Source organism: Vigna angularis, chromosome 6, assembly GCF_016808095.1.
Source record: "Vigna angularis cultivar LongXiaoDou No.4 chromosome 6, ASM1680809v1, whole genome shotgun sequence".
In the NCBI taxonomy this organism is placed as follows: Eukaryota; Viridiplantae; Streptophyta; class Magnoliopsida; order Fabales; family Fabaceae; genus Vigna; species Vigna angularis.
This window is the reverse complement of record NC_068975.1, coordinates 37,364,829-37,415,827: the sequence shown is the minus strand read 5'-3', so window position 1 is coordinate 37,415,827 and position 50,999 is coordinate 37,364,829. Positions and strand designations below refer to the sequence as shown.

The window sequence follows — 50,999 nt, the reverse complement described above, 5'->3', positions numbered from 1 at the left end:
GGACGAATCGAACATACACTGAAATGAGAGGGATTTAGAGACTGTGTAGGTATGAGACTATACAGTTGAAGGATAGCTTAAATGGATTGATTTGGCTACTCATATCACCAAATGCATTTGTTTTTCGGTAGCCTAGCCCATAAGAACTCCATGGTTAAGCGTGCTTAGCCTGGAGTAATTTAGGGATGGGTGACCTTTTGGGAAGTTTTCCCGGAAAGTGTGCGAGTGAGGACAAAGCACACTGGAAAGCCTCGTGGTGATCTGTGGGGGCAGTCAACATTCCCCGTGAGTTGCCGGGATGTTACAGATGGTATCAGAGCTTGATTTGGATTCTTTCATTTGGGAAGAATCCTAGTGGAGGACGAGCGTCTACACTTCGAACTTCTGTGCTTGAGCGCTCGGCCAAGCATAGTTTTATCTTGATATCCTGCCATTAAATATTTGAGTATCCTTAAATAATATTTTAAATAGTGTCTTGGCATAATTATCCATCTTCTTTCATATTCGTTAGTAGCACTTGGTTTTATACCAAGTGTTGTCCTAAGCAAGTGTTTGGTCTCACACCCGACACTCGTTCTATCTCCTTAAGTTAAATTCTTTATATGAGCGTTCGTTCAAGCCTCTAGGGTTAGCTCGCTATGGTGTCTAGTCTTTGACTGTCACTTAGATTTTGATATTAAATTCAACTAAACTAAGTATTCACAAACGTTCGTTTTCTTCTGACGAGAGAAATTCTAAGTATTATTCTTCGTGCCTTGAAATATTATTATTCATTTGTTTCACTCTGGAGCCATCATTCTTCGTCTGGTCTTTTGATGTTCAGATAGAGTCCTCAAGAGTCGGTTCTTCTAACTGGCTCAACGTGGAAATCGACGTTCGTCCCGTTCGTCTCTTGGAATATATTATTACGCTCGCTATCATTCTTAAAATTCGATGTCAACCCTTGGTCTAAATCCATTCTCACAGTTGAAGGTCTCTCGATCTCGCTCTATGCGTTCGGCCCAGTTTAAGTTCGGTTGAACGTTCGTTATTTACAATATTCATAAATCTTTATACAAGGTGATTAAATGAGATATGTATTAGTGAAAGATGAAGAAAATGTGATATGGAAAGGTTGTGGTTTATGAACGAGCGTTCCGGGGAGGAACGACTCATGTATGGATATTTGAATTGGTAAAGTATGACTGTGGGCATGCTAAGCTCGTTGTTCATCTTGATGTTCCGTGAGTACTCGTCTTCACGTAGAGGAGGGTAAGTCATGTGTGGGAACGGCAGGAGGTCCCGTCCTTAGGGGTACTTTGGAGGAATAGGACTAACCTCGGGTGGCAGCTGTTGAGTGCATCCCAGTTACTACATCACCCGGGTGCACGAACGCCTGTAGCTACACAGATTTCATACCGTCCGGACAGTCAGTCTAGTAATAGGCTTTGTATGATTCGTATATTGAAGTTCTCTTGTGTGTTTGGATTATTTGAAATATATGTTCTTTTATGAAATTAAATTATATAAGCTTACCCTGTATTCTCTGTCGTGTCTTGTTTTGTACGTCCGTATTGTCGTTGCAATGATCATCCGTGTGGATGTGAGCAGAAGCGGACGCGCTGTTGGAGGATGCGCTGGAAGAAGAAAATTTGGAGGATGCGAACCTCGTAGAAGTTGAAGTAAAGGCCGAACAGTAGGACGTTCGGTTAATAGTTAGTAGTTTAGCATGAGGTGACCGTTCGGTCACTTCCTTTCCTTTCTTGTTATCTGGCCGTTCGGTATTTTGTTTTTTTTTTGTAAATCGTTCGGTCATGTTTTCTCTTATCTTGTGTAGTTTAGTTGGGAACCTTGTATAAGGCTGTTCGGCCGTAAGCGTACGTTGTTTAGTATAAGACTGAATTGATATATTATTAAATGTAATTAATTCTATTATATGGTTTATTGCTGTATTTTTGGGATGTTACAGTTGTTGTTAAAAAAATTGTCAAAAAAATGTTAAAGAGACATTTTCTGTTAAAAAATGTAAATAATTATACAATTATTAAACGTTATATTATCTTTTTAAAATTATAGGTAATTTAGACCATATATTTAGTGTGAATAATTTAGACAACATATTTAATTGTGGGTAAGCTAACTTTAAATATCTCGTATTATCATAACATAACTTAATTCAATAATAATTAAATTATTACAAGATACTAGATGGTTAGATATATTAAGTCACACACACTGAAATTATGACACTTACATTCTTTAATAGAAAGAATTGTACTCTTATGATCAAATATAGTACTTTTGATCTAATAATAAATGATTGATTCAATGCCAATGTTATGAATTTGATTCTCTATAAGATAATTGTTAGGGTGAGATCAAAATATATAATATAATTCTTTTGTTTGTTTAGGAATATGACAACTGTGAGAAATGTTATATTTCCTATTGAAGTATACAGTTTTTTTGTTTTTTTGTTGTTTAGAAATATGAATATGATCAACAATGTTATAGTTTATATTATAGGTTTACAGCTTTTTTAATTTATGTCATAATGCACCTTAAAATTTTGTAGTAGGTAGCTTCCTCGAGTTTAAAAGTGATACGCTAATATAGTTATAGGGTTGAAAAAAGAAATATATCTGATTGAATTTAAAGAAATTCAAAGTAAATCAAAGTAAATTTGAGTATATAATTGGGTTGGATTAGATAAAAAAGTGCTAGGAATAGACAATTTTGTCTATTTGATTTTAATTATCTAATTATTTTATTTTATTTTTCTCTGCTAAAATAGAAGATTTATAGATTGATTTAAGACTTTAGAAATATTTGATCCTATGAACTATTTTTTTAATAAAGAATTATTTGAATCTTATAAACTTTTTTAACTCATCTCACATGAATAGCATAAGTCCTATGAAATGACTAATTTAACATGTCTATAAATAATGTTAAAGAAACTATTTATAACTTTCACTTTTTTCCTTTTCTTTATGATGATACGCTCACACAGATTTTGTTTTACTTATTTTTATCTGATGATAATTATTTAAAAAATTATATATATTTTAAATTTAACTAATTAATTGATATTTTAATTTTATTTAATAAATAAATCAGTATCAAAATTTTAATGTTGATTTATTATATCTGCATTCTGTCCTTTAGAAAATATTAATATATATTTATACTATTAAAGTATAATATTAAAATTAATAGAACGAAAAGTGTATCAAAAAATTTACATCACATAAATAAATCATCACTGTTATTTTTAACATTTTGTATTCACTCTATTTTCAATATTTTTCAGTTAAATAAATATACAATTTTTTTTTTCACCTTTATTTTAGTTTTATTACAAAGCATGAATGAGATACGAGTGATGACGTGGTTAATCCGCGCGTGAAACTAGCGTCTACTCTCGTCCCTCCCAGGAGAGTGACGTTGCAACGATATCATACCGACATGTTTCCTACTCTCTCTCTCTCTCTCTGCGCATTCTTTTCGGCGATCCGATCTGAGTGAATGAGAGTGTGTATCGGCATGGATTCAGCGTTTGCGAGAGGAAGATCGAGATCCATGTGTTTCGCAGCCTCACTCGTATATATATTATTGTCTTCCATCGCAGTCACCACCTTCGCATCTATCCACATCTACGATCATGAACCTTTCCAAGAAGTCGGCAATGCCTACCTCCTCGCCGGTGGCAGCGAAGCTATCGTCGCTGAAGCTTCCACCGCTTCTCAAGGTAGTTCCATCCATGACGGCCGTTCTTACATCCGGTAATCTCTCTCTCGATTTCAGATGCGAGATTGGTCAATTTGTGGCAAAACTCTTTACATGCTTGATTTTGACTGAGTCTGGGACTCTGAGGTACTTAAAGGGAAATACGTGGTCTACTTATACCTGATTTGGGTGGATTCGTGAATTCCTAACGATTTGGAGGAAAATATGTACTCATTGGTTTACCTATAATAGGGGGGAAACTAAACTACACTAATTGATAGAGTAGAGATAAATTGAGAGCTAAAGCAAAATTAGTCTTACCTTCCTTTTCATCCTCCGGAGCCTGGACTGATTAATTAGTCTGTTAGAAGTTAGAATTATATATTCATTATTTGTGAATGCGGCAGCTAAGATAAAATATGAACTATTTGTTAGGTTAGATTTCTACATTAGTTTCCTCAAAGAATGATTCGAGATGCTCCTGCGAAATATTCCTCAGAAACTATAGAAATACTAGCTATTCGCTATCTGACACATTAATATTGGATGAAATTTATTGTATATCACAATGTTTTGTGAGTTTCACTTATTTAATGATTTTTACTTATACTTTGTAGTTTCCAATAAATTTTAAAAGTAGTAGAAAGTGTGTTGTTAGCACTCGTTAAGAAAGTATTAAATGGATTTTAAGTTTCGAGGACGTGAAATGTATTTTTTTTTCTTTAATATTTTCTTCTTAAAGTATTAGGAGCATATAGCGTACTCTTCCTCACAATACTGCTATGATCTTTATGAACCAACACACCAATAGGCAGGGAAGATGTGCATCAATGAGGAAACCCCAACATTAAAGCATGAAAAGTATATATCGTTAATACTGTTCTTTGAAATTTTAGAATTGGCAAATGAAATCGACCTCAAAATACTGCTGTGATCTTTATGAGCCAGCAAACTTATAAGCAGGGAAGATATGCATCAATGAGGAAACGTCAACATTGGAGCATGGAAAATATGTATCTTAATACTGTTCTTTGAAATTTTAGAATATGCACATGAAGTTAATAATTTATGTCTCTTCTCAAACTCCTGCTGTGGTCTTTATTAACCAACAAACTAATAAGCAGGGAAGATATGCACAACGAGGAAACCCCAACATTGAAGCATGAAAAATTTGTATCTTTAATGCTTCTGTTAAAAAAAAAAGAATGTATCTTTAGTGCTGCTCTTTTTGAAATTTTAGAATATGCATATGAAATTCAATAATTTATATCTCTTGCATAATCTGAGTGCACAACTCTGACTTTTGATTGTGGGATAGATTTGAGAACATAACCTTTCGGAGACCCAAAGCTGCAGCGAAGGCACGTGGTTCTGTGCCAGTACATATCATAATTTTTGAGGCTGCTGATCGAAATGATATAGGTGGTTCTGCTTATGGTGGACAACGGGCAATCTGTTGCACTCCTGATTTAGCTAAGATGGGTGTTTGTAAACAAGGAGAGATTATTAGGAGGCCTTCTGCAACAGATATTAATTGGCCAGTCGTTTTAGATGTACATTTCAAAGGAAAATCTGTAATTTCAAGTCTAGATTCTCAGAAAGTTTCCATAAAAAAAACTGGAATGTATAATTTGTTTTTTGTAGCTTGTGACCCCAAACTCAAGGACATGGTAATGAGTGGGAAGACAATATGGAAAAACCCTGATGGGTATTTGCCTGGTAGGATGGCCCCATTAAAGAAGTTCTATGTATTTATGGCACTGGCTTACGTCTGTCTTAGCATCGTCTGGTTTTTTCAGTATGTGAGATTTTGGGATGATGTACTTCAGCTTCAGCACTGTATCACAGCTGTCATTGCTCTTGGATTGTTTGAGATGATTCTCTGGTATTTTGAGTATGTAAATTTCAACAATACTGGAATGAGACCTATTGTGCTCACAACATGGGTTGTCACTGTTGGGACTATAAGAAAAACAATATCACGGCTTCTCATTCTCTCTGTTTCAATGGGTTATGGTGTTGTGCGACCCACTCTTGGTGGTCTTACATCAAAGGTTCTTTTACTTGGAATAACTTACTTTCTGGCATCGGAGTTGCTGAATATTACTGAATATGTGGGGACCATCAATGATGTATCAGGAAGGGCAAGGCTCCTTCTTGTTCTTCCCGATGCCTTTTTAGATGCATTTTTGATATTATGGATTTTTACATCACTTTCAAGAACGCTGGAACAGTTACAGGTATCTTTTCCTCAAATTGCTATTATTTTGGGGCACCATACCTCTAAATTTGTCTATTCTTCTGGATCTGTGATGAACTTGCTTCTTCAATATGTTTGATTTGTGTTTGTGTGGTTGTCAGGCAAAACGAAGTTCTGTTAAGTTGGATATATACAGGAAATTCTCAAATGCATTGGCAGTAACAGTGATCTCCTCAGTTGCTTGGATAGGATATGAGGTGAGGCTTATAATCAATTTTTTTTGTATCTTGCACAAAAATAACATTTACTTCTTGTAAATGAATAACTGAAATTGGTGTTCTATTTTAAAAGAAAAAAAAAAGCGTTATTCAAATTTCACTGTTTGGATACCACATTTTTGCTTCATGGAATTTTACCGTCACATTTCTTCCATCTTTTAATCTGTCATCTGGATTGCAATCACACGACTATTTTTCTTTTACAGGTATACTTCAAAGCTACAGATCCTTTCAATGAGCGCTGGCAGAGTGCTTGGATCATCACTGCATTCTGGGACGTTATAGCATTTGCATTACTCTGTGTTATATGCTATCTCTGGGCCCCATCCCAAAGTTCTCAAAGGTGAATACCTAGTGATATTAGGCTTTTCGTTGTTGTAACATGACATTTTCTTCCCCATATTTATCATTGGTTATATTTCTGTCAAAGCGCTTCATTAAATGAATCTCAACAACAGTTAGGTTACAAGCATTTGAAATTTATGGTTCCTCTGATGAAACTACGATGTCTTGAAAGGAAACCTTTGTTGTCCACAGACAGAGCAATCTCGTGTGCAAAACTTACCTGTTATTCATAGTGGATTGAATGATTTAGGCATATTATGGTGTATAAATGCAGTAATATGGGATGCATCTGGGCATCTGGTACCAGATGAACTTTGTGCTAGCTTCATCGGATTATTCATTTATATTTATGTCAAGCTAATGTTGTGATGTTGTGCTGGCTTGTTATGTCTGATTCGTCTCTGGAATCCATGTATAGGTATGCTTATTCGGAGAAAGTGGGAGAAGATTCCGATGACGAAGAAGCTCAGTCTCTCACTAAGGAAAAACAGGAAGGTCAAGTTGAACTAAGTATAGCTCGGCAAGAGAAGAATGTAGGAACTGATGGATCCTTTAATCAAGAAGACGAGTCAGAAGAGGAGGATAAAAGGGAATGATCTCTTCACAGTTTTTATTAACCACACTTGCACTGCTTATACAGCTGGGTTTCCAAGTCTTAGGTTTGTGCCACAACCCTTCACAAGAAGTGTTGTAAAATTTTGTTCATTTTGTACCGGAATAGAACAACTTCATATTCTTTGTTTTAGAATGCTTTTTGTTCTGTATGGAACTAATGTATATCCAGTGATTGCACTTGGTGATGATCAAAATTCTTTTTCCTTTTTTTGCCCTCACGGTTGTGCTGCAGTTCGAAATCTCTTCGGCTCTTGGAATAGCATCTGTGCATAATTAAAAGAACAGAGAAGCATATCTTGATACATCGTGCGAAAATAGCAAAACGAAATCACTCAAATGCTAAAAATAATTGTACAAATTTTAACAGCACAAGATACTACAAATTACTACCTTTTTAATTCACTATTTCTTTAATTTTATTTTCTTAAAAAAGTAGTGGCAGAATGTGTGAACTCCATAATCTCGTTTTCATTATTTCACTATTTGGATTTTAGTTATGAACTGCAAACTAATTATCATTTATAAAATCTCATGTTAGTATATATTTGTTATTAGTTAATCTATTATTCACTATATACAGTCATGATAACAATATTTACCATTTATATTCCAGCCAATGTCTACTATCTACTTTATTATTAGCAACTTATTGCTTTTTGCCAGTTTGAATAAAGTAGAATAACTGATGGAATTTTTCAACAACTAGGTCCAGATTAAAGGATTTTCAGTGACCCTAGAGCTTGGGTTTGTGTTTTGTCTTTAACTTTTTACTCGAAACTTTATCATATTCGTTCTTGTGCAGGATTTATTTGGGAAGGCTGTGTCACGGTATTTAGATGAGCCTGAAAAGAAGGACTTGCTGCTATACTTACTACACTGGATGCCAGGGCAAGGTTACGTGCTTGATTCATCAACAAGGAATTTAATCCTCAAGAATTCACACTTAATAAAACATCATTCTAACTCTACGATTGAGGAGATAGTGCGGGATGGTACGTTGTATCACTTCATTTTTTTTCAATTGAATTGTGATAAACAACATATCTACACCTTAGTCTAGTGGTGTGGATTGACGAGTTGTATATACAGCATAAATAAATATATCCCATCAAATAGTTATATGATTTATTCAGCTTTTTTATAGGTTATAATCAGCAACACGACTTCTTTTGCAATTATATCATCCTCAAAATGCTTATGGGTGGTAACAATTACGTCCTTATTTATTGTTACAACAACAGTTCATATGAATAGCAATAAAAGAAAGGGTGATTCTGTCAGCAAAGCATAAAAGATAAATTAAAAAAAAAAAAATTGTAATGCCAAATTATCATCACCATTTAGACAAATATCGGCCAAAGCAATCTTAAGATGAATCCTGCAAGTGTAAACCAATAAATATTTGTTACCCTATATTAAATTCTTTCTAGAGAAAAAAAAATATATTCGATGCTTTCTAATTTTAGAACCTTTACATTTTCTATTTAATATTTTCATGCCCTTTATTCTTTAACATGTACCTTAAAGCACAAACATATAAACAAAACTCAACACTGAAATGAAAATATAAAAGAGATGGAAGGTTAAATTATATTGTAATTTATTTTTCATGGTCATAAAATAAGCTAGTTATGATATCCAATTGTTCAACTGTCAATGTTTTTCAAACCTATTACAAATTCAACAGTCAAACACAGGTATCTCAACTGGATACAAATGGATTCTATCTGACCAAACATTTCTTACATTTGGATCAGTATCAGAAAGACACTTCCAAACTGCACTGTTACACTTGAATCCACTTCCAAAGGCAATTTGCCACACCCTGTCTCCTTTCTTCACTCTTCCTTTTGCCTCCAAATAGCAAAGTTCATACCACAGAGAAGAAGATGAAGTATTGCCAAATCTGTATAAAGTCATCCTTGAGGCTTCAACATCTTTCTTTTGCAGCTTAAGACTTTCCTCTATGACATCTATGACTGACTTACCTCCAGCATGTATACAGAAATGTTCAAAAGCCTTCTTAAAATTTGGCACATAGATTTCTTTTCTCCCTCTAGGCCATATTTTCTTGCAAATCACTGACCATCCAAAGCACAATTGTTCTGAATATGGCAAGACAAGAGGACCTAAGGTTGTTATATTGGTCCTCAAAGCTGAAGCAGCTACAGTAAGAAGAGATCGTGAGAGGGAAACACCCACCATCTCGTTTTCATCAGATTCTTGGTAAACAGACTTATATGCTTGGTCATTTGATCCTGCGTGGGTCCTTACAAGATGTTGAAGCTTGTACTTGGCCACTAGCTTGTCTTGTTTTCTGTTAGATAGTAAAATGGCTACTCCTCCCATTCTAAACAATACATTGGCAATAAGCATGGATTTGTCATTACCTCTGTAGCCATTTGAAGCTACAGCCTCCATGCTAAGAACTAAAGCCAATGAGTTGTTGTGAACTTTCAACTGATCTCTGGCCAAGTTTATTGACAACAGTCCAGCACTGCAACCCATTCCACTTAGGTTGACACTCTTGATGTTGCTCCTGAATCCAAACTTGTTTATGATCATTGATGAAATGGATGGTGTAGGACAAAATAGGCTACAATTTGACACAAGGATGTCAATGCTTTTAGGATTCACTTTGTGCTTGGAAAGTAGATCTCTGACAACTTTGAAAAGAACCAGTTCAACTTCTGCTTGTGCAGACTTCATAGAATCATTTGGGGGGATCTCGTGAACTGATTCTGGCATGCAAGCCTCGACTCCAATACCGGACCTTTCCAGCACTTTGATTTCAAAGTCTAATGTTTCTTTGTCAAAGTTGCATAGTTCAAAGTGTTCTACCATATGAGAGTAAGGGATGCGCAAATGATCAGGAGGCATATAACAAACATAGTCAATAAGATACACTGTCTGAGGTCTAAAACAAAAGTAAAGTATTATAACTATTAATGCTATGACTGCTAAGGATTGGGTGGTAGACATTGAGCATTTAGATATGAAAGACAAATTACAGAAAGAGTGGTATATGGATTGAAGAATTGTCATTGTCATAAGCTTAATCGTAACCATTTGAATTTTGGATATGATTTACTAGTTCTAATGTAAAGAATTAACTCATTTTGGTGCAAGTAAAGTTTTTATAGAGGTGAAGTTATATTCTCTTTCTCATGCGTTGTTGTTCCTCCCCGTTTTTCTCTAAACAGATGCATCCATCCATTATCACAAAATTTGTGTGATAACTAACAAGAAACTTCAGTACCTTGATAAATTGTGAGAAGGAGGAAATTCGGATTGCAAGAAAATGAAAATATCATGATTATAGAATGATACAACAAATTATGGATTGCAAGAGAAAATAAACAATGAAATGTATTATTTTATTTATAATGGGCCAAACTATTGAGGCCTTAACCCATTTTATGTTATGCTTTTGTGTCTAGATGTTTTTAATCCATTCATTAGATCCGTGGACCAGATTGAATACTCTCCATGATAGAATATATAAACCAAAAATCATACCATTAAAAATTGGAACTTTCGAGAGTGAGCTCCATCCAAGTGATTTAATAAAAATAAATATATATCCGCAGACAAAAATCTAAATAGATCAAAACTGAATCACAGTAATTTGAGTTTTTTCATAAAGTTACAGATAACACCACTTCCTTGTTAACCACGCAACCTAGTTCACAGAATTCCTAAACATTCCCAAAAATCAACTCATCTTAAAATACATTATGCAATAATCCCTATGAGACTGTAGCTTCAAATCACATTTGCGTGATATCTCGTAATGTTCAAACTTTTTTTAGAGGGATGCTCCATGAATCTTCTAAATTTAAAAGAGGTACTATGAGCATTCAACATCTGATTCATCCGGTCCATCGATGTATAGCTCAAAGTCATCACGACTCCACCTGCAAATTAGGTGAAGACGAAATGTAGCCATCTTGATTCCCATTAAACGCTGCAATTAAAAACAATCGTTACGTCAGCATGTCAGTTTCATAATCACAGAGTACTAATAATGGTACACCATCATTATAGTCTCAGTTACCAACACTTAAATTGTTAAATTGACTGAGACAAGAATGATATGGCTGAGGACGAAATGCATGCCTATTACAAACCCAAGTTATTGACTACTACGGGAAAAAATTGGAAAAGAGTACGGGTAATTTAAAGAGGCAAAGTAATCGGAAGCATCAACTTAAAGCGCGCTATATTTCCTCCAAAAGCAGTGTTACTCCCCGCAAAAAAACGAAAAAGATAGTTGTTGCCAATTAAAAAGGTCTTCCAACATTATAAAAAATGTTACAACAAGTCGAATGGATGATGCTGGAAACAGTAAAAAAATAACTAACCAGTATACGAGCAGCTTCAGGTGACAATGACTTCCCTTCCTCACAAACAACAAAATCGGAAACAAGCTCCACAACTCCTGTAAATATTGGAAAAAACAATGAAGCATGTCCACTGGTCAGGTGCCTTTATACCGAAGTTACAAAACATTGCAATAAAGTACCTTTGTTTAATCGAACAGGCATGCCTTGCTTTCGTAGAAAAGGTTCCATCTCATGCGTAAACTGCTCCAAGGGTCCCTCTTTGAGATCAACCTACAACACTCAGACAGTGAATGTGTGAATTCGTAAATTAGGATTGAATGAAGTACCCAACGATTATGAAAGACAAATGGTCTATGAAGAGTTTCCACTACACAGCCTTTGAATGGAAAAGTCAGGAATTACAAAAGGAATAGACTCTAAACACCTTTTCCGTGGCAAGGCTTCCTGTTCTTGCAAAATCGTATTCTTCAAATTCCTTAAACAGCCTGCAAAGGAACCAACAAAACTCAAATCTGCCTGAGAAAGAAAATAGGACACCTAGAATGACTACATAGTTGAAAAATCACAGAACGTAAAGACATGCCCTACATACGACTCGTAAATTTGCTCATTACCATAAATACCTAGACTTTTAATCTTACTACATTAAAAAGCTGTGAACAGATAAGGATATAAAACATATACATATATTGATAACATAAAAAGATAATACATAGCATTTTATTTTCAGTGTTCCCTATACCTTTCAACCTCTTCCTTAGACAAATTCGTAAAAACCATGCCAGCATCTCCGCGCAATAGCTAAAAGAACAAAAAGTATATAATTAGTATACAAAAATTAAATATAAATTATGGATTGAAACTGGAAAGAAAGGAGTAAGAATGCAACCTTTGAAACCTTATGAATGCCGGGACTGATCTCATCGGCGGCGGAGCGACCTAAGGCAACTTGCATTACCTTGTTAGAGCCAAGAAAGAACCTGCTACTAGATTTCAACTGTTCCCTAAACTCCTTGAATTTCTGATTCCTCATGTTCTCGAACGAGAACACGTATACGCACTCGTACTTTTCTGCAGCCTCCTTTATTCCATTCACAATCGCCTCTTTATGATCCCTTCCCTTCTTCTTCGTCTTCGATAGCGTAACTGCGTTTTTTCAGATACATCAACAAAACCATCGTTTTCGCTTCCAATTTAGATCACACGCAGCAACAACAACATCAAAGTTATAACTACAGAATAAGGATTGAGAGTAACGAAACGCACATACCTTGTTTATTTCTCTTCGACTTCGGCATTTTGAAGTTCTTCTTTCTCTTTGCTTAACCCTTTCGCTGTTGCGACTTCTCGTTGTAGGGTTTTGGTTTTGTTATGAAGTATCATATCACATAATAGACTCTGTATTTTACCTCCTCTTTTCGGGTTGGGCTTTGCGTATTTTAAATGGGCTTCCTGTGTAAGCCCATTATTTGTCAGTCAATTTTTTTTTGTTACTTTCAAATGTATAAAAAAATATATTTAATATATTTGAATTTGAAATATTTTACAATTTACATTTTTAAATATTTAAATTCCCTCTTAAAAATATTAAAAAAATATATTTTGAAAATCAATTTGGAAATTAAACTCTAAATTCAAAAAGAATTTTGGTGTGTATTTTCAAATTTCCAAAACCAAATGCATACTGTTTTGGTGAGTATTTTATTATTTCCTAAAATATTTAATCGATCAAAGGGAATTTTCTATCTTTTTCTTTTGTCTTAAAAACTTTTCAGAATCAACTATCAACCGTACCTGAATTGAGATATAGAGTAGAAAAGCGATAGAATAAATAAATTTGGAAGCCATTATAAATAAAAAAAATAGTTGAAAAAAACACAATAAAAATATAATATAACTTTTTGAGAATTTATTGATTTATTATATAAATAAATAAGTGAAATGATAGAAGATATTTTGGGATTCTTTAATTGGATTTGAAATTGACATTATAGAAAGAATTGTTGCATACCTTTATTGTAGATGATATGTGCTTTGTTGTGGTCCATTGTTCTTCAAAGTCTCTTGTTTGCATAAGGTACTATTTTAATACTAAAGTTAGTAAATGACCATTTGATTAGTCATTGATGTATATTATGTATTTATCATCTTAAAGTTATACATAATACCTTTATATATAGTAATTACAATAAACTTTTACCTTTTGTCACCTTAATGATCGTTCAATCACACATTAATATGATTAAGACCTTAATTTATCATTAAGGTTTTTAACCCGATGTAACCAATCAACCATGTTGTGCCTAGTTAATTACGGTGGACCTGGGCGTTTAGGTTGTTTAATTTGGACACGATGTAACTGCACGACCATACTATTGTGATCGATGAATTAAAAAGAATGATTTATCTAAGAGAGACTCAACACATATGAGTTCGACCTATAAAAGACAATATGGAGAATTTGACCTAAAGAGATTGATCTAAAGAAATCAACTTGAATTGGAGTCGACCTTAATAGACAACTTAGAGTTTGACCTTAAAGACGGTTTAGAACTTAATATTGATAAACATTTTAATACTCGACTTTGGTGGATGATTTGAAACTTGACCCATATAAATGACAATTTGTATATACAAACGTTAAATAAAACAATAAATATAATATATGCGAAACAATGCACTTATTTTTAAAATGAATATTTTTCTTATAATTTATACCAATATTTTATTAAAAAAGGTAGTTCTTTTGAAACTTTAATCAAATCTTTCTTTCTCTGTTTGAATCTACCGCTTTCATGACTATTAATTTAACAGTGTTGATTAGTAATAAAAGCTAAAACAGAAATATTAAAGATGCAAAATAAAAAATGGAACATTTGTTGAAGAAAACAAGATTTCAGAAAATAGCATAAAAATTACTTTTGAAAATTGTTGGCAGTTTTGGTGATATTAATATTTTGTTTTCCTTAAAAGAAAAAAAAAAGACCGTTATATATGATGCTCCGTCCCATTTCCGAAGTTTGAAATAAAAGAGGAAGAGCGTGTTTTTGGCGCCTTGCAACTTAAGCTCAGACTCCTTCTTTGCGTCTCCCTTCCCTCTTCCCATGGCGTCTCCCTCCGAATCATCTCTCATTTCGAAGCTTCAGTCCTCCGATTCCCCCGGCATCCACGCCCTAGTCTCCGATTACCTCCGCCCCCTTGCAGATCTCAAGCCAACAAAGAAATCCAAACCCGACCCAACCCTAATCCGCTCCCTCGCCAAGCGCTTCCTCTCCTTCCTCAATTCCTCTCTATCCATTCTCCCCAAACGCCTCCCGGAGCTTTCCAAGTCCAAAGACTCCGTTTTGGTCCTCGAACTGCTCCGCGTTTACCGGCTTTGCCTCGATTGCTTGGACACCGTCGCTTCTCAGTTGGCTTCCAAGCCATTCTCAGTCGAATTCCAGAGACTTCGCTTGATGCACTGCCTCGAGTCCTGCGCCCTGTTCGCCGAAGCTGAAGTCGAGGGTTTGGGGCTTCTTGATAGGCTTCGACAGCCGAAGAGGAAGGGCAAGCTTCTCCCTGAAATAGACAAGGGCGGTGGAGACGGTAAAGACTTATGTTCGTTGGTAGTTGATATTGCCGTGAGCCTCGTAAGGTGTGCATCCGCGGGTTTGGCTAAAGAAGATGACAATTTCAAGAAGGTGCTTCAGTTGGTGGACGAAGTAACCCCTTGGCTCATGTACGTCCCACTCCGTTGCTGACTATAATTTTGTTTACTTTGCTTCTTTGTATGTGTGTTGGTCTGGTGTGCATATCTGAGCCCTGTAAATAGTTGTTCAGAAACATTTGAATTGAACCAAATTGATATTGAATTGCTTTAAAAAATTGAATTGTTTAAAATGAAAAAAGGAACTTAATTGTTTTTATTTAGTTTTAAAAATTTTAGTTACTCTTACATAAGACTGCTTGAACTAAATTGAACTATAAATTGTGATATTGGAAAATGTACTTCAAAATGGGATGTTTACTGGTATTAATCTGAACAATTCATAACAACTAATATAATTCAAGCAATTTCGAGTAGTTCAATATAGTATAGTTCAATCAAACCATGCTATACTCCAGTTCAATTTACTTAAACTGTTATACAATTCAATTTGGTTCTCTCAAACCACTTTTAAAGTTTGGTCCAGTTTTATAATAGTTCAGCTCAATTCATGCACTTTGTCTATCCCTAGAAAATATCCATAGAGTTCCCCAATTGCACCTGTTTAACATTCAGAAAATTAGAGAGAATAGCTATCTTGGATTCTCTTGTTGTACTTTCTTGTTTACTTTTATTACTCTTTTCTTCTTTACTTGTGACTTCCAATACTGTGGTTGTGCCCACATATAATGTCAATTATCCCAGGGAGACACCTTACATGAAGAAGCTACTGCTTGTCTCAGGCTTTGTTTAGTCTGTCAGCTCTCTTAAAATTCTCAGTTGTATTTTATTTTCAATTTTCAAAATGTTCCAACATAGAGTTTAGTTTGGGTTAGTCTTGTTTTTTCCACAATTACCATTTTGTAATTAGTAAGGTATTAAGTTATGTATTTATACAACTTCTTGTTTCAGGGAATTGGATTCTAACTCATATGAGAAGTTGCAAAGGATGTTAGTAATTCATCTGGGTAAGTGTAGTTTAAATTTACTGGGGAGGATGCCATTTCCGGATAGGGAATTGGTGATGTTGTTTTGCTCTACGACATTGACTGAGTATGTGAAGTCTCCAGTCAAAGATCAAGTCTACAAGGTAATGTAGGCCTCTACTTTTGGATACATGCATCAACAAATTTTTTACTCGCCACCTTCATGAAATGTTAATTGCAGATTGCTCACAGGATGTGTTCTTCATTGTTTGCACTGCGGGATAGTAATTCCTTGTATTTCATGGACATATTGGATTGCATAGTTCTTGAGTGCAAGGTACCCATCACCACATATTCCACTCAGGGTGCTATATATTCTATCATTTGTATATTACGCATATTTAGATGTTTTACTGGGCTTCTTTTGTTTATTTTTTGTTTTTTCTATTTATAGGATTATATTTTTTTAAAAGCTTGTTTTCCATCTAAATAATAAAGTAGATATTTTCTTGTTGGAGCCCTTTATTCATGCTCTATTCATCTACTATATTTATCCTTTCAGGTTGAGGAAGGAAACACATGGATAGAATTTGCTGAACTTGTTGATTACTGTGTGAATAAATGTCAAACTGCAAATGCTAGTTTTTGTTGTGCATTTGCAGCGTATTTGAACAAAATAGCGGAACATTTCAAACAGGTATTCTTCTAGGAAGGTTTCTCTCGTGTATGCTTTTCAATTACAATGCTATTCTCCACATTCTGTATTCCACTTTGATTGAAGAAGCTGGGCAGGTTATGACACCCATTAATTCAATACTGAGGCTTTATGCTGCTGGATTGCTCCTTGTTAGTTGTAATTTAAGGTCCAGAACTGGAGATCTTGCATCACCTGGCAGTGCAGAATTTGGGTGTTTGCTTGGAACTTTACTTGAAAACAAGAAAATACTTCAGAATTCACCGTCATTGCTTGGTTCCTTGCATATTTGCAGCAAAAGTAATTGTATGTCGTCCAGCATGGAAGATCAATCCCTAGCTGGTATCCCATGCACACCACCGGGTTTCAATAGTCAGGCTTATATGACTTACAAGTCAGTTTATGTAGAGGCATTGAAATTTCTATGCCAACCACTTGCTAAATCAATCAATTCAGAAAGGAAACAATTAGTTACTGAAGTGGATGATACTTCAGATATGACTATGATGTCCACTGTCCAAGATGCATTCCATACACTTTGTCATCTTATACTTTCGAGTTCAAGGTATAGTATATCCAGTGAACTTTTCTCTTCTTTTACACTGATTTTCTTGTGATGCTAATAATAAAGAGTAGTTTCTAGCTCTTTTTTTTTGTTATTTGGATCTTATAGAAAATAAGATATCTTAACAAGTTTGTAATAATTTCACGCCGTATTGTTTTCTATGACAATATCTAATTTCCACTTCTTATGGGCTGCAGCTTCGTGCCTAAAAACAATGGAGATGGATTTGATGAAAAGAACAAAACAGTGCTTAATGTAGTTGTAGCCGCCTTCACCCTTTCTATTAGAACCAATCTTAAAGTCGAGGTTCTCCTTTTTACCTTGTAATGATCATATTTTTACTACAATGGTGTTTCAACTAAAGAATAAGATATTCAATTTCTGAAACTATCAGCAGAGTGTCAGAATATTATTGGATCTTGTGTTATAACGGCTAAATAGTTTTTTGTTGGTGTTTCAGGAGAGCAAGCAATTAATTAAGCAGATCATTGCTAGCAAATGGATTGAAACAGAAGGATTAAATTACATTATTGCTTGTCTCTACAATATTGCTGTAGTTTTGTACAGAAACAGGCAACTAGAAAAGGTACTTCATTTCCTTTTTTGTTAAAATATTCCATTTAATGATAATATATCACAGACGTATATTTGCTTATTGAGATGTTTCCACAAGGAATTCATGTGCTCTTTGTCACAGATTTGGAAATCCAAGATTGTAAAAGAGATATTGTAGCAGAAGCTTTATGACTTAATGAGAGCTTTTAGATGTCAGTCAGACTACTGAAGTATAGATAAAATAATTTCTTGAATCTTATTTGATACATAATGATTGTTTTAGCCTGAAATCTTAAGATATTTACTAAGGGTTCATGTATTTTGATTTTATTAATTCTACCATGCCTGCTTTACAAGGCCATTAGGGTTGAACTGAAGCAAACAACTCACTCTGTTACTTGTGCTAAAGGTGCACTCTACTTTGAACTGAATCAAACAACTACTTACTAGGACACAATCATTTGCAACTTTCCATTCGTTTCAAGAAATAGAAATGCAGCAATTGGTAATAAAAAATGTGTGAAAAAGTGTTTCTCTCTATGTGGAAACATGCATAAACTGTGTAAAATCACCAGCAGCCATGTGAGATTTCTATTTTCTTACCATTGATTTTGACTCTGCAAAATTAAAGAAATAGAAATATTTAGATTTCAGTGCTTTACTTTAATTTCTGTCTGACATATCACTGCAGGCTTCAAAGGTGCTAAACTTGTGCTGTAAAGCTTCATGGCTCTGTATTAAGTATCATTGTGCAAACCTGTCAGAAGGAACTTTGAAGGATTTTGTAATGGAGGCTTGCACCAGAAGTGCTCTTCTTTTAGATATTATGTATGATGTCAACAATGTAAAGATAAACAAAAAGGTGATTGAGATCCTTAACAACTGGTTCACTGCTAATGATTTGTTTGAGAAACTTCCATCTCCAATACCGGTTGTAAAGCAGTGGGTGAAGGTAAATTTTTTGAAGTATTCACTGTTAAGTATTTTGGAAGGTTTCCCATTTCAGTTCAACTTTACTTTTTTAGTCTCACTGATTGTTTTGGTACTGGTAATGGTATGCAGATAGAATGTAAACGTGCTACGCAGGTGGGTGAGAGAATTGATTCTCCTAGCTTGTATTGCATACTGTCATCTTCTATGCGATTGTCAAAGAGGAACATTGCCGTGATCTTGGAGCAGGTTTAGTCTCTGTGTGTGTGTATATATATATATATATATATATATTTCCTTCATATAGAATTTTCATCATATTTTGCTGCTATTTGTTCAAATTTATGCATATTTGCCCGTTTGTCAGTTGCCTTTTTTTATTCTTATTGCCTTATTAGGAGCTTACTGCATATGAGGAGATGAGTTTTAAATACTCTGAAATATGTCACAAAATGCAAATGAAAATTACGGATATTCTTCTGCAAGATGTATATATCACTCCAGATAGTCGTTTTCAAATGGCACAAATTCTAGTGAGAAAGGGAAAGGCACTCAGGGTTAGGGGCATGGGTGGTCTCAGGGAATGCATCCAGTGTCTGTCAGAAGCAATAGCTATTATGGTAAGCCTTTTGGTTCTTCCGTTTTCCCTCAAACATCTAACTTCTCTTGTTTGTAAAATATTTTATGTTGGAGATGTATGTGCATTTAATATAATGTAATTTCTCTTCAACAGAGGGATATTTCTGGTGACATATGTACTGATAGTAATTCCATTCATCATCAATTGTGTGTGACATATTGCTTGCGTGCAATCTGTACACACGAAGCCGAATCTAATTCGAAGGTACCAAAAATATGCTTATAACTTTTACTGTCAATAAAGTATTCATTTTTTTAAAGATGGACAGTTATCATTGGCAATGTCATGATCATTTAGAGATGGTAAATTCAACAGCTTCCTTGTTAAGGCTTAGCTTGGTTTCTTTTATTATGTTGAGGGATAGGGCTGCTTTGTACCATTAATTTTTCCTTTTCTTTTGCTTATATTTTCTTATTATTGTAAAGGGAATTTCTTATGCTAATGCTTTGTAATAATATTTTTTTTCTTTTTCTCCCTTAATAAATTCCTTTTATTGACAAAAGCTTATCTTGCTTTATACACCAAGCAGCAAATCTTTGAAGATGTCAAGTCTGCTTTGGATCTATGGTTGAGTACATCAAATCTTAATCACTTAGAAGAGGGAGATTATTCTGCATTATCTGACAGTTTAATGATTCTGTTCTATAACATAGTTGATTTACTACAATTGAAGGTCCGCTTCCCTTTAATCATTTTGGTTTCTTTAGTTTTTGTGTAAGATTTATAGTCACGGTTTCGTATTTTCATGGCATATCTTCAGGGTTTCGTGGAACTGTTCAATGATGCATATCGACTGGTGATTAAAATGTTTAAGTGGAAGAATGTTCCAATTGAAAAGTGGTTGACCTTAATGTGGGAAAGTAGAAATCTATGTCATGCTCTCTGTGTTTCACCTGTTAGTGAGGAGTTCATCATGAACTCATTGGATGAGTTCAGAGAACTTTCAGATATTAATTTCTGGACACGTTATCTTCAGGGAAATCAATCATCATTGATAGGGTTTCAGCAGAATTTTTCTTTCTTATTTGCCAGCTCTCATAGGAATTCCAGCAGTCATGAGAGCTCTTTTCGAACAGACATCACAATTGATGAAGTTCAAAAAGCAGCTCTTGATCTGATTTCAAATGTAAGCTCAGTTTTAGACAGAACTTATCACAATCTCTTTTTATACAAAATCATCACTCTGTTCTCTATTAATCTTCTCCCAGGTTCCTGTCCCAAGTCATTCTACATTTCTTGCCGGTTGTCTTTTTTATGATTTGTGCCCAAGACTTGTTGCAAATGGACAGTTAATAGAGGTAAGTTGTATTAGTTAGTTCTGATTTCAATTCTTATGTTATGGATAACCAGTCCCTTAGCTTCTAAACTAAAGACAAGTGATATTTGAAGCATGTTCTTGATTGTCTTAAGTCGTACTGTTTGTGTAAAGGATTACAAGAGTGATGAATTTGTAATTGATTTTGAACTGTTGATGTTCATGTTTCTAACTGAAATTGGTTTGGACTTTTAGATGCGATAACTTGTGTCTGTAAGGTTCACTTGATTGAGTACGTGAATAGTGAAGATGTATTCAGGCTAGGTAAAGTGGAGATGAATATAGGAATGTAAAAGAATAGTATGTCCATTTACATGATTATAGTCTAAATATCTATTCAATTTCCTCTTCCCATTTTATACCGAACCCAATCAGATCTTAATTCTTTAAAACAAAGCATAACAATTTTTTAACATCAGAAATATTTGTCTGTTGACTGTGAAAATATGTTGTCTGCTTTTCCAATGAAACTTTCTTTCTTGAAAGGAATCTTGGTTTCCTCAGTCCTCACAAGTCATGCTATTTTCATTTGTTGCTTGTAATAGACAGGATATGATAGGAACAATTGTCAATTTAATGAATGTTTTAGGTACTAATTGAAGATAATAGGCTGGTACCATAGATTAAAACATCACATGCAATATAGAGGTTATCAAGTTTTTTACACAACACAATGAAACAAACTTTGGTATTTTTTTTTTTAATATATGCCTTTCTTTTTTCAAACTTACATTGTTTCTCCCAACTTACAGTTTTTTTTTTTCTTTGAAAATGTATTAGGCTCTTTCCTCTGCAAAAGAAGCTCATAGATTACATGCTAAACTCTTCCAAAGGAAGTTTACACATAATGTTCAGACGCAGAATGAAGAGCACCATGTAATAGTTGATTCCTCAAAGAATATTATAGATAGTGTTGAGGATATTGGATTAAACTTATCAGCTGTGAGGGAAATTTTTCTATTTGATTCTATATCATGGGACTTGAAAGACAGTTATCTTAGTGCATGGAAAGTTATGCAGTGTTATCTTGAGAGCACACTTCAGGTTTGATTTCTATCCCATAGTCCTCATATATGAAAGTAAATATGTTTAGACAAGGCCTATAATGGATCTTATTTTAACAACATTTGCACTTGCAGGTAGGAATCATCCATGAAATGATTGGAGATGGAGCTGAGGCTGAAACCTATCTTAAATGGGGGAAAGCCATATCCTGTTCACTAAATCTGCCTTTGTTTACAGTTGCTTTCTCTTGCTCTTTAGGTATAAAATTTACTTTTGCATTTTTTTCTCATTGATTGGATTGATATGCCTCCATTCATTGGATGGTATGAAATTGATTTGCCATTTCTGTGGTGTGTTTTACTAGGAAAACTATACATTAAGAAAAGACATTGGGATTTAGCAGAAGAGGAACTTCAAAGTGCTCAACAGATTTTAAAGGAAAGCAGCACATCATTTTGTTGCTCAAAGTGTAAATTGAAGCTTGAAGTTACTCTGTATGAGTATCTTGGAGATTTATGTCAAAGTAAATTTGGCACCTGTGACGGGGTTATGTCTAAAGAGACTGCAAAAAATTGGTATATGTCAGCTCTGGATAAACTAAACCTTTCCGAGTGGAAAAATCCTCTTAGTTGTCCTGAAGATGGAAATGATGGAACTGCAACAGATACAAAATGTCCTGCTGGTAAGACTTGTACTTGCTTTATAATGAAAGAAGCTGGCGAAAATATAAATAAGTCCATGAAAGCAGGGCGAGAAACCAGAAAGACAAAAAATGCAGCAAAGGTTTTACCAAAGGAACCGCACTTAGTGGTTCAGAACAAATCTAGGGTAACTCGTTCTAGATATAGATCTTCTCAGAGTGAAGATACAAGCATTTACAGGAAGCCAGAAGTATGTGAAACTCTCCAGGAGAATCATGTTTCTGATTCATCTGATGGACTTAATAAAAATGGGACAGTTTTGAGCAAGACAGGTTGTCCCTTTAATTCAAGGTGTGCAACAACTTGTGTTCTCTCGAAAATGAGGTGTTGGTACTGTCTTCCATCTGAAGTTGTAAAATCTGGTTTACTAAATGATTTTATTAATCTTAAATGGGAGTTTGTCCGGAGGCAACTTTCAATGAAGCTACTCAGCCGAGTAGGTATGATTGCCCTTTCATATTTTCTGCTTTTCATTCAGTTGCTGAGAAAATGCAAGTATCATTCAGTTGACATCTACATATGGTCCTTCTCATTTTATTTTCAAAACACTTTTGTAGTTTACATGCCTTTTTTTAGTAAGGTAAACTTGAGAATTTCCTTTTCCAAATTTGGACAATTTTTCATACTGAATTTACCACTTTCTTGCTTGCTCATTTAGGGCATTATACTTATTTATTGGATGAAGTTGTTTGCTTCTTTAATTTCCTAATATGTTTCTTTACAGTGAAATGCTTTGCGTATCCTGGTCAAATTGATGAAACACATAAATTTCTTCTTAGAAGCATATCAATTCTTGTCAGCAGAAACCCATTCTACCATGCGCTTTCCTCTATTCCTCTAGATTATTTTAATCATTTGGTTGCAAGGGAGATTCCGGGAGATGTATTTACTATTGAACGCTCAGAAATAGTTCATGACATATGCTGGTATTCTTTGAAGAGCTATCATTCCAAGCTTGCAAGGTATTTGTCCCGATTAGTTTGATTCATACATGTACCTTCCTATTTTTTTATGAGAAAACAAATTTATGTGCATATTCATGTCCAAAATGTACTTTATCCTTATCTTCCTGGATGTAGCTGTGACTGATTAACTGACAATTGTCACGTCTTTTATTATGTGCTTTAATAAATGTTCACGTTGTTCATATGTATTTATAATCAGAATCAATGTTCCTGCTTAAAGAGTACCCTCTTGATCAATAAGGAAATTTTATGTGCTTTATCCTTATCTTCCTGGATGTAGCTGTGACTGATTAACTGACAATTGTCACGTCTTTTTTTATGTGCTTTAATAAATGTTCACGTTGTTCATATGTATTTATAATTAGAATCAATTTTCCTGCTTAAAAAGAGTACCCTCTTGATCAATAAAGAAATTGTTGTTTGGTATTTCATCTTAACTAAATTACACGTTTTACTGCTTATTCACTGTTAATGGTCTGACATTGCATATATTTCCCTAAAAGAGATCCTCCTCTACTAAAATTCAGAGTTGAAGGAAAATAAATGAATTACACTTTGATTAATAACTTGACTCTGAACATTGTATTAGAAAATGTTCCATTTTCTTAATACTCTGATCAGCCAAATCCTTCTGTTCTTAAGGAAATGTTGATTGAATGTCATTGCTTGGTATTTTGCTATATCATGGTGCTCTCCTCTTGAAACATTGTCTTGCAAAGGGCTATTTTATAACTCCTGACACTCTGTTTTTTTGTTACAGGAACATTTTCAGTAATCTGTCGTCCATAAAGTTTGAAGACCTGGCTTCTTGGTTGATGGTAGCCTTTGTACTTTCTCGCGAGATTCCTGTAATCTTTCAAAAGGTCATACATCTTTATCTTCCTATTATTGTTAAGGGACAGTTCACTTAATTGTTTATTTGGACAGTTTCATGATCGTGAATACTATCATTTTCTTGGTTGTAGATTCATAGTATTCCAGATTACTTGTCATGACTGTTTTTGAAACATGAAATAAAGTTGAACCCCTTGGAGTTCTTGACATCTCTTCCCTTTTATAATGTTTACATTTATGGTAGCTGAAATCCACATTCCATATTTACAATACTTTATTATTTATTCTCTTTCATGTTGATAATTGAAACTTAAGTGCAATATTCGAAAACATTTGAAATCTGATATAACGTATCATGATATGCTTTATTTTCTGTGAAGCAGTTGCAGTATATTCTGGAGTGCAAATGTGTGTGGGGTTTCTTAATCCTGACTCTTAGCCTTTTGATCTCTTCCTTTGTTACTTTCCTACCACCAATTGGGCAGGTTTATGACCTTTGTGTGCTGATGATACTCTGACAGGTGTCAAAATTACTTGCTGTGATGTGTGTAGTTTCTTCCATCAGCAAGCAATTCTGTCTGTTGTCTTTTAGCAGAGTTTTGGGTGAAAATTATTGGTCTTCATATTTCCACCAAGCTTCAATTGGAACTCATCTTACTCATCAACTTCTTTCACATCCAACTGGGAGATGCAAGGTAGGCATATCTTGTCTATCAATCTAAGGAATTTTATATCTGCATTATGAACACTGACTTCTGAATAGAAGCACTGATTTTTGGTTTAGCAATTGGAAAATCCTGAATGTCGCAGTCATTATTATTCAGTTTTTGCCATACATTAGTAGTGCTATATGACATTTTTTATTTTATACTCATGTCTGTTACCCATGTGAACTGAGAAGCCATAAGGGACTAGCTTCTGATTTCACATTTTTCATCCATTTTTGGGCTATTCTACTAAGCCTAAATGGCAGAATGAACTCTCTAATGTTTGGGAAATCTGAGCTCTTAGTGATCTTGAAGAGTGATTTCTATTGGTCCACAATGTTTATGCTTTTTGTAGGAGCCACTGCAATCCCTTTTGGCATCCTTCCATTTGTGCTTTAGAAGGACCGGAGATTATATAATTTAGGATCATTTGATGACATTGTAGTTCAAAATCATCCTTACGCGACGAGTAAATAGCATTTTAAAATAAGCCTCATGACAAGTGTAGTAGATTTTGAAGAGCAAATTCTTTTTGCACAGGCCTCTGAAAGTGAGATTTAACGCAATGCTCATCCATAGACAATCCTAAACACTAAACGTGCATTTGACCCTACAAATTATGCATTTCAGATCCATGCACAGTTCACACACTTACATGAATGCTGATTATTAGTACAACACAAGGTGTATAAGATTTATTGCTTGTTCAATGCTGTATTGTGCCTTTTGAAGCACAGTTCCTTAAATGTAAATAATAGAAGTACAATTTCAGGGTTTACATGTTACGGGATCTTCTAGCATCAGGGAGTGCACATCTGGCTCACTCAGGTAGCAGGTTGTTCTTTTTGCATTGTAAAGCAAGCAAAGAATTGGTTGACATATAACTTGAAGCAATGATCTCGATGTCTTTGTTCCTTCCTGTTGCAGGCTCGTGCCTGATACCACTGTAGATCTTGCAGAATATGTGAAGAAGTTCTTGGCCGGTCTCCCATCAACAACTATCATCAGTATAAGTTTGCTTGGGCATGATTATATTAGTTTACTACAGGAATTGTTGCCTTATCCCACATGTGTTCAAGCATGGATGCTGGTATCAAGACTGAGCTTTAAGAACGATCCTGTTGTAATGTTATTGCCACTTGATTCTATTTTACAAGGTATGTAGCTACTGTAAACACATATATACAACTCTGATATCAGTGTTAAGCTTATCCATTTGAACTTATAAAGGTAATCTAAAATTTTTCATCACCATCTTCAGATGAGGATGATCTGAGTACTGGTTCGGGCACCTTTTTGAACTGTGAGGAACATAGTGAAAAATGGCGGTGCCCATGGGGTTTTACAGTTGTTGATGATGTGGCTCCAGCATTCAAAACAATTTTAGAAGAAAACTACTTGTCAACAATATCTCCTTTTGAAGATACAACACAGAATAGGATGTTATGGTGGAAACGGAGAAAGAACCTCGATCACCGTCTTGATAAATTCCTGAGGTGTGTGCACTACATGGTGATTTCATAAGTTAATATGCTTTCACTTTGATTTAAGAATGTACACTGTACATTCTGCAGTTTTTTCTGTAGTTGAACAGTATGTGCTCAATGCAACGCTTTGTCCATTCTTTATTAATGAACTCAAACTTTACAATAGCACTGTTCACGTTGACATCATTGTCTTGGGTGGTGGCAGTCTTACATTTTTTAGAAATTAAATGTTATCTCTTGTGCTATTGTCATATCTCACTAGGAATCTTGAAGAGTCGTGGTTTGGTTCATGGAAATGTCTTCTTCTTGGAGAATGGTTGAACTGCAAAAATTTAGACTTGGTGCTTAAGAATCTTGTGAATGATTTAAGATCTAAATGCAAATTGGATGCTAACGAGGGCCTTCTTAAAATTATTCTTGGAGGCTCTAAATATGTTTGTGATGGGAAAACATTGGTTTCTCAACTATGCTCGAAGAAAGACTGCTACATTGCTAAAGTAGGATATTGTGATGAAGCAAAGAAAGGGATATTGTTAAACACAAATGATTTTGGAATGTCGTCTGAGGTTGCTTTTGAACTGTTAAGCGAGGCATTAAATGTGCTGGAAGTGGATGACTCTATGAACAGAGAACCTATAATTCTTGTGTTGGACCATGAGGTACAGGTTAGTGAGTTATTTCTGACTCGCTTACTATGTAGTTATGAATTAATTTTAAGCATTAAGGTCTACTATTTGATGTTCAATGGTACAGCAAATTAATAAAACTCTTCTATGGTTTTAAATTTATTTCAACTCTAATATCTGCTTTTTTTTCTTTAAAGATTTTATTAACTGAAATTTATGTGCTTATAATTGACATTTGAAGCGGCAATATTTTCAACAGATTTCACCAAATTGTTTATATTCAATTCTGTAATTTCTTATTTGCCAGTCCTTTAACACATCTGCCAAGTGAAATTTGTGGCTTAGTTTTAAGAAAAACAATAGCTGCAAGCAAATGTCATTTTAGCTTATGTTTCAAAACTGAGCTATGTATGTATTCTTGGTTTTACCTGTTGCCTGATGTGTTTATTTTTACTATTGGCTTCAACAACTACTACTGCAACAGATGCTTCCTTGGGAAAACTTGCCCATTCTACGGAAACAGGAAGTTTATCGCATGCCTTCTGTTAGCTGCATTTCTGCTGTTCTTCTCAAAGGCAGCGACCATAAGGAGCCAGTAGGAAGGAATTTAGTGCCCTTTCCTTTGATAGATCCGCTGGATGCTTTTTATTTACTAAATCCAGATGGTGATCTCAGTGGCACTCAGACTGAATTTGAGAATTATTTTAGAGACCAAAACCTGGAGGTAATGTACTACAAGGGAGGAAATATTGCACATTCTTTTATATCCCTGCTAATTCTTTTATCTATTAGTCTACTCAGTATGTTTTCTTTTATCTTTTTGTTTTTTACAGGGAAAGGCTGGTTCGAGACCCGCCATCAAAGAATTGGCTTCAGCATTGGAAAGTCACGACCTTTTCATATATTTTGGACATGGAAGTGGTAACATGTTTTGCATAATACCTTTATAATTCCCTGTGGCTCCCTATATTTATATCACTGACTAAAAGCGTTTTTCCAGGAGCTCAGTACATTCCTAGGCAAGAGATTCAGAAACTAGACAAATGTGCTGCTACGCTTCTGATGGGGTGCAGTAGTGGTTCATTGACCTTACCTGGTCAATATGCACCCCAAGGCATTCCCCTGTCATATCTGCTGGCTGGTTCTCCAGCAATTGTTGGCAATCTATGGGAAGTGACAGACAAGGATATCGATCGATTTGGTAAGGCAATGTACGATGCATGGTTGAAAGAAAGATCAGATATGTCATCGGAATGCTGTCAATGCAACTTACTGTCCGAAGAATTTGAGGCCATGAACTTGAAGGGCTGCAAAGGTAGAGCAAAGAGGAAGGCTCCGCAGAAGAAATTACAGTTGACCGAGAACGAGTCACCTAAGAACTGTGGTCACAGACGCAAAATTGGAGCTTTCATGGGTCAGGCCCGGGAAGTTTGCACTCTTCCATTCTTGACAGGGGCATCTCCTGTATGTTATGGGGTTCCCACCGGAATTTGGAAGAAAAGGAACATTTAGTCTAACTATTCCGACAGGAGTCACCTCCACAACGGCTGTGGCAGGGTTCAGAAAAGAACCTCAGCAGCATTTATATTTTTTAACTTTTATTTAATTTATTTTTTCTTGCCTCTTTATAGGAGGCATGCAAACTGAGTCTTCATTCATCTCTGTCGTTCCATACACGAGAAGAGCAAAGGAGAATTTGTATCCATCTGTACGAGTTCAATTTGTATATATGTTCTGATAAATGAGTGTTGTATACTTACCACATTCATATTCCATTAAAAAAACTATTTGTATTTTTACTATGATCACTCGAACTGTAGTAGTCGCATTGCAGTGTGTGTAACAGTAAAATAGTGTAACAAACAAAGCATTAGTTCAACTTTCATGTTAACAAACTAAGAATATCTCAAAGAACTCCGTACACTAAATAATAATTTATTTTCTTTTTAAAACGCATGAGATCATTTTAGGTTGAATGATTTAGTAAATCAAATTTAATAGTTCAATTAGATAAAATGTTCTTTACAGGATTATTTTCGTAATATATCTGACTGTTTTTGTCGATTATATTCAACAATTTATTAATATGAAATATTATCTGTTTCATTCAACTATGCCAATCGTCGTGTAAACAAAAAAACACGAAAAGGCATTCTCTTTTTACTTTATCTTTTTTGTTTGTTATTTTTTTATTTCATTTAAAAAATCATATCCAATACTTATATAAATAAATAAAATATAAAATTAAACGAAACATAATTAGCGTACTTTCAAAATTTGTGTGTTAGGGTTGTCGTTTTCTTCACTCGTTCAGTTCTTTCAAAATTCCAAAAAAAAAAAAAAATCTGCATATTGAAGCTTGCTTTTCCAAAGTTTAATCTGAACAGTTGAATAGTTTACTAAAAACTTTAATGATTATTATATACACTTGGCTTGTAGCACCTATAATAGAGTGGGAATTAGTAACAAAAATTCAAATTTAAATCGATTGTGGCAGGATGAGACCTACCGCGCGACGCCAACCCAAGGACTCTTTCCTTCCTCCACCGCCACCCACTCCAGTCGACTTCCACCGCCGCCAGTACCCCTCCCGCGACTCCGACGTCAGCAGCCGCCCCTCATCCGTTGGCGTCGGCGGACGCCCCACTCTCGATTTCTACAAAGACCGCCAGTTCCAGCAAACGGTAGTTTCCACCATCAACTCCTTCCTCTCCTCGCACAATTTCCCAATCACCTTCAAAACAACTTTCCCCTCTGCCAAAGACATCCTCGAAACCCTAAAATTCCTCCTCTCCCTCCTCGATTTCCCCTCCTCCAAACTAGAAGAGGATCTTCCTTTCCTCCTCAAACGCCTCAATTACCCTTTCAAAATCAACAAATCAATTCTCCGTTCCCCAGCCGCGCCTCACCAATGGCCAGGCTTCCTCGCTCTCATTCACTGGCTAGTACAGATCGCCAAATTTCACTTCCACGTCTCTTCTTCTCCCAAACAGCACAACGCCATCAACCAATACACTGTCAACAGTTACATGCACTACATCCGCGGCGACGACGATGCCGTCGAGGAAGTTGACCGCAACATCCAGGAGAAGATCCAACACCAGACTGCCGCGGCCCAGGAACGCCTTGACGAGACGCGGCGCTACGCGGAGGAGCTGAATGCTGAGCTGGAGCGGCTCCGGACCGCGCCCTCGCCGAAGGAAGCGCTGGAAAAGGAGAAGGCGATTCTGGAGAACGACGTAAATAAGTTTCACAAGATGATCGATGAGCTGTCGTCGCGGATCGAGCAGGCGGAGAAGGCTTTGACGGAGAAGGAGAAGCAGTTGGACGCGAAGGAGGCGGAGAGGGGGAGTATCTACGAGGAGAACGAGGAGCTGAAGCGGCGTGTGGAGGCGCAGACGTTCAATGCGATGGACGTGGATAGGATGAAGAAAGAGTTACATGCGGTGGAGAGGGACACTGCAGAGGCTGAGCTTGAGAGAAATGCTTGGGAAGAGAAGTCGTGGGATATCGACAACACTATCTCGCACAAACTCAACGACCTAGAAGCTCTCGCTCTGGACTGTAACCAAGCCCTTAAGAGGTCAGATTTTTATCACCATTTTCATTATGCAGTCATATTATGAAGAAAATTGTGTTTAATGCTAGCTAAAGGATATTGTGGTGAGTCTTAAATTCATTTTTATTCTTACGTCAATGTTACTGATTGAGTGGTTTTAGGTTGAAGATTGGGAATGGATTTCAGTATGTGTTGAATGGCAAGGGGACTACTCCTGCTGAGATAATGGGCATTGATCACAAAACCATGCTGAAGCCTGCGCTTAGATCCTTTGCTGATGAAATAAAAAAGGTTTCTATGGTAAAACAGGAAGAGTGCATTTCTTATCAGCAGAAGTCTGGTGAAAATGCTGCGAGGCTTGAAGGGAAAAGAAATCAGCTAGCAGCAGTGCAGTTGCGCATTGATCAAGTAAGTGCATTGTCGTGTGTGTTTGGCGGTGTTTGTCACTTACACTAGAAAGTTAAAATGTTAGCTTACCTTGCATTGATTCCTGCTTTCTCCAATTGGAACTTGCACAGCTAGAGTATATATATTTTAACCTTTTGTATGTAGCAATCCGTAACATATGTTTTTTTCATCTTTTTAAATTCAGATCACATGTCTTATTTCCATGACTCCTAAGCAAGACTACATGTTTCTCGCTATTTAAGATGAAGACTGGTCCAGTATGATTTTTTTTTTTTTTAATAAGGGAAATATTCATATAGATTAGGATAAAATATACAGATCAAATATTGGACAGACGAGTGATTTTTCCTTGTGATGACTTCTGTTTGACTTCCATTTCTGTTGCTTGTTGATTAATCTACCAGATGGAAGCTCAACTAATCAAGAAAAAGAAGGAAACACAGGAATACACAAGCGGGTGTTATGCTGAGGCTAAAAAAATGTTGGAGGAAGTGCAGTTAGCAGATCATGAAATGGATATGATGGAAAAAGAGGCAGCGGAGGTTCTCAAGGTAATTTCTTTTTGTGATTATCTATTTAATAATATATTGAATTTGAAATGCCAAGAATCCTTCAAGTTAAGGAGAATGTGCTTGTTATGTTGTTGCATTGATTAGCCTGTTTCACTGTTTCCTACAGTTGAATGAATACTTATCTAACATGCTATCATCTTTCTTGCATTGTATTGTTGTGTTTCTATGATCTTTTTTCTGAGTTCTTATTCATACCGTGCACCTGAACGAGTGTTTGTTGTGCGAGTATTTTGACCGCATAATAGTTGCTATGTTCTTTTTCTAGCTTCTTCGGAGTTATTTTATGCTTAGTCCGTGTTGATGGCATGCGGGGAAGTACTTTGGGTGAAGAAGGGAACTGCTCTTAGATTGCATGGTGTTGAATCCAATAATACATTCATTTTGAGATTTAGCTTTGGCATGCGTATGTAATTGTTCTAGATGATCCTAGGGACATCAAGCTGAACAAACTACCACCAGGCCCAGAATAAGAAATAATCCAAGTAAAATATGTACCTGTTTTTGGTATAACCCCAAAATTATAAACACAACCTATTTTTAAATTTGAATGTAGAGAAGTGTGTTTTTCCTTTCTTTACTGACGTGTGATTTATGTGACAATACACTATCTAATAAACCTCATTTTTGTCAAGACATCCCAATTGCAGTTGCAGGAAGCGATTAAACAAAGTGAAGAAGAAATTCAAATGCGTGCTGGCGAACTCTTTAAGTTGGTTGATTCAGTCTCTAAGTTCAAAGAATATGTGGGGTCTAAAATTTCAGAGATGAGGAGGGATCTATCAGAAACTGCAGCTGCTGTTGCAATTGCGGTAGGGGGACATGTGGAGAAAAAAATGAGACTTCATCAATTTTAGATATTACTCACATGTCACTTGGCCTTACAAATTTGTTTATGTAGTGTGATATTTAGACACTGATGATTTGACGCCTTTTGTACAAAAATTTCTATGGCAACCAGTCTTTATAAAGTTAAGGTTCAAATAATATTTTTCATTAAATTTATGTAATTGTTTTCCCAATTTACGTCGTTCTGTCAGTTTCAGGATGGAGAATACGATGGACCGCTGCAAATCATCTATGTTAGCCATTTGATCAATTTGATATCATAGGTCTTTTCATACTCAATACCATACCTCTTCCCAAGGAATTTCTTGTATTGATTTATGGTAGTCAGATTGTGTCATCTGCTGCCTTTTCTCCAGCAATCTTTCCAACATTAACAACCTCCATCACTTTTTTTTTAATCTTCTCTTCTAGCATAGGGATCCAACTTGGGGAGATAGTTTGGGTTGGGCTGGTGGAGTAATTTGCATGTCATTGATAGGGTCGTTTTGAGGGAAAGAGGATGGAGCCAAACGTTTATATTTGAAATGGTTTTGTTTGATGGTGGAAGGCACAGGATGCTGTGGTTTTTAAATTGAAATGGTTTCGAAGATTTCATGTTCTTTGATTTGCTAGCCTGAGATCATGGTTCATTCTAAAACTTTGTAAATGTTACTAGTTTGTAAGTTCATTGCGTGGGAAAGTAACTGCTTTGTTTTTCTTTTTTGTATTTTATTGTGAAATTGAAAAAATAAGAAAAGGAACAATTGGTAGGAATGCCTCATAAGATGCTAATGTTATGGGTTATGAAAATGTTACGGACATATTTCGAGCTTGTGTTTATGTGGAGTCATTCACACTAGGAACCATATGTTGACATGAGCCCATATTTCTTTAAGGTGGTATTTCCAAGCCTGAAATCATGGTCTGTCATCATATTTGATCTAAAGCAAACAATTGAAAAAAAAAATAGCGTTGATCAGTTTAAAGATTGTCTAGACTTTGTTGGTTTGATGTCTTCACAAATGGATGATGGTCCAATAGTTGAGCAGCATTCGGCCGTTTGTTTGGGTTAACTATTTAAAATTTAAGAATGAAATCTTGGGCATTTATCTGCGAGGTTAGACAATGAATCTAAAAGAATATAAAAATGAGGATAAAGAAGTAGTAGAATGTATAATATGCTACACATGGCTGTCCACCACATATGTTATTTTCCACTTTTGATGTAAAACTTAGTCGAAAATATTAAATTTACGTTAGAGTTGAAAATATAGGTTTAAGAATGTTGGTTATGTCAGAGTCTAAAATCCATTAAAGATGGTTATCACAACACACTTCAATTAATGTCATGTAAAATTAAAATTAAATAAAATTTATTTCTATTAATGTACTAATGAGCGTTAAATGCTACATTTTTTTTAAAATATTTTTTTTATATCTACAATTTATGAAAAGTTCATAAGAAAATCCAATATAACTCAGAATTTCTCATCACAAATTAAATATAAAAAATAAAACTACTACACAAAATATAATTATTAACATTAAAACTATTAAGAAAAAACTAAAACATTCATAATAAAATTTACTCCTAGACAATTTTCTAGGAAAGTAAATTAATGTTATAGTGGATCATAACTTCATCTTTTAGGGGATATGTTCTTCACTTTTGTCTTATATTATTATTATGTCATCAATTATAGGATGTGGATTATTGAAAAATAACACAACTTTATTATACATGGATACTACTATTTAAAGTTCAATGTAACTTATAATATGTGAGTAGTATATATTATTTAGATGATGTAGATCAGAATGCAGTAAAAAGTTTGCAGGCAGTGGAAACAAGATTATCCAGACAGGTAAAAGGTTAATGTGGTCCTAATTTTTCTTCACCATGATGAAAGCTAGGTAATTCCATTTGCTAATGAGTGTTGTCCTATGTGTAAGAATCCACGAAATGTTCAACTTGAATAGGAGGGTGGTTTGTTTTTCCTTCTGTATGTCTCTACCATCCCTGTATTTTGGGCTTGTATGATTGTTTTTAGAATATTTAAGGCATTGTTTTTAGAATTTTTTATACTTGTATGATTGTTTCCCAATCTGGTATATTTAGCTTCTTAGTGTCTCTGGCAGATTAAGAAAGTGTAGTCTGTTGTTTTTATTGTTGGTAAGTTAAGAATATGAAAGATAGAAATGCTAATACATTCCTTGCAATTTACATGGTGAGTATCAAAAAATTATTTAATCTGTTCAACAAAAATAACTAGGTGATGATGGTAAACCTTAGATATTGTGGTTATTATATAGAAGCATGTTGTACTGTCTGTGCGTTTCTGTATTTTTACAATGAAATATTTTTTTGTTAAATGGCATTTATTCAATATATATATATATATATATATATATATATATATATATATATATATATATATATATATATATATATATATATATATATATATATCCTGATTATACTCTTCTCTTTTATATTGTGGTAATGTTAATCAACAATGGAGCCATGATTGTAACACTGATGCTTATAGAATGCTTGCACTGAGATACTTGCTCATCCAACTGCTTTTGCAAGTACTTTTTTTGTCTAGGGGAGTACGCGGAAGCTGCATCTGAACTCATTATTTGTTGTAAGAAGACATTTTCTGGTTCTGTTCTTCCTGAGTCCTCTGGAGAAGAGAAGATGTGCAGGTTGACGATGCTTCCAAACTGAAGGACGTTCTTGTGGTCTGCTACCACAATCATCAGCTCCTATGCGATCTTCTATATAACAGGTTATGATAAAATATGTGGTGTTTATCTTTTACAACTTTACAATTGTACATTCATTAGATCAGAATAACAGCTTCATCTACGACTATAAGCAGAAAGTACCTAATTCCATTTTAAGGCTATATTCCCAATTCATTTGTTGAATTTCAGACACCATCTTGATTTGTGGGTGATTGATGTAGGGATTTTGTTTTCTAGCGTTGCAACAACCATCATATCTAAAAAAAATTCATTTTAATTTTTATATATTTTATTTTACTTGAATTTAATTAAACAAATTACTAATTAAACTAATTTAATTTTCATTTTTGCTTTCTTTCTCTCTACTATAAAAAAAAAGGTTGTGTAAAAAGTTATAGAAGTGTATGATGTGATGATGTGTAAAGCATTGCCTTAAGAAAGAAGAGATTGTTTATTATGTTCCGTTTTGAACGTAACAGAAAATGAAGAAAGAAGACAGGAACATAACATCATTTTGATAGTTTCTTAGAAAGCTCTGAGCGACATTGCTTTTCTAAAACAAAGAAGAAAGGAAACTTTCCAACGATCAAATATGGAAAAAGATTTTCAAATAAAGCAAACCAAACTTCTAAAACTTCTCCTTTAATTTCTCTTCTTTCGTTTTAAATCGCTAATTGTCTTTAATTAATGCAATATACCTTTTTTTTTTTCTAATATGTCGATCAATTTTCTTATTTGTATTTAACAACTAGAGTGTGTTTTATGTTCTTCTAATGGTTAATGTGTTGTATTTGTATGACTATCTTAGTCTTACTCACCTTTCATCAAATTTTGACACATTATTTTTTCATAATATAGGTGTTCACCTCAATTAAGGTTAATCATAAAAATAGAATCATTAATCTTTCAATAATAATAAGAATCCTAATTTCTTTAAACACAAGAAGAGGAAGATGGATCGGTAAGAATGAACCTCTTCAAGTTGTAGGTATTTCTTACTGAGAAAGAAAGATATTGTATATTGGTGTCTACTTCAAAGTATTGGCTAGTAGGCTTTAACTAATCAAATAATGTCTCCTAATGTGACCAACTTGTGATACCTTTGAGCAACGATTTGATATTTGAGAAACGTAATATCATCAAATTGATGTTGAAATAAACTAACCAAGTATTTTACTCACGTTGTTCTTCAATCTAAATGGTTGTTTTCTCACACTTCATTTTTTTTGACATATATATACATATAAATTGGACATTTTTTAAGTTACTCAGTTAATGTATAACGTGTCAATTTCGTTTGGTCCTAGTCCACAAAGATTGGGGTAAAAAAAATACTCACATAGCCAAAAGATTCAATATTAAAAAAGTTTACAGGATTAAAATATTTACAAAAAGTCTAATCAATTCATGGGTTTTCATTTTAGAAAAAAATATTAATTTTAAATACAAAAAATGAAATTAACTCCTAATGTATTACAATCTTAAGTGTTTTTAATTTGTCAAAAAATTGTATACATACATTTTAATCCAACTAACAGACTTTATAAAATGTTTTAATAAATTTAGTAGTTTGTTTATATAGAAAATTATATAATATTGAAATCTTTAACTAACTAAATATATTTCATTTTCTTTAACTCGTTAAACATATTTTTAAAGTATATAACATTATCATTTAATTTTATTGTAAAAAAAGTCATATAGATCTCAATCAAAACTAAATAAAACATCTTAATTTAAAAGTCTAAGATAAAAAATTTATGAATAACAAGTTTATGGATTTTGTAATTATATGTTGTTTATGTTTTTCTTTTAATGCATGACTTAAATCTATACTTAAATTATACCAATTATTTAGCTCTCTTTAATAATCAATATATATATATATATATAATATTTAGTAAATATAGAAAAATAGTGTGAATTTTATTAGAATTAATCCAATATTTTAATATTTTTGTTAAACTCCATGTGTTTTCTATCTTGTTTGAAATGTACTACGTGCTGGTTTATTAAATGTTATAAGTTTCATTCTCTAAAAAATTGATAAAATCAATAAATAAATTATATCAATAATTGTATTAAACTATATATTATATATTTAATTTAATAATATAATAAATAGTATTGTACAAAAATATTAATTTAAATATAATAAAATTATAACATATTAGATTATCTAATAAAATATATAATTTATATATATATATATATATATATATATATATATATATATATATATATATATATATAAATTATTGTTTTTAAATGTTATCAAAATTTTAAATAAGAATCAATTCCCATAGTTGATGAATAAAAATATATTTAATAATTTTTATTTTAAGAAGAAAAATTGAATCTTCCCCTTGTCTATTCTTGGTTATGGTAAAAGCAGAATTGTAGAGAGTAATGTTTTGGAAATTTGATACTTAAAAACAAATTTTCACCAAGACTTGGATAAGTTAGTCTCTGACTTAATGCCCTGGGTTAAAAATAATACTTTTTAGCAAACTTGTTTTTGATAAGAAGCATAGCAGGCCGAAAGAACATTGCAGCCCAATTTGTTGGACCCAGTGGGCTTTAATATTTCCCATCCTCACAGAGCAAGAAAGATACAAACAGTTAAAACGTGAAGAATATCCACTTCAATTGCATCTATTCGTCAGCACCGTTTCAACTTTCAAGATAATCTTCATCGTCAATTGTCACTTTCAAAATGTTTATATTTTCCCAATTTCTGATGTCGACACCCACTTTCAAATTTCCATACAATTTTAACTCACGTGAAATTATATCTCCATTGTAATATTCTTTCTTGGTAACACTTCATTCCTATTATTCAACCTCCTACCATTAATAATAATAACATCAACAACATAAGTTATGTTTAATCTTGAGACAATATAATGGTAATTGATTATAAAACTGTAGATTAGAATATAGTTTGTGCGAGAACACAATCTTAGAATGCAGACATCACAGTGTTGACGAATATCCGAACCAAGATAATATTCTCCAAATAATCATTATAATAAAATTTTCCATTTTTTTTATTCTCTTCATTTACCTTTTATATATATACATATTGCGGTTAAGAACATTGTTAGTATTGTCTTCTTCACTGTTACAGATCACGTTTACAGTTATAATGAGTCAGTTAATAATGTGTGTAACAATCATATCCCAGATTTGTTTGTAATTTATTAATAGTTACAGAGCATAAACACAGGAACTTTGTTTTGGATTGATGAGTAATATAATGTATTATTTTATAGATACATTAACTTTGGCAAATAACAAAGAGGGGTCAGCCTCATCGTCAAAAGCCATCTTCACTCTCTCTTTCTCTCTGTGTCCGGTTCCGAGCTTCTCATTGCTACAATTACACACTCACACGCACTGTAGAAGAACAAAGAATCTCAGCCCATTCAGAGAGAGAGAGAGAGAGAGAATGACCCCGAGTGCAAACCACCACCCACATCCAAACGGCGAGCGAAGACAATGGCCACCGGCAGCGGCGGCGGAAGCGGCGCCGACGACAGCAGCAGCACATTCGTCTTACAACGGGTACCGACAGTACCACCCCACAACACCGGCTCGATCGTCATCATCGGCGTCGTTCAAAGGGTGCTGTTGTTGTCTCTTCCTTCTATTCTCGTTCCTGGCGCTGCTGGTGCTGGCGGTGGTGCTGGTGATAATCCTGGCGGTGAAGCCGAAGAAGCCGCAGTTCGATCTGGAGCAGGTGGGGGTGCAGTACATGGGCATCACATCCACTCCCCCCTCCACGGCCTCTCTCTCCCTCACCATTCGCCTCCTCTTCGCCGCCACCAACCCCAACAAGGTTGGCATCCGATACGGCCAGTCCAGCTTCACCGTCATGTACCGCGGGATCCCCCTCGGCAAAGCCACCGTCCCCGGGTTCTTCCAACAGCCCCACAGTCACCGCCAGGTCATCGCCACCATCGCCGTCGATCGCGTCAATCTCCTCCAGGCCGACGCCGCCGACTTGATTCGCGACGCCTCCCTCAACGACCGCGTGGACCTCCGCGTCTTGGGCGATGTCTCCGCCAAGATCCGCGTCATGAACTTCGATTCCCCTGGCGTTCAGGTAACACACCCGGTCCCTTCTTCAATTTTCCTCTTTCCCAATTTTGGTTACCTCACATTTTCACTCTTAAACCCTCATCTTCTTCGCAATTTTCTTTTTCTTTTTCTTTTTCTTTTCAAGTAAAATCGAGGGTTATTATGCTTCTTTTCTCATCTCTACCATGGCAGAGATTGAGAGAGTCAGTGAGAATGTCGTGCCGATGTGGCCGCAACCGCCAATTCCACTACCCTCTGTCCCACTCTACTTTTTCTTTACCTCTTCTTTCTTCTTCTTTTTCCACCGGCTAACGCGCGCCGCTGAGACACTACTGTACCACGTTGTCTGTGTGATAACCTGCGCCGAAAGCTATTTTGTTTTACCTTAAATGATATTAATATTTGAAGACATTGTTAATGAGTTTTTTTTATTTGTCTGAATTTTATCCTAAACATCTGTTTCTTACTCCCTGTCGTCTCCTATCTTACTTTATTTTTTGTTGGTCATATTTTTCTTCTTTTGCATTGCTGGATCACATTCACTCATTTTTGGATACATCTCCAAGGATGTTCCTTTCCACTTTTGTATTTCCACTGCATCCTTTTGGTTTTTCGTTTTTTTATTCCTTCCCAAATATTTAAAGATACCTCTTTTGTATTGTACATATCAAAAGAAAATATTTATTACATTTTTTGTTTCTAAATTAAAAATAACCAGACTTATTTCTTAAAATCGAGTTCGGGGTATCACATTTTCTTATCTAGCCCTTGATTATAGGTTTCTGTCGAGTTTCACGTTCTTCTATGCATTTGTCTGAATAGACATTCCAATAACTCGATTTGTGCAGTTTCTCTGTTTTGTGGGCATTACAACGGTGAAATCCTTAATTTCGAGAAATCCGATAATTTTATAATCTACTAGGAGTATGATGAGAATTAGGAGTATAAAAACTGTGGAATTGGTGGTTTAGACTCAACTTTAGCGAAGAATGAATGATTAGAAAGTGCAAAGAAAATGGTAAAATTTGAAGGCCCCACCAGGGTTGAATCGGGTCGTTGGATTCGTAGTCCAGGCTACCAACTACTACACGACGACAGTGTCAAGCTCAATAATTTTCGTTATGGTGTTTGTCCTCAGTACCCTTTTTCTCTCCCAAAAAAATTTGCAATTTTTTTCTCGAAAAAGAAAACTTAATGGGGTGGACTACTTGTTCTTTCTCTGGGTGATGCAATTAGATGTCAGATTAACTAACTGTGTAAGTTTTGCCATGCTCTGTTTCCACTTTATACTTTAAAGTTGGAATAGACTAAAAACGAAGCTTACAAATGTGAAATGTCAAACGCTACTTTAATTTTCTTTCAAGGCCAGAAAAGTCTTCACCATGTGACTATCCTGTTCCTGCGGTTCGGCACATGGGGTGTGAGTGGGATCATTCTTCTTCTGTGTTCACATTCTGATTTTACTACTGTTGAGTGATGCATTTTTCATTAACCTGTTTAACCTTTAGTAATATATTAACGACAAGAACTGAATGAATTGCACAGGTTTCGGTGGATTGTGCTATTGTTATCAGTCCAAGAAAGCAATCTCTGTCTTACAAGCAGTGTGGATTCGATGGATTAACTGTTTGATAAAATTGTTGTTGGCAGTGTCAATATGCTTTATCTTCCACGCAATTTCTCACCAGATCCTCGTTTCTTCGAGTAATTTAAGGATGAAACGAGGAGGGAAAGGAGTGAGAGAAAATTTGGGTAGGGTGTTAGAGGGAGTTTAATATGATTATTGGAGGGATGGGGTCTCCAGAAATTGTTAAACTGCATAGTGGAGGGAACAGGTTTTGGAAAATATATGAAAGTAGAGAGGGCATTTAACATTTTTCTGAGAATTTTGCAGAATTCTTTTGAATAGGTTACTTCACTTAGAAGACAAAAATCTGCGGAACAACGTGTAAACTGTAAAGTAGATCAAATGAGTGGGTGAGGCATCCTTCCTTCCTCATGAGCTTTTGTTAATTTGCTCCTTCTCTCAACTTTTCAACCTTTTTCGCCCTCAGCTTTTTTTTGCTTTTGGAAAGTGCTCATTTCATTAATATTTAAATTCGGTAAGAAGATCTGTTTATATGGCAATTGTTTTTTAATCATTTGGGCTTGAAAATTTAAAGTGAACACCACGAGCCTTTTTGAGGAAACAAAATAATTTTCGTAATGTCTTCCATTCGCGGGTTTGGCGGCACTATGACAATGCGTCAACCTATAAAGCTACTTCTATTTTTGATAATAATTGTAATTATGACATACTTCTTATAAACAGGTGTTTGCATCACTGACGATTCTTATGTCACTCGGACATCTAGAATATTCCACCACTATTGAAAAATTAATATTGTCCATTTCATGACTTAATCGAGTTTATAGGTTGATTGGCTTATTTCATCGATTGAGTTAAAAACATTCACTATAAGGACTAAATAATTCACTTAAAATGTTTTATAGTCAAATCAGTGAATTAAAATAATTCTATCCTTCATAAAATATTATTTTGTCCGACATTCTTAATATGTAAATCCAGTTACTTATCTCCATGCAATCTAAATCTAAATTATAAAGGGTTTAAAATAAAAATAAATAAAGTGTTTAGGTTAATTAAAGTTCTTGCATTTATCATTACAATTTTCTATTTCTATTAATGTTATATATATATATATATATAATTTTTCTATATAAGTAAAAAATCAATACTTTTTACAAAATTTATATTAGTCTGATTAAAATTTGTATATAGTTATTCGATAAATTAAAAACATCTAGATTTATGATAGATTAAGAATTAATTACATTTTTTCATATCTTCAAAATAAATATTTTTTCTTAAAGAAAAGTTCATGGACTAATTTTAGTCCATTGAATTTTTGTGGATATTTTGACCTCAATGGACCCAACTCATATAGGTGAGGATCAAATCACCTGAGGAGACCAAATTTACAGGTTTATATATATGCCACAGATTATTTAATAAATATAACATACTGAATTTAAGCCAAATATTCGTTTTTATACATCTAATTTCTTGTAATAAATTACTGCTACAATAATTTTTAAATAAAATATAACTGAAAACATAAATAACAACGTCAATAGTTTTCAAATTATGAAAAAAATAATATATAGAACGAAAGTAATACTGGTATAGATGATTAATAATTTTTCATACAATTATTCGGTAATGTTAGCCCAATTACAAGACCAGCATACGACAACATAATCCCAGTCACCCAATATTTTTCAATATTGGGCCTTATGGGCCTCACTTACAGGCACCCAATGCTTCGTTGGGCTGGAAAAGCACACACTTTTTGGTACTGTCAGGGATAGAAATGTAAGAACGACATCGTTATCGTAAAGTATATATAGGTCTTCGCTGGAGAGCTTTTCAATCTTCACCTCATCTCATCGCATCGAATTGAGGTATGGCTCTGCTAATGCCGTGTTTGGTAGCGTAAGAGAATTATTAACTGACCATTTTATTTGAATTTCGAGGTTGGCGCTTAGTTTGAGTTTTGCTGCTATAGAGATTTGATGGGAGATTGATGAATTTCTCTTTACGTTGGATTCGAAGTCGTACGACAAAGTTGCGGATGTATGCGATAACCTAATGCTTCAGGTAGCTATCTATTTGATTCTTGTTCTTTTTCCCCTTTCATTAGGGTTTGTGGTTAACTTCAAATTCACGAATCCTCACTCAGGTTGCAGCTGATGACATTGCTTACAAGGACGATTCGCCCTACGCCATTCACCTCCTCGCTCACTTTTATGTTCATGACATGTATCTATCTTTCAATTCTCTTATTGTTTTCGCTTTTTACATTCTTGTATATCTGAACGAAATGGCTATTACTTTACTCACATGTTGCTTCGGAAATAAATAATTCACGTATTGCAATTGATTCGTTTAATACGTGTGTTTGTGTATCTCATTTTGGAAGTGATGTTCTGGTTTTGTAGCAACAGTGCGCGCTTTCTTTGGAAATCGATACCTTCGTCAATCAAAGAAAGCCAGCCTGAAGTCACCGCGGTTTGGAAAATCGGTTAGAAGCTCTGGTTACTTGACTATGCTGGAGTGCACAAGGCAATCCGTGGCTTTGATTGGAGTCAGGATGTCCAAGGTCTAGCTGCTGCATTTTTAGGCAAAATTTTAAAAACCTGTTGTACGAGTCTATTCACTTTGTCACTTCGAATGTCTTCTAAACAATCCAACTGTATATATGTAAATTATGTTGTGTTTGAGACGAAAGCTTTTATCCAAGGTCATAACTTCATAAAAAATGTTGTCCTCACTTTATTATAATCCGTTTCATGTTAATTTTATTGAATGTTAATTATAGACTACGTGTTATACTTTCTGGGTCGGGAAATTGGTGAAGAGTCTATGTGTGGATCAATTAATTTGTTTAAAGTATTATTGGTTTTATGTAACACTATGCATTGTTATTTTTGCTGTGAGATTTCCGTAATGGTTGAAAGCACTGGGACCGTATAATTATTAGTTTGGAGAGAACAAAATGTATTATATTTTAAACCTCGAAAAATTAAAAATGTTTTGGTTGGACTTTCCTTACCCCCTACACATATAACATGAAAATATGTTTATGTAGACGAATGTTGTAATTTCTTGGGCTAACGTGTACCGAAGATAGAGGATGTATAGATATTGCATAAAAGTAGTGAAGTAGTAATGTATTGTGCTCCTTCACAATAACTTATGTTTTGTTTTATTAAATATGCTTCTTTGTTTTATATTGCTTTCCAAATAGCTTTGTGCACCTATATCTGGTGTTTAGTACGATAAAAATGTTAACACCAATAAAATTTTCCAAAACTTTACACAAGGGAGATGTTTCAGCTGCTTTTCTCTGCTTATTCAACAATAAGCATTAAAGACACTGCTTTATTTCTGGGAATGATTGAAGATGATGCTACAAACTGTAAGTAATTTTCACTGTCCTAGAAGCTTTTGAAATTGGATATTGATTATATTTTGTATTTGGATTGGACTGTCTGCGTACTCTCTTTCTTGTCATTATTGACGTGCTTGGTTGTATAATTTAGATGTACTACAACAAGGCTGGACTGTCGACCCTGCCTCTCAGATGCTTATTGTAAAGAAACAACCTGTTTTGACCGCGCAGAACCTTGATCATAGTAAATTGCAGGGATTGACCGAATATGTCTTCCATCATAAGCATCGAAGCTTTTAGTTATGAAGAATTAGATGTTTCATTTTATATGAAATTCTTCTCAAATTGATCAATCAAACGTTCTATGTTCTTGAAAGTGAATGTATACTGTTGATAATTTTGTAGCTAATCTCTATGTTTTTTAATTTTAGCACCGATTGGTGAAATTCACGTCTCACTTGATAGTTTTTCGACAATTCTCTCTCAGTCTCTCTTATGTGATAGTGGAACGGTTTCAATTTTGTATATTAGACTTTTTTTAGGAAGAAATGTCCGTCTGTATATTTCGATTATAATGAATATTTTGATATTTGTCTTAATCTGTCTTTTGTTCGACACGTACAAATTCGATTATTTATTGATATTACTAACGTACCGACACTGCTACCGTTTGATGTGTGGGATTTTGTTGTGGTACATTCAGTGTGCGATAAACCACAAGATACAATTCGTTATAGTTAAAATAGATGGTGTGAAATAAATTTGATGTTTTGACACATAAGTTAAAGGTAGTTATAAGAAGATCTATTTTGTTTAGATTAATTTTAATTTCAATTAATTGTTATAAGATAATATAGAAAAATAAACCTAAATTTTATCATGTTTTCTGAATCGTTTGTCATGAAAATCTTATTTTCCTTGTTAGATGATAATTTTGGAATATAATTTAAACTACTACAGTCAATTCAATATTAATACTGATTGGATTTTAGTTTTAAAAGTAATCTTGTTTACTCATTATAGTTGGATTTTGGATTCTAGTTTGGCAATGTAGATGGAAGCTGCCTTAATCCTTTATCAACTCGACTATGTATAAATGCAGCAACGCTTCTTCATTTCTAAGTTATTCATCTTCGATGCATACTAATGTTTTAACCATGTTGAACTTCTACAGTAGAACATCCTAAAAGCGTAATCTGGAGAAATTGTTGAATAAAATGCCATTCACATGACTAACCACGCTAATATATATACATACTATTCTATTTCTATCTTCTGAATATTGCAGTTCTAAGATATAATACAATACTCATGTCTGTGTCTACAAATTTGTGAAAGTTTCTCACAGGCCAAACCAACTTGGGATTATGTACACTTGTCCTCAGAGGATCTTGTAGAATTGTACAAATCTTGAATGTAGCGGTACCTATTGTTTCTTCTCCTTAAGCATTCATCTTCTTCAATTTCTGCCAACACATCCTCTACTGCATCACTAATATCTTCATCGTTGCTCCTTTTCCATTTCCCTTCCACGCTTTCGCTGCTGTTCAAGCTACGCCCATCTTCCTGCAAATCAGTGCTGCTAGAATCTGTGATGCTGTTGCTAAGTTGTACGAGCTGCCTCGCCATCTCAATCTCCGTTTGGGTGAACATACCAAGGTTTTTTCGCTTCTCACCACTCTTCTCCTTTTCGCATGCCATCGAGAGAGAGTAAAAACGCTGAAACAAAACACAACCCAGACATCGTTTTATAGGCTTTTTAAACCGATTGTTTATCGCTTACTAAATACACATACGTGTTACCTTTGTCTTTTTCCCTCTTTAATCTTTTCGTTAGTTTTTTCCTCTTTTTTCTTCTATAGTTTTATTGTGATCTTTATTACTATTCAATTAATGTCACCATCATGCTTCTTCCTTTCTTCCTTTTTTTGGTGCCATATCATCATTTCATCATCATGCTTTCTATATTTAAACCACACGTTTACGCGTTGGGTTCTAAACTTGCTTCTGCAAGTTACTTATCCACTCCTTCATTCATAAGGATTTTGATTTATTCTGTTCCTTCCTCGGAAAGGAGACCGACTTAATATCACTCACTCTAACATAAATGATTTCTGTGTTCAACCAATAATAGAAAAAGTTAAGGATAACTGCTTCTTTTGTTTTCTCTTTTAAATGAATGACAACAAACTAGAGAAATAAATGCTTTTTGTTTATTTGGTTTGAAAGGAAAATGAAAAATATAATAGTATAACTTATTAAATAATTTTAATATTACTTTACTATAACAGTAACACGTGGATACTTTTCTTATTTGTCAAACTTTTCTATTCTCTCAGAAAATAAAAGTTTTACGTGCTTTCCACGCACCATTGTTCTAACGAAGAAACAAAATTTATAGCATGATTCTCTGTGGAAGATTTCAGAATGTTGACCATCATTTCAACTTATTGAATACACAATACATTCCTAACCTAACAAATTCTTCTCATTGGTCAAAATCAGCATGTTTAACTCTTCAATCTCTATTACATGATGAAACCAATATCTTATATTCAAGAAAGCTCCTTTTGTAATAGGAAATTACAAAATATTATTATAATCATAATCTTTGTAAACAATTTTGTCTCGATATTATTACTATCGTAGTTATTAGTATAATAACACTTTGTATATTTCGTAAAGGTATTGGTCTTACATAATAAATTTCATGTGTTTGTTATGATTTCTTAATCATAGCAGTAAGATTTTTGTTCATTAACCCAAGCACGTGTAAGCAACAGCAACAAATCAATTTTTTGTTTGGCTGTAGAGATATACACAGAAATTTCTAAAACTCCAAAAAGCCAAAGAAACAAAAAAGAAACTTCATTTGCATTCAGTGGCAGTGTGAGTGTCACTCAAATTGAAATGTACGATTCATGCTGAATGGCATTGCATGTCAGATTCTTCCAACCCCACAACGGGATTCAGACACCTTCTCATTCCTTCTAATGCTTCGGGCGCCGGAGCTGAAGCCAAAGCGTCGGAATATCCCTCCGGTGGCTGTGATATTGCTGAACCAGGATATCTCGGAGGCAAACCTGCTGGAGTATAACCTTTCCACTCAGACTCCTCTTCTGAAGAACCAACCGGCGAAGTCGCCGATGCCGGAGCCTCAACCGGGGGAACGCGCAACGAAGCGAAATTCGGAACTGGAGCAAGAACTGGTTGGTTCGCCGGCGAGTTAGGACTGCTTCTTGAACGAATCGGAGGAGCAAACTGCGACGGCGAAGGCGAAGGAGAAGGAGAAGGATAAACGTTGGATCGGGGACTGAGAATTCCGGCGAGGCCGTGAACGGCGAAGTAGTGGCCGTAATAGAGGCCGGGGAAAGCAACGTCGACGCCGCCGACGGCGATGGCAGAGGTATTGCGGCGCGTAAGTTGGAGAAGGCGCTGAGGGAGGAGCGTGGGAAGCGTGTAACCGTCGGGGAGGAGGCGGAGGTGGGCGAGAGAGAGGCGGCGAGGGACGACGTGGAAACGGAGCGTGTCGGTGTAAGTGGAGGCGGTCTGAGTCATGTCGAGGGCGAAGAGAGATGCGTCTGTGGGAGCGAAGAAGGTGAAGGCGCGTGAGGTGGCGTTGTTGTCGTTCTGGTGAGAGAGAATGTCCATTTGAAGATCAGAGGTGACGATTGCGTTGCAGAAGAGGTCGTAGCCTCTGGCCCTTACGGTGCTCAGCATGGAATCAAACTCTCTTGTGGGCTTGCACCTCACGCTAACGGCCTTCAGCAATATCGCTACTACGATGCACCTCACCCACACTCCACCCAATCTCCTCCACATTTTCAAGATCACGCTTCTTCTTTTCGCGCCCTTTTTCTTTCAAAATATTACTTCTTCCGTTATCTTCATACTTTAGTCTTTTATTGCCAATTTCCCACCCTTTTCTTTCTGGGCCTACCTTCATGGGCTTTTCCAACACTCGGCCTTTTTGCACTTCAATTCCCTTTTTCAAACAAATTACATACCGCTTCTTCCTGCACCACTCTAATGTTTCTTCCTGTGTACACCTATGTAAAAATATCACATTTTATTTAAAAGCATATATATATATATATATATATATATATATATATATATATATATATTTTCCTTAGTACAATCTAATTAAGAAGTTCATTTATCCAAAAAAATTCATATAAACATTTTAATTTTCTTGCTATGACCTGCAAGAACCATTCACCCATAGAAATGATAATTAATGGTTTGCTACCTCGTAAGTGTAAGAAGGTAAGGTGATTTGACACAAAATCATTTAATTTCTAAAAATAATAAATTAATTTTCCAATAGTGAGGTGAAGTATCATCCTTCCACCACATGTCAAGAAACTAACATGCCTTTTATATGTTCCGGTTTGATTAGCTTAAACCAACTTGTTTTTTTTAATTGCAAAATCTGTATAAATAATTTATTTTAACATTATAATTGACCCAAATATAAATTATTAACTTGGTTAATAAATTACCGATATTGTGAATCCATTTTCTGTATTTTCTTGTAGTATCTCTATCAAGATAACCATTTTAACACGTAGTTTGAAAAATAGTCTAAATTAAAACATTAACTTCATTAATAAATTATTGATACACGTTTATATTCTATGTTTTCGAAAACGCTAGAGATATATAACTTAATAGGAGCTTTTTAAAATATTGTTTATAATAAAAACACTTATATTGAGTTCATTAATTTTCTAATTAAACGGAACATATAATGATTGGATGTATTAAGTTCAATTCATATTTGATGTTTATGAAACAAGAACATTTAAAAACTAATTTTTTTATGGGCATTTATGTTACAAGAGCCTTTAGACATCCACTTTTCTAGAAGTGTTTTTCTGATGTAATAAATTACAATTTTATATTCAAGAAAAAAATTACACTATGTTTGATGATGATTTTCTTTTTTTATTTATACAGTAAAAGGTTAAACTTCAAGTTTAATGAGTTTTATTATCGTAAAACACTAAAAAATTACGATAACATAACTTTTTACAGTAATTACTCACGAAAACACAACACTTATTTTATTTTATTTTATTTCATAAATAATTATTCCAAATTATCTTAGGAGTTTTGGGGCTTAACTCAACGCATTCTAAAAAATGAAAACAATCTACGATACTCTGCAGGCTGTAGATGAAAATATAAACAAGACTCTCCTTTATTAAAGTATAAAGATATATCTAGATAAACAATAATACAAGTTTTACTATAATAAAGTAATGATATATTTTACTAAATCACAAAAATATATTAAATTTGTTATTCAATTTTTCCTATGTGATTATTTGTCTTAATTACGTAAGTAAAAAGACACAAGTATAAATATATTATTAGTACATATTATATAATTATTTTAAAACAAAGGAATACATGGACAATAAGCAATGAGTGATATATAATTATGCAAAGACAAAAATCAAAATTTTAACACAAGAATAAGAAACTTATTAAGAGAAATTATATATACAATAACCAAATTACGTAATATTGGTTGTAGATTATCTGTATACTTATATACATAGATAAAGAAGGACATCTAAAACTGATATATATCAGTGTAATAACTCCTATATGTTTAGATGAAAATTTTCTCCAATTATTATACTAGTCTAATTTTATATTTGCCGTCAAGTTTTTCTTTATTAACATAATTATAAGTTATTATTTATTATAAGTTACTTTTTGTGTACTTAATTTTTGTACTTTTTTATGACACTTTTATATTTAAACATATATACATAACATAATCAACCTACATGAGATGATTTAATATATTTTTTTATTTTGGGTTAATCTAATTTTTTTATGTGATAATATAAAAAAAATTATTAAAATTTTGAGAGTTTTTTCTTAGATTTTTTCTCTTCATGTTATAGATCTCGCTTAATCTTATAAAATTGAAATCTATACATAATATTTCATGTAAATATCTTAAATGTATATTTATGTTTAATATGAAAGAAATCTCGTGTGACTAAAACATTTATCACTTTTTGTGTCATTTTCCTTTTTTTTTTACTAATACAGAAGATATTTTTCTTCTTCTTGGATATTTTAGGCTTAGATTTAAAAAAAAAAAAACTTATAGGAAAATTTTATCTCTTTTGATTGACATACTCAATTCATACGAGGAACAAAAGATGTAAGCCTTCATATTAAAGTAATTTATAAAATTATTATTATTATTATTATTTACACTCATTTTTTTAACAAAAATTCATACAGTTCCACGCAGCTTTATCAGAAACTTTTAAATGATAATATTCTTACCAAAATTATCATTCATTAATAAGCTAATGATCAATGCAATTTAAAATATGAAAAATCAGGATAAAATTATTTGTTTCACCAAATCATTATGAAGAAAACTATTCTTATTTTATATAATTTTTATTAATTATATAGAAATAATTTAAATATTATTTATCATATATTATATGAAATTACATAAAATTAAATATTTTAAATATTTAGAGATTAATTTTGTATAAAAGGTGGGTACTAATTATTATTTTTAATTCATTTTACTATTCATTAGTTTTTTCAATCATGTTTCAATTGTTTGTTAGCTTTGCATTATAATGTTAAAATATTATTAAAAGTAAAATAGAAAAGTAATTTATGTAAAAGAAAAATCTTTATGACTAAAGATGTTTAGTGAAATAATTAAA

The 50,999-nt window shown here is 34.1% G+C and overlaps 7 protein-coding genes and 1 long non-coding RNA gene across 16 annotated transcripts; 5 read left to right on the top strand and 3 right to left on the bottom strand.

The window, feature by feature from the left end:
• Window positions 1–3,367: 3,367 nt before the first annotated feature.
• Window positions 3,368–8,298, top strand: LOC108343275 (uncharacterized). 2 transcript variants are annotated; one of them, XR_001833477.2, is made up of 6 exons: window positions 3,368–3,764; window positions 5,027–5,948; window positions 6,070–6,165; window positions 6,393–6,529; window positions 6,950–7,190; window positions 7,949–8,298. XR_001833477.2 is itself a non-coding variant. In XM_017581453.2 (5 exons), exons 1-5 carry the CDS (start codon window positions 3,508–3,510, stop codon window positions 7,125–7,127), a joined length of 1,590 nt encoding a protein of 529 aa, XP_017436942.1. In that variant the 5' UTR covers window positions 3,368–3,507; the 3' UTR covers window positions 7,128–7,364. The 2 variants fall into 2 exon arrangements, 1 of the variants encoding a protein (XP_017436942.1); XM_017581453.2 differs by lacking the exon at window positions 7,949–8,298 and having other exon boundaries at window positions 6,950–7,364.
• Window positions 8,299–8,758: 460 nt separating this feature from the next.
• LOC108342548 (3-ketoacyl-CoA synthase 7) lies at window positions 8,759–10,631 on the bottom strand. Of its 2 annotated transcripts, XM_052879392.1 has the most exons (2): window positions 9,135–10,631; window positions 8,950–9,052 (listed from the first exon to the last, which is right to left on the bottom strand). In XM_052879392.1, exons 1-2 carry the CDS (start codon window positions 10,213–10,215, stop codon window positions 8,985–8,987), a joined length of 1,149 nt encoding a protein of 382 aa, XP_052735352.1. In that variant the 5' UTR covers window positions 10,216–10,631; the 3' UTR covers window positions 8,950–8,984. The 2 variants fall into 2 exon arrangements, with proteins under 2 accessions (XP_017435827.1, XP_052735352.1); XM_017580338.2 differs by having other exon boundaries at window positions 8,759–10,631.
• A 98-nt stretch (window positions 10,632–10,729) lies between these two features.
• LOC108342048 (uncharacterized) lies at window positions 10,730–12,912 on the bottom strand. The gene is made up of 7 exons (XM_017579751.2): window positions 12,763–12,912; window positions 12,382–12,638; window positions 12,235–12,293; window positions 11,917–11,977; window positions 11,672–11,762; window positions 11,511–11,587; window positions 10,730–11,113 (listed from the first exon to the last, which is right to left on the bottom strand). The coding sequence occupies exons 1-7, from the start codon at window positions 12,788–12,790 to the stop codon at window positions 10,997–10,999; spliced, it is 690 nt and encodes a 229-aa protein (XP_017435240.1). The 5' UTR covers window positions 12,791–12,912; the 3' UTR covers window positions 10,730–10,996.
• Window positions 12,913–14,524: 1,612 nt separating this feature from the next.
• On the top strand, window positions 14,525–28,935 carry LOC108343196 (separase). Of its 4 annotated transcripts, none has more exons than XM_017581309.2 (27): window positions 14,525–15,210; window positions 16,090–16,267; window positions 16,345–16,440; window positions 16,666–16,800; window positions 16,896–17,362; window positions 17,560–17,668; window positions 17,823–17,948; window positions 18,609–18,869; window positions 18,980–19,096; window positions 19,246–19,467; window positions 19,581–19,691; window positions 20,017–20,160; window positions 20,248–20,613; window positions 20,696–20,785; window positions 21,583–21,846; window positions 21,942–22,065; window positions 22,172–22,948; window positions 23,233–23,470; window positions 24,234–24,336; window positions 24,829–25,002; window positions 25,787–25,842; window positions 25,942–26,171; window positions 26,276–26,510; window positions 26,764–27,166; window positions 27,612–27,851; window positions 27,961–28,048; window positions 28,128–28,935. In XM_017581309.2, the coding sequence occupies exons 1-27, from the start codon at window positions 14,597–14,599 to the stop codon at window positions 28,637–28,639; spliced, it is 6,480 nt and encodes a 2,159-aa protein (XP_017436798.1). In that variant the 5' UTR covers window positions 14,525–14,596; the 3' UTR covers window positions 28,640–28,935. The 4 variants fall into 4 exon arrangements, with proteins under 4 accessions (XP_017436798.1, XP_052735354.1, XP_052735353.1 ...); XM_052879394.1 differs by having other exon boundaries at window positions 20,014–20,160; window positions 26,764–27,160; XM_052879393.1 differs by having other exon boundaries at window positions 20,014–20,160.
• Window positions 28,936–29,561: 626 nt separating this feature from the next.
• On the top strand, window positions 29,562–32,668 carry LOC108341730 (kinetochore protein NDC80 homolog). 2 transcript variants are annotated; one of them, XM_052879444.1, is made up of 4 exons: window positions 29,562–30,710; window positions 30,848–31,094; window positions 31,499–31,645; window positions 32,314–32,668. In XM_052879444.1, the coding sequence occupies exons 1-4, from the start codon at window positions 29,626–29,628 to the stop codon at window positions 32,518–32,520; spliced, it is 1,686 nt and encodes a 561-aa protein (XP_052735404.1). In that variant the 5' UTR covers window positions 29,562–29,625; the 3' UTR covers window positions 32,521–32,668. The 2 variants fall into 2 exon arrangements, with proteins under 2 accessions (XP_052735404.1, XP_017434863.2); XM_017579374.2 differs by having other exon boundaries at window positions 29,564–30,710; window positions 32,299–32,668.
• A 5,826-nt stretch (window positions 32,669–38,494) lies between these two features.
• LOC108341023 (uncharacterized) lies at window positions 38,495–41,338 on the top strand. The gene is made up of 2 exons (XM_017578627.2): window positions 38,495–39,350; window positions 40,871–41,338. The coding sequence occupies exons 1-2, from the start codon at window positions 38,502–38,504 to the stop codon at window positions 40,955–40,957; spliced, it is 936 nt and encodes a 311-aa protein (XP_017434116.2). The 5' UTR covers window positions 38,495–38,501; the 3' UTR covers window positions 40,958–41,338.
• Window positions 41,339–42,607: 1,269 nt separating this feature from the next.
• On the top strand, window positions 42,608–44,763 carry LOC108341728 (uncharacterized). Of its 3 annotated transcripts, none has more exons than XR_008249969.1 (5): window positions 42,608–42,790; window positions 42,875–42,986; window positions 43,069–43,148; window positions 43,328–44,307; window positions 44,432–44,763. It is a non-coding gene; the product is annotated as an uncharacterized LOC108341728 (long non-coding RNA). The 3 variants fall into 3 exon arrangements; XR_008249968.1 differs by having other exon boundaries at window positions 42,863–42,986; XR_008249967.1 differs by lacking the exon at window positions 42,608–42,790 and having other exon boundaries at window positions 42,803–42,986.
• Window positions 44,764–47,031: 2,268 nt separating this feature from the next.
• Window positions 47,032–48,328, bottom strand: LOC108342624 (fasciclin-like arabinogalactan protein 19). Its single transcript, XM_017580420.2, has one exon. The coding sequence runs from the start codon at window positions 48,100–48,102 to the stop codon at window positions 47,200–47,202; it is 903 nt and encodes a 300-aa protein (XP_017435909.1). The 5' UTR covers window positions 48,103–48,328; the 3' UTR covers window positions 47,032–47,199.
• Between the last annotated feature and the right edge of the window lie 2,671 nt (window positions 48,329–50,999).

Bases quoted from the DNA above. Each gene is read 5' to 3' on its own strand.
- LOC108342548 (XM_017580338.2), bottom strand. From the start codon at position 10,215: ATGGTTACGATTAAGCTTATGACAATGACAATTCTTCAATCCATATAC.
- LOC108342048 (XM_017579751.2), bottom strand. From the start codon at position 12,790: ATGCCGAAGTCGAAGAGAAATAAACAAG. The intron at 11,763-11,916 runs GTGTTTAGAGTC...TGAGTGTTGTAG, and splicing joins GAAGCCTTGCCACGGAAAAG to GTTGATCTCAAAGAGGGACC. The intron at 11,588-11,671 runs GTACTTTATTGC...CAATATTTACAG, and splicing joins GCCTGTTCGATTAAACAAAG to GAGTTGTGGAGCTTGTTTCC.
- LOC108341730 (XM_017579374.2), top strand. From the start codon at position 29,626: ATGAGACCTACCGCGCGACGCCAACCCAAGGACTCTTTCCTTCCTCCA. The intron at 30,711-30,847 runs GTCAGATTTTTA...GAGTGGTTTTAG, and splicing joins TGTAACCAAGCCCTTAAGAG to GTTGAAGATTGGGAATGGAT. The intron at 31,095-31,498 runs GTAAGTGCATTG...TTAATCTACCAG, and splicing joins TGCAGTTGCGCATTGATCAA to ATGGAAGCTCAACTAATCAA.
- LOC108343196 (XM_052879393.1), top strand. From the start codon at position 14,597: ATGGCGTCTCCCTCCGAATCATCTCTCATTTCGAAGCTTCAGTCCTCC. The intron at 17,669-17,822 runs GTTCTCCTTTTT...TTGGTGTTTCAG, and splicing joins GAACCAATCTTAAAGTCGAG to GAGAGCAAGCAATTAATTAA. The intron at 28,049-28,127 runs GTAACATGTTTT...GCGTTTTTCCAG, and splicing joins ATATTTTGGACATGGAAGTG to GAGCTCAGTACATTCCTAGG.
- LOC108341023 (XM_017578627.2), top strand. From the start codon at position 38,502: ATGTATTATTTTATAGATACATTAACTTTGGCAAATAACAAAGAGGGG. The intron at 39,351-40,870 runs GTAACACACCCG...TGAATTGCACAG, and splicing joins TCGATTCCCCTGGCGTTCAG to GTTTCGGTGGATTGTGCTAT.
- LOC108342624 (XM_017580420.2), bottom strand. From the start codon at position 48,102: ATGTGGAGGAGATTGGGTGGAGTGTGGGTGAGGTGCATCGTAGTAGCG.
- LOC108343275 (XM_017581453.2), top strand. From the start codon at position 3,508: ATGAGAGTGTGTATCGGCATGGATTCAGCGTTTGCGAGAGGAAGATCG. The intron at 6,166-6,392 runs GTGAGGCTTATA...TTTCTTTTACAG, and splicing joins TTGCTTGGATAGGATATGAG to GTATACTTCAAAGCTACAGA. The intron at 6,530-6,949 runs GTGAATACCTAG...ATCCATGTATAG, and splicing joins CCATCCCAAAGTTCTCAAAG to GTATGCTTATTCGGAGAAAG.